This window comes from Chenopodium album, chromosome 13, assembly GCF_948465745.1.
Source record: "Chenopodium album chromosome 13, dcCheAlbu1.1, whole genome shotgun sequence".
Lineage (NCBI taxonomy): Eukaryota > Viridiplantae > Streptophyta > Magnoliopsida > Caryophyllales > Amaranthaceae > Chenopodium > Chenopodium album.
In genome coordinates this window covers 13,766,934-13,839,022 of record NC_137846.1, presented here as the reverse complement: position 1 = coordinate 13,839,022, position 72,089 = coordinate 13,766,934, and the positions used below count along the sequence as shown (strand labels likewise).

The following is a 72,089-nucleotide window of genomic DNA, read 5'->3' as shown; positions in this document are numbered from 1 at the left end:
ACTAGAAACAAGAAAAAAGTGTTTCCACTTTTCTGTTGTCAGTTTTCAAAATTATAGAGTTTTTAATAAGTTTGACTACTTTTTGATTCATTATATGTATCATATGATTTTGAAAAACAAAATACCAAAAAATAAAAAATCATAGTAATATATACTATCGAAACCTTAGTTAAAGAGTTTATTTTTATTAATGTTGGTGAAAGGAATAGTGTCCTTCGAACAAGTGTATTATTCCGATATGGGGTTCGGAATTATTAGAAAGCTAATTTTTCAGTGAGGTCAAGTGATCGGAATGCTTGGGTGGAGGCCGCTTCCGATCAGTAATATTAACGCATACTTAATATTACAACTTAATCTTGACTAAACCCTTCGGGTCACACCCAAGCAACTAAAGAGCCGAAGCGACGAATTAATTAGGAATTAATTAATAATTCGACCGAGTAATTAATATTTAGACGTCGGAAATTCGAGCTTGGAGCGTCGAAACCGAGAGTCGGAAGTCGAGTCGAAAATAGTAAAAGACGAGACGTGAAAATAATAATAAATCAACAAAGACCAAAATACCCCTAGCATCGGAATGCCCCAAGCAAACCGAGTGCTAGGGGCATATGGCCTAGCATGGTGGCTAGCATGCGCACCAAGCCGAGCCTAGGGTGGCTAGTGCGTGCTAACGCACCAATGTTAACATCGCAATGCGGGGCGCTGCCTTGTGCGTGCATTGGCTAGCAGCCATGCCACAGCAGCAAGCCGCAGCAGCTAGCACGCTAGGCGCGCCAGCCCGCAGCAGCATGGCTGGGCCATTGCGTGCTGCCTAGCAGCCCGCAAGCATTGCGTGGCTTGCTGGTCGAAGCATGGACAGCAGCGCAAGGCAGCCCACCTTGGGTGCCTTGATGCCCAAGTGTGGGTGCCATGTGGCGCAAGGTGAGAGGCTAGTGAGGTGTTGTGTTGGCCGGTTTTGGGAGAGGGAGTGGGGAGCAAGTTTGGTCCCCCCCCCTTTTCCAAATGGTCCTCACCTAACCTCTCATATGAGCTTGCAACTTGTTGATTTATTACTAGTTTGATTATTAATTTTATTTTAGCTTTAAAATAAAATGGGAAAATCAAATTCTCCCACATTGATGGGAGAGCTTTTCACACTCATGATTTTCCCTATAAATACCCAAGTTGGGGTATTGGAAAAATCACTTGAGTAAGAGTTTGAAAAAGCATCACTAGTAGTGAAAACCTTTGAACTCAAGAGTTGAAAAAGGCATCACCATTGTGAAAACCTTTGAACTTAATTACTCGGGTTTCGGTCGGGCCTTGCTAACTCCAAGGCATTGGACCTAGTCAGTGTTTGAGTTATGGGTGGACTTTCGTTGGAGGTCATCGTATTTTCGAGGCTAGCTTTCAAAGTAAGAGCCCCTCGAGGTTGGGGGAAGCACGCGTCAAAGGTATAATTATTATCTTAATATTGTCATTAAGTTCATTATGTTTATGGTTTTATTTATTGCGAGTGCGGTCTTGGTTTTGGGTTTGTTTTCGCGGTGAGTCGGACTCACCAAACCCCAACAGTTGGGGATACCAACAAATCATAATCGAAAGTTAAACGATCTTACATAATTTACTTAATAATTTTGGGCCTCCAATTGTCACTAAACCTATAAATTTTTTTTTCTGATTATAAACGTAAATTCCACTATCATTTGCTTTCCATAAACTATGATGACCACCGCAACCTAAATCTACAAAAGGAAATTCATCAACAAATGCATCGAATTGTATATAGCTGGCTTGCCTTAACCATTCCAAGTAACAGCTATATCGTATTGTTCCCACGGGTGCGGTATTGAATGACCAATTGAAATGACCATACACAGGAATCTCATGATATCCAAGATCTCTACGTTTTAAAGCATGTTTTTTACAATGAATACCAACAATATCCGTACCTGATAATCTATTTTCAATATCCACCCAATACCGTGCGGGCGTAATGCTCCAACCCTTTACAATTGATAGATCTAGGACTCCCATACATAATATTATGACTAGTAAATATTTCAACATTGTTTTTGGATGTATTAGTTTAAAATTTTGAGAGGTATCTATTGTATTTTTGTTTATTATTAGAAGTATTTGTGATGATACAATGAATTGGTAGTATTTATATATGTAATAGTAAGTAAAACCTTAACAAGGAAGGAACACTTGAATTTATTCAAATAGGAATTTATTGATGCATTTAAGATTTATGGTAGCTAATTTGGAAGGAAATCGTACTAATATGGTAGATAATCGTGATCACATATAATAACCATGATTTCTTACCAAATTCACCTTTTTTTGCCCCAATAATTATGATAGTTGGCATTAAATCTGTTGGGGGCACGTTAAAGTTGAGGCAGATGAGACTAGATTGTGATTGGTCAATTTGATAGACTGAAATTCATGTGAGAGAGAAAATATATTGAGAACCACACTTTTTTGTGGCATTTGGAGTTTATACAATACCATTAAAATTCTTTTAAATACCGCTAAAAGTGTCTTTTGTTTTATTACAATACAGGGATATATAGTATCATTTTATATATATTTTTTTTAATCTACCAAAATGCATTGTTAGGCATTTACCAAGTACCTAAAGGTTAGCCTTTAGAATTACCTTAAAAGTGGAGTTTTTCTACAATAACAAAGCTTTATGAAATTCTGATGAATACAAAGAAAAAAGGTAACCTAAAACCCCTTCAAGCGCAAATAAATTAATTGTCCTTAGTGAACCTTTTTCTTTTTAATTAGGCCCATAATATGAATGCTAAAGAGCTGTCCTTTTTTTTTTTTTTTTTTTTTTTTTGCCCCACTTGTATCAGAAAATGACCAGAAAAGGGTGGTAGGCATCCTTCATTCTTGGACTGAATGAAAAACATAATTTCTGCTCCTAACTACCGTATCAACGGGGCCTATGACATTTTCAAATCAAATTCTTAAACTATTAAATGACTAGAAGCAGCGGACCCGATGCTGCTGAACCAACATTATGAGGAGGATCAACAACATCAACACAACTTTCAACAACCCTTTAAGGTCATTCAACATCAATAAGACAATAACAGTGATACCAACCTTTGTAAAAACCAAAAACACCTTTTTTCAATTCACATCGATCCACTACAATAACAGATTCCAAAGAGTAAATTACGTACTAGAAGTGCGGATTCAAATGACTAATCCACTATAACATCTTGATGTACCAAATGTGCGGATTTCAGTGATTATTCCACTACAACATTGCATCCATAGAGTATTCAAACGACTGTAACATGACATCCTTTCTTTAGCAATGTGAAAACAAAACTGCACAATATATATATATATATATATATATATATATATATATATATATATATATATATATATATATATATATATATATATATATATATATATATATATATATATATATATATAATGGTATTAAAAAGAAGGTATGTTGTACGTTATGATGTGGGAGCAAGTGGGGTGACTTTTATTAATGGGAGGCATAAGTCAAAAGATGAAAAGTATAACAGCTATCCTTGTAACACCCTCAAATCTTCCTCAACATAGATACTATAATAATATGTATACAAATAATATAGAGATAGACTTAGACGTATTTACTGTCACGTTATGTAAAGCTTTACTCAAAATGATAACAGACTTTTAGTAATAATTATAATAACCATAATATATTGTTTCAAAATATTCCAAAATATAAAAAACTTGTATGACTCATGAAATAATAAATTCCTAACTATGTGAGCACAATCCCAACTGAAGCATGAACAAAATTAACTCCACACTTGAAATCAAACCTTCTTACTAATATTGGAAAATAGGGCGAACCAAAACAAAACGGAAAATAGATTAGCAAAAATGCTAAGTACATATAAGTGCAAGGTGTGTACATACTTTTAATAGGAAAACATGCTTTCGAAATATTTACTTTAATTAAAACATGCCAATATACGACTTTCTCAAAATTCATCACTTTCCAAAATTAGACTTTCCAGAATTAAACCTTCCAAACATAGTTATGTTCATCAATAGAAACTTTGCAAATCAATAGATTTCAAAATTTATGAAATTTCCAAAACCAATTTTCCTCACCTAAGTGTGCACACACCCCAAAGCAAGCCAAACTATACTCGAGAAAAAATCAGGTAATAGCAAGTTTATGGTCTTACTTAACCCGCCCCAGATAAAGGGACAATAAATATTAAATACTCAGCCCAATAACACTACAAGAAAATAGGCTATTTTTCACGGAAATTTTCCGTCGGAAACATCCAGTTTTCCGTTGAAAAATGGGTTCGCGACAGAAGTCTGTCAGAAACAGTTGTAGTAAAAGAATTTGTAGTTTGATGAAATGCAGGTGTTGGAAGAGATTTTCTGGCCTGAAAAAGTCGTGGGAAATTTACGTCGGAAAAGTCATTAATAAAAAAAAAAAAAAATCAGCCCCACCCTAAACTGTACCCCCTTCGCTCCTAAGCCACCATCATAATTCACCTTATCAACACCGCAATTCACCCACCACCACTACCTAAATTCATCCCATCACTATCAAAACCCCACACCACAACCCAAATCCACCACTGAAACCCTTAACCTTGTTGGGTTTCGATGAGTCCAACTCACCGTGTAACAAAACCCAACCCCAAGACCCGCTCACAATTAATATAACTAAAACGACATAAATAACAAGAAAGAGAGAAAAGACGTTCTTACCCTTGCCGCATGCTTCGCTCTCACTCGAAGCTCTTCAAAGCCAAGTCTTGCAAGCGCAGAGACCTCCTACGGTATCCACCCGCAACTCGACCCCGACCGATCTCTTACGTGGAGTTTAACCAAGTCGGACCAAAACACTACTTGAGTATTATATGAACTTAAAGGTTTTCTCTCAAGTAGAGATGCCTTATTGAGTTTCTACACAAGTGACTTTCTCCAAATCCCAAGGTGGGTATTTATAGAGAATGTCATGAGAGAATTCCACTCTCCCATCAATGTGGGAGAGTTGGTAAAATCAATTTTCCCTTTTTATTTTTAAATCAAAAATAAAAGAAAATAACAAACAACTAATTAATCAACAAGTGGCAATTACACAAGGAGAGGTTAGGTGAGGACCACAGAGGGGGACCATAATCCTTGCTCCCCAAGGATCCCCAAAACCGCTTCCCACAAGGCAAACCAAGCCAACCAGCCCGCGCCTGCCAGCCTTGGGCGCCAAGGCTGCCAGCTGGCTCCCTGGCCCCTTGGCTGGGCCTGCTAGCTGGTCGCATGGCCTAACATCGAGCCCCATCAAGCCTCGCATTGATGCGAGCTGCTGGGCGCTGCTGCCAGCATCATTATGCGCCAGCCCACACACCATAGCTGCTGATGCTATACGCACTTTGCTAGCTAGCTGGCACTAGTAGCTGTGCGCATGCTAGCATTCGTGCGCCAGCATGCCGTACCACGCACCAGCTATCCTAGGCATGGTGTGGTGCGCATGCTAGCCACCATGCTATCCGAAGTGCCCCTGGCATTCGGTTGCTTGGGGCATTCTGATGCTAGGGGTATTTTACAAAACACATTTAGGCCATGTGTATTTTAAACTGTTGTAACCTGCTCTGCTCTGTTGAGTATTACAGATTAATAATTTGCTAACACTTGTTTTGCTTTATTGAAATATGCTCTACTCTAGTCAAAAACTCAAAACAACATGGTCTTAAACATGTGAACCTAATATGGCCCAACCTAAAAACTTAACTAGTTTTTGGTTGTATGTCATCCTTCAACCAAATGATGGGTATAACAGTTGTATAATTGTGATGCATATCGGAGGGCTAACTACAAAAAAATTTTACTAGCACCACTATTTATCATGAAAAAAAATATGCGACGGATTAGTTGGCGAACCGCGGAGCTTCTCAAGACGCTGACTTTGATCTTCTTCATTTTATTCCTTCTAGTCTTAGCAGCATCTTAGAGGAGGATATTAGGGGTGGCTTTTCCACGCCAAATACCTCCTTAGTCTAGTTTTCTTGCTGTTTTTTCTTTCTCTTTCTCTTTCTTTCTTCTATTTTCTCGTTCTTTGTTTGTTTGATTTTCTTCTTCCTTGGCTTGGCCTCTTTTGAAAAAAAAAAATCAAATGACGGGTTCTAACTTCTAAACAAGTTGATGATTTGGAGGCAAATACAACTACAATACAACCCGCTAATCCGCCACCAGAGAAGTGTTCTCCTTCAATTTTTGTTCTTTGTTACATTTTGATATTAACCACACTTCCATTGATCTACTCTTGCTTTTTAATCATTGCCCTTGCCACTAGGCCTGTACAAAACTATCCGAGAATCCGAAAATCCGAAAATCCGATCCACAACCGATCCGAAATTTAGGATATCCGATCCGAATTTTCATTTCGGATCGGATATCCGTTCCGAAAAATCGGATATCGGATACGGATTCGGTTACTGGTTTTCAAATTTTCGGATATCCGATATCCGAAAATTGACGGATATCGGATATCGGATATTGGATACCCGAACTGATATCCGAAATTAATTGGGTAAAACTAAATCGTGATATTAGAAAATAAAAAAATAAACAAAAAAACTGAAATTTCTAAAATAAATTCACAAGAATTAGTGAATCACATTATCAGTTTATCACAACATCTACTTACTTTCAATCTCTCAATAAAAAAAGAAAAACCCTAAATTCTTCCCCCTTTCTCTATGTTCACTGTTCAGGCCGCCACCCACCCTTCGTCGCACTCCACGACCACCCCATCCTAACCCGCCTCCTCTCAACCCTCCCCAAACTCGCCGATCCGACCCGAGTTAACTCCGAGTCCGACTCACTCCACCAAGAAAAACTCTCCGATCAGATCTCCTCGACCGCCGCGACGATATCCCTTTCTATGACACCGTCCGCTTAAACGACGTCGTCCCCGCTCAACTCCTCGCCTCCGTCGGCGCTGATATGTCACTGCAAAACTCCTCCGGGTGGAACCCGCTTCTTGATGTCGTGTGTCGCCGGAAACTGGAAATTGCGAGAATTATTGTTCAGCATCATCATCTTGCTGCTTGGGCTAAGTGGCGATGTCGACTTCCGAGGTTACTTGCGAGAATGAGGGATTTTTATTTGGAGATTCAATTTCATTTTGGTTCCTTTTTTGTTCTTTTATTGGCAAAATTGCCCCCTCTGATATATTTTACAGGAAGGCTTAAGGTTAGAAAATTGATAAAATTAATGACATTTATTAGATAAGCATAATCAATTTTTTAAAATAATATCAGATAATGGATATCCGAAATATCCGATCCGAATGATTTCGGATACCGGATATCGGATATCCAAAATTTTCGGATCGGATTCGGATATCAATTTTAGATATCCGAAGCTTCGGATATCCGATCCGAAATCCCATTTCGGATCGGATATCCGATCCGTGAACAGGCCTACTTGCCACCTTGCCATTGTTGTTGATATTGCTTTTAATCATAAGAATATTTCAGTTTATCAAGTATGGCAAATATATATTTTAAGAATTTTATTCAAGGTTGGCTTTACCATGTATGATGGTCAGAAATTAGAAATTAGATAATAATGGTCAGATATTAGATACTCCGTAATAAGTGTCACAAATTAGATAATAAGTGTCAGAAATTAAATATTATTGGTCAGGTATTAGATAATAAGTATCAGAAATTTAATAATATTAGTCAGATATTAGATAATAAGTATCAGAAATTAGATACTAAGTGTCAGAAATTAGATATTATTGGTCAAGTATTAGATAATAAGTATCAAAAATTAGATAATATTGATCATGTATTAGATAATATTTGTCAGAAATTAGATGTTTTTCTCTACCCCATGATCAACTGAATGTCCCTGACATTCTAAAAAGTGCAACAAAAGCCTTGTGAAATTAGATTTAACTAGATGCTATCTTGTGAAAGATTACGAAGATGACTTGGAGTCAGAGTTCTCGGTCTTAGAGAAGTTGATCTTGAGATATTCGGATATAAAGGATCAGATGCTTACTAAGTTAGGGAGGATCTGCCCCAGATTGAGCTACCTGAATCTGCAGAAACCAGGAACGTGACAGAAGCAGGGGTAAAGGAAGTGGTGAAATCGTGTAAACGACTGAGATACTTGTCCTTATGTTGTAAGAATACGGATATCAATGTAATAGCATGGAAGGAGGGGGGGAGGGTCGCCGGTCACTGGAAGGGGAGGGAAGGGTCGTCGGCCGCCGACAAGGGACTAGGCAGTGGCATTGGAAGGGGGATGAATGTGTGCATTATAAACCGGACTCATGTGAGTCCGTTCTATGCAAAACCTTCTCTTAAATAAATGTAATTATGGTTTTGTTTGGGTTATGGATTTTCTTTCCAATTCATAAATATATATGTTCCTTCTTTGAAACAAGTGTAGACTTACCACTTATTGTGATTATGAAATTTTGTCAATAATTACCATTTAAATGATCACTTGTCCACTTTTGAGAACCTGTATAAATTATTTTCTTTGAAAATACTATCACAACAAAAACTTTGAGTAGCATTATCACAATAACCTCTAGTTGAGGGAGCCTACTTTATAAAATTTCAATAAATTGCAACAGAGCAAAGGGTTCATAGTCAAAAAATTGAATTTAAGGTTTTACAAAATTGGGGGATTTGGGGCAATTGAAGTGTATTATTCAATTTAGGGTTAACTTAGAGCAATGTTATCCTTTAATATAGGTTTTTAGAGGGACAAATTTTACAAAATAGACCCTAAAATGGAGATTCTCGTCGGAAAAACTAAATATGATAGTGTAACTCAAAATGTTTGTATTTTATGGTAGTTTTTCCAATAAATAAGTTATAAATGTTAATTGTTTTCAAAAGTGGTCATTTAAATGGTAATTGTTGCCAAAATATCCTTGGGGTTATAAACATTGTGTTTGTGTGTAACTTTTACCTTCTTAGCTATCTCATATATTCATTAACTCATGGACTAACTCTCATGTTTAATGTTAGAAGCCTTAATTTCCACAAGCAAAGCTTTTTCAGATATAACCGGGGGTATCATGATCTTGTCTGCTGAACATGAGGTAAGGAAGCGCATCCCAGCCATTAAGGACGACTCATAAAGAGCACAAATTGCTTGGACTTCCCACTCAAAAATGGATTAGGGTATTGATTCTCATCCTTATTGGTTACAACCTCATCACCTTATTTACTTATTATTAAAGAAAATTTGTCAACAACGACCTAAGGTTCCGCACTTCAATTTTGAAACCACATACCTCATCAAAAAACAAATTAAAAAAAAAAAAAGGTTTGATTTGCAGTTTAGATTGCAGTTTTAATAGCTCTAGTAAAGGAGAATAACCTAGATAAAGAGCATGAGGACTTTTTTTTTTATAAGATATATTAAACCATTCAAAACACTACACATGGCACTAATAAACGGCCAAGCCAGTTGTAACACCTCAAAGACCGTTTTGGAAAGAAACTCTCTTATAGTTAAGACTATCTTGAGTTAATAGATAATTAAGATATTTTATAGAAGGTATCCATTCATTTATTTAATAAGTTTAAAGAGAATAAATTCAAATAAAAATTGACCAAAACAAGTCTTAGCTTGTAGTCATTGTAAAACTATTTCATACTGAGCTTTGAATATGCTTATAGCATTACGCATAAGTAGACAAAAATCAGCCTTAAGTTCATCTCTTTGGCGGAGACATTCAGAGTACGTCCAAAATGTAGTATCATTTGCTGTCTTGTATTCCAAACAAATAACTAACTTGATGATATGAGTTTTGCTTTCGTCTTCCGTTACTGAGACCGTCAGATTTTGTGAACTTGATACACGTTGAAATTGTTCACTCTTTAGTTGATTCTTGAAACTGAAACATGCATTGGAGTACCACTTTAGAATGAAAATTCTTACATTATCCTTTTTTATAATGTCACTAAAACATTTGACCCTGAATTCTCTTTAGTTAATACTCCCTACCAATTAATTAAATAGTCTCATTTTCACTTCTGCGGTTTTTAAAATGCATTGTGTCCTTTAACAATTAATATCTGTGAGGATTTTTTGAGAAAATACTATCTTATATACTTTAAATTTTGCGAAAAGCTACCTTGTAAAAGAATTATTGTAAGAAATTACCGTATAAAAACTAAATGTTGTAAGTTGCTACCATGTGCTTGAGTTAACAATGAAAGAGAAGGGGAATTGAGGATTATAAGGGGGTTATGTAGAAATTGGGTGGGAAAAGGAGAAAAAATGATTGAATATGGGTCATTAAACGTCCTTTATTTCAATAATCAAGCAAAAGGTAGCTTATATATTACAAATATTTATTTTTTTACAAGGTATTCTTACAACATATAGTGTTTTATAGGGTAGTTTCTTTCAACATTTTTTTAATAAGGTAGTTTTTCACACAATCTGAAATGTATAAGGTATTTTTTTTCACAAAAAGCCCTATCTTTAATTAATAATAATTAAATATTTGATAAAATTGACTATTAAAAGTCAAAATGGGACTATCAAATTAAAACGAAAGGAGAACTATGTAATTAAATTTCAAAATATTATACATATAATCTTATCAATTTTCTCCCAATATCTGTATATTCAAATATCTACTATGTACCTTTTGTGAATGGTTAGTCTAAAACCAAGATTTGGTTTAAAGAAGGAACATATTAAGCAATTGGAAAGAAAATCCATAACCCCAACAAAACCATGATTACATTTATGTAAAGCCAACCGCGAATAAAATTCTTATAATAAGTCAGTTTTTTATAACTTCTACCATACTTGATGAACTGAAATATTCGTATAATTATAAGAGATGTCAACAACAATGGCAAAGTTGCAAGGGCAACGATTAAAAAACAAGTGTAAATCAATGGAAGTGTGGTTACTATCAACGCGAAACAAAGAATAAAAATCGAAGAAGGAGAACACTTCCTTGGTGCCGGATTAGTGGGTTGTGTTATAGCTGAATTTACCTCTAGATTAATAACAAGTTGAGAATCCGCCATTTGTGATTTTGATGCTAAAATGAGGTTAAGGGGAAAAATGGCCTAACTTAATTACTTTATAATTGTATATATAATGTAGCTAATTAGCAAGAAAATTTTGTTAGCAAGTTAGCTAGATCAAATCAAGCGAGCCTCTATCTAGCTGTATTTTCATGTTTTAAAGAATGTGTTTCCTTCCTTTAGGGAAGACTTAATTGTCATTGGTTTAATCATGTGAGAATGTTGTTAGTGCCTAGGAAATGCTAGGAGCATTGGGTTGACTTGCGTATATCAACTCCACTATTATATAAGTCAGAAGAAGAGAGAGGGTAAAAAGTTGTTATATCCTACGTTTAAAGTACTCAAATCACCCCTAAAAGTTTAACAAAAATAGAAAATTTTCATATCTATTAACTTTTACTAAAATAAAACATGCTGATATCATTAAAGGACACATGTCAACTTTCTATGAAAATTTTTCCTGCCTAAACTATTTTTGGCATCATTCCTTTTTTTTCTTCAAATTTTCATTATTAAATAAATACAATACTTCTTTCAAAATAAATTAATGAAATTATAATTACATTATTTTTCAAATAAAGAATATTAACAACTATTTTAAACAAATAATAGCTATTTAATTCGTGCAACGCACGGGACTAAAGTAGTTAGTGTGATACAAATAATCATCTAGATTCTAAAAATAAATAAAAATCAGCGCATTGTCTATATTGACTGGTCACACCATGTAGCCAACTGGCACATATTAAAACACCGACCAGGTAATTTAACCCTTAATCATGCAACTCCTAATCGACTAAGTAACTCTTGACCAATTCAAGTAACCCATACTGATCGAGTAACCCCTGAAAAATTAATTCCTGACTGACCAAATAATCCTGACCAAGTAATGTTAACCCTTGACTGCAGGAATAAACCCTGATGACTGATCGAGTTGATCAAGTAATCCCTAACTGACGACTGAATAACCTCTAAACAAGTAACTCTGACCACACGACGTAACTAGGCACATACGAATTTTTATGCAAAAGATATGAGAAGATATTTACATACTATTTTTTATGATTAAACACTTCCTAATACCAAACCCGACTCATTAATTCATTAGCTAACATATCTCTCTGTGTATCTCTGTGTTAAGGTCGGTAGTATAATACTAAGCTAGCTGTATTTTGATCCTTTAAAAAGACTTGCTCGTTTTTCCCTCCTTTAGGGAAGACTTAAAAATAATTGGTTTCATCATGTGATTATATTCTTTAAACAATTTAATTTATTGATTCAGCATCTTATTAGTGCCCAAGAAAAACTAGCAGCATTTGGTTGACTTTAATTTATTGACTTTACTTATGCTGTAATACGGAGTACTATCCATTGTACCTAACTAACGGACGAATTAATTAGGAAGTCTCAGATGCAGACTAAGGCTCCATTTATTTTGTCGGAAAACATTATCCTAGAAAATGATTTTCTTGTTTTCCATTGTTTTGTTGTAAAGGGATGGAAAATTACAATTTTTCCAAAGATAAAAAATACTACCTCCGTTTCTTTTTAGTTGACACGTATTTCTTTTTAGGAAGTTTTTTTTTAGTTGATACGTTTTCTTTTGGGGTAAATTTTTTACTTTGCATTTACAAGCTACCCCAATTGCTTTTTCATTCTCTCTCTCTCTCACTCTCTCTCCTCTCCTTAATATATGTGCCTAAATCAAACGCGTCAACTAAATGGAAACGAAGGAAGTAGTTCTTAGAATATGTTTTTTTCAATCCTTTTTTTTTCTAATTAAAAAAAAAAAAGTAGAGTATGTTTTTCTTCTAATAAGAAGGTATGTCACATTTATTTTCCTCTTTTCTCCTTATGTCCCTTACCTTTTCTCTCATCCATATTCTTCTTTCCACTTTCTATTTTTCCCATCCTATATATTTCTTCTGTTCTTTTAATATTACACTACTTACCTTTCAAGGAAATTTTACAAATATTGCACCAATTTTATTTTAGGAAAAAATAAATCTTTTGTTCACACTATAAATACCCAACATATCCTTACTTTTTCAAACTTATTTTTATTTATGTTTATATTACATGGACGCTTTTGTATCTTTACTTGTGTTGACTCGAATGAACAATACAAGAGGGGGGGTGAATTGTATTGTAGAGGAACTAGGGTAATTTTTGTGGAATTAGTAAAGAAACTCAAACAAAAACTTAAAGTGCAAAGAGAGATTTTACGTGGAAAACTTCTTGGCCCTAATCAAGAAGAAAAACCATGACCACAAGGGATTTTAAACTCAACTCTTAATAATAATAGGGCAAACAACCTATTACAAATTAAGACTCTACACTCAAGTTCCTCAACGAACTTAAGTACCCTTCAACTGATCCCTCAATCAGTTTATCTCTCTAAACTCTCTCTTTCTCCTTGCTTCACTCAAAGCAATAATACCCAAACTTTATCCCAATACAACTCAAAATTAAACTCTAAATGCTAAGTACTAAGACACTCAAGGACTTAAGTGGATTAAGACTCTTTTCGAAATCTTAAAGATTGTAATGCTCAAGTGTATTTTTCTCAACTGAAAACTAATTCAATTTATAGAAAAATAGAGGAAGTTAAAACAGTTGTTGCCTCAATCTCCACTAAGCCACAACATCCTTAGAATTAGGACGTTAGGTTGTTGGAGCTTGGGCAGCTAGTAAAACCAATTTTACAGGAAGTGGTTTTACTGCTTCATAATTTTTCTCAACTTCTTTGACTAAGTAAAAACACACATTGAAGAATATTTTCCAAAAACTGATTTTCTAAAAGATAAGCCTTAATAAAATCAGAAATTCTTTTTAACAATAAGATATTTTAACTAAAAGATTTTTCCGAAACAAACAAGCTAGAGTATGGAAAATAAAATCTTAATCATATAAAATAAAATCCACTTTAATCCTATCATAATCAAAGTACTTAGCATAAATACAAGACGTCTAAAATAAAAATAAAATAAATTAGACTCCTTGAAACTCTGTGAAGCTTCGACTCTGGAGCTTCAATTCCTCACTTAAGGAACTTGACTTCTGATTGTCTTCTTTATCCTTTCATAGTAGACCTAGACCTTGTTCCATGCTCCATTCTTACTCCAGAATTTCGTAGCATAAACCTGGCATCAATCATAGCTAAAAACGAAAGTTAAACTAATATGAGTTTGCTTAGGTTCCTTGAGTCATCATCAAAACTTAGGGTCAACAATATTCCCCCTTTTTTATGAATAACAAACCAAAAGCAAATCCAGTAAAAAAAAAGAAGAAACAACTAGAAAAAAAAATAAAAACAACTAAAAAAAAAAATTTTGAACTAGAACATAAGGAACTTTTATACCTCAAAATACAGATGGATGGAGAGCTTGTCAAGAATTTAGTTTGCCTTTCTTTTCCCCCTTTTGGCTTTCATCAAAATTAATGCACATTTATATCTAAACACAACACCGTGCTAATGGTTTGTGTCCAAAGCAAAGAACAAAGCACATATATGCAGAAATTGTATGCAAATAGTCATAAAGCAAACAAGCAATATCCACATAAACAAACCGATGTTCCTCTAGAACATCAAAACAAAAGAAAATACCCTGTTTAATGTTTACAAACCCAAAATAAATAGAAGAAACATAAGTTCAATCCAGACCAAGTTCAAAGTGCAAAAGTTTTAAAGCCGAGACAGAAGAAAAATAAGATTAGGCTTCAAGGGCAGAGGACTGATACTCTTCTCCGACATCTTCAACTGGAACTTCTTCAACAACCAAGTCCTCCAGCTTCTTCAACAGGTCTGCCTGGCCTTGAGAGAGAGTTGAGGTGCTCTGCTTCATAGCTGTGGTTAGTTCCTTGGAGGCTTGTACCAGGTCTCCTAAAATTTCTCTAGAGCCCCGATCCTCAAAAGCAGTGTTGGCTGAGCATCAGAGAGAAACTTGACAGTGTCCTTGAGAGCCTTTAGTTCCAATATGGAACTGACAGAACTGAAGGCAGAAAACCCCAAACCTATACCTGCTGGAACAGAACGTATCAGAGACTCCTGCTCAAACTTGCCCTGTTCCCCCTGAACAAATGTTCTCTCCTCCCCGAGATCAACAAAAGCAGGAGGCTCAACCTTCGTTTTTGGCTTTACAGCTAATCTTGTGCTCTTTCTCTTCCCTGTAGCACTGCCCTTCTTTCCTTTCTTTCCTGATACCTCTTCCTTTCCTTTCAGATTCTCTTTCTTTTCTTCTTCTCCCTCACTATCTTCCTCCATCCATTTCTCCAACTCCTCCTGCTCAGTCATATTCTTAACTTCTTCCTTTGCTTTGGTTGGTGGAAGGGATTTTGGAAGGAACTGGGTAAAACCATCAACTACATGCAAATTTTTGCTTTCAAGGGTTTTTGGTTAGACAAAGTGGTTAGTCTGTAGTTTGAGATGCTCACAATTTTCCACTAAAATACCAAAATTCTCTATGAGAGTGATTATCAGGTTTGCATATCCAACGTTCAAATGATTTGCAAGGCAATGGGTGAGGTGTTTTATCATGATGGAAGGAAAGTTTATTTGTATTTTGTGTTCAAGGCAATACATAAGCATAGCATCAAGATGGTTCGCCTCGTGTCTATGCTGAGTTCTATGAACAATGGCTAGATGAACAAAAATAAACAACAATTTCTGAATGGGAGAGAACAAGTTATGATTGGTTTGCACCTTAGACATCTTTCCACCAATTGATTCCACAATATCTTTAATAGACACATCACCAACGCTTAAATCCGTAGCACCTTTAAAGTATTCATCAAACCCCTCATTTGGAGTTCCAAAAATAGCTCACAAATAATCAGCATCAAAACTAATTTTGCGATTTCTAACTTTAGATGTACACACACCATTAACATTTTTCAAATTTGCACAGAATTCTCTCAAAGGAGCATGAACAAGCACATTATTATAACTTTCACTAAACAATTGCACCTAATTTTGAGCCTCTAAAATTTCAAGTAATTCGGAGTACTTACTGTAACACCCTAGAATTTCCTTTCCTTTAAAATACCTGTTTTGCCCTGCTTAAAACTTTAAATAGGAATATCTAAGATATTACCGCCACCGTAGAAACGGCTAAGGCAACTATCAAAGACACACAGCGGAAGTCTAATTTCAAAACCATTCAAAACAAGTCAACTTGAATAGTCAACCAATGAGAGTAAAGTCAAACCCAAGTCAAACAAAGTAAAATAAAATCAACCTACAACTTGGAACCATCATAGGCCCTTATTAAAAACCAAACCAAATTCAAAACTTTTTGCGTTAGTCATGCATGATAATAATATCATAAATAATTAAAGCATTAAACACATCATATACTTATGGAAACTAGCATGATTCGCTCTTCACTCATGCCCATTCATGAATATGCTTCATCACCTGAAAATCTTATCTCTACTTGTTTCCACTACTCTCCATTAGAAATGGGTCATCATAGGGCCAAGATGAAGACAAGGCCAACAAACACACAAAACACACAATCAGCAAAGCTGAGTACATAAGCGTAATTAACACACTGACATGCATTTACCTATTAACACACGACTTACCTTGTCGCATCTGTTTTTCAAGCATACAACATTCAATAAAAATTCTCACTAGACACTACATAATTTATTTAATGTTGACTACGCATCGAACGGGTTTCCCCACTAACCTCCCCCAAATAAATTGAGGTTACTGACACGGGAGCTAATCGTGCCATCATCAATAAACTCATAGGTGGCAGAATTCCTGCGCATAATAATAATAAAAGGAATGTATAGTGTCCTGTACTCTAGTAGAAGTTATGATCAAATATAAAGTCACATAACTCCCCCCATATGTTCATACTCAAGGTATATACGTTCCAAGAGTTTTGGTGCGTAATCTCTTTCACTTTACGTTATTTACAGATTATTAAACTTGGTGATGACTCTCAAACCATAATCATTCAATCAACAATAATTATTCAATCAATCAAATATACCAATTTAATTCTCGAATAATTAGTGACCACATAGTATTTAATGTTGAATCCTTTTTAATTCTACCTCGGTGCCAATGACACCTTAAACGCATAAAGCGTCACAAATCCTATCCCTCGGTGTTAAAAACACCTTAAGTGCACTAAGGCACCAACATACAATTTATTCCTCGTGTACATAGACACTTATATAGCTCTTTCCTCATGCTTATAGCATCAATAAAAATTATATGAACCATAACAAAATTCTTTCTCAATATTCCAAACCAAATTAAACATTTAGTTTAATTAAACATGCTCTCTAACAAGCCACAAATAAATATGTGGTTCATAAATAATATTCCAAACTATTATTTTCCATTCAATAATCCATCACAAATAAATCATGCTTCATAATCCAATCACTAATAACATCCAAATCATAATTTTCATTCCAAACATAGCATGATACTACTTGTAATCAATTAAATAGATTTAGCATGCTACTACATCAATATAATTAAGCTAAGTACGCGAACGTACCTCAAATAAGCTCTTAAAATAGCTAAGTACTCTACAACAATTCCCGAACCAAGTCTCCTACATAAAAGAACAATAATACTAAATTAATTACCCTTGTATACACAATTTTCAGCAACTTAAACTCACTTTAAATAATTTATAATAATCTGAAAATTATTTAAAAGCCCCTAAATAATCCCCTCTTTAATGGGTAATTAAACCCTTTCATTAAAATCACAATTCCACTACTTTGAATAAAATTCCAGCAACATTATTTCATTAAAACTCCCCTAAAAACTTTATTAAAACATACTTTTATGCCCAATTAATCAATAAAATCATTAGGTATACAAAAGCCCCAAATCAATTTGTATAAGAACCCTAAAAATCAAGTCTTTAATAAACTTTAAAACCCTAACTTAAAGAATTATAAAATCTGAAAATTAAAACACTTTATAATATGAAATTTATAATCATTAATCATCAAAACATAATAATAAAACATACTAATCATGTTTTAACAATTAAAATTAAAACCCAAAATACATACTACATTAAATAAATTAAAAACAAGGAGGAGAGAGAAGGAAGAACAACCACAAGTGGTTGTCGTGGTGGCTACGGTCGCCAGCAGCAGGTGGTCGTCAGCGGCGGTAGAGTGGCCGGACGGCAGCAGCTTTGCGATGGCCGGAGGTTGTGCGGTTAGGTGGTGACACAAGTTAGTGGGATTAGAATCCCACTTAACCCAAAACCCATTCATGGGTTTCACGTAAAGGAGAAGGAGAAAGTTAGGAAAAATAAGAAAGAAAAAGAAAAGAAAGAAAGAAAAAGGAAAAAGGGAAAGAAAAGGAAAAACTAACATTTTGACTTATTGACTTTGTGTGGGGAAATTTTGGGGATAAATGGAGTATTTATAGTGTAGAGTAGGTTTGGGTAGGTTTGGGCTTCATAAAAATAATGGACTTAAATGATGAAATAGTTGGCCCAAAAGTAAAAATAGGATGATTGGGTTCATAATGAAGATGGACTATATTTGAATTGAATACTTATTGACCCAAAAATTAAACCTTATATTATTTAAATCCCATAATTAAAATAATTTGACCCAAAATATTTATTATAATTAAATAAATAATATATAAAATATATTAAAAATACGGGGTATTACACTTACTTACTTCACACCAAGTCAAACTGATGTAAAAAGCCATGGATGAAACGATCAGAGCTTGCTTCGATTTTCTTGACTGCTAGAGGTTTCTCTAGTAGAATATTTTCACCCATTTCCTCCTAGTCTTGATGCTCAGGTTCCTCTTCCTCTAGCTTTTGTTTCTTCGATTCACTGCGATCCATTGGCATGTTCTTTGGTTTTTCAACAACAGCTTTGGTTTGAGTTTCTTGCTTAATGTCCACGGGAGAGTTTTTTGGTGGTGTAATTTGGGGTTTTGGTGAAATATCCATGGGAGAACAAGCAGAATCGGTAAAATGGAGTGTATATTTTATGGAATGAGGAGGTGAGGAACAGTGTTTAGGTTTTGGCTTCATTTTATAGTGGAGGGAATTTCAAGGGTTAAAAGAGTCAGTGGAAGTGTGTGGAAGGTTAATTGAATGGAGTAGGTGTCGATTGAAGAAGGATTAAAAAATACTTTTCACTCGGTCAGATTAAAAACTTCATTTAATATGATTTGACATAGAAGGGTCTAGATTAAATAGAGATGAAATTTGATCAGAATTATTTTGAATTTGAATTTCAAGAGTCTAGGGTATTTTGAACAAAATCTTGATAGATTCGGATTTTAAAAAAAAAAATAAGATATTTAATGTTCAGAATAAAAGGATAAGATTTTCAAAGATAAAATTAATTAACTGACTAGTCAATTAATTCGAAGGATAAAATCAATCTTATTGAGATATAAATTTTCGGAGGAACTTGGAACAAATCAACATAGTTTGTTAGTAACATAGACAAGCTTGATGCAAAAAATTTCTTTACATACAGCCACAATCCCATATACAATGCCATTCATTCTAATGCTCAGGACTATGTTTTTACATATTCAAATTGTGTAAGACACATATGATGCATACAAGATTGACTTATACCTTTTGAAGGGGAACTTGAGGTCTTCTTAACTCAATTGTATCATGCCAAGTTCCATACACATATTTTCAAATTTATCCCTGCTCAAAGGCTTAGTAAGAATGTCAGCAATGTGATTTTCAGTATCATAAAAATCTAACTTAATTAAGCCTTTTTCCACATTATCCTTAAGAAAATGATGCCTTATGTGAATATGTTTCACTCGAGAATAATGAACTGGATCTTTTGAAATGCATATGGCACTTGTATTATCACAATAAATAGGAATGCAATTATACTTCATACAATAGTCTCTTAATTGTTGTTTTATCCAAAGAACTTGAGAATAACTAGCTGCGGCAGCCACATACTCAGCTTCAGCAGTTGATAAGGCCACTGTGTTCTGTTTCTTAGAACCCCAAGAAACTAGGCATGGCCCAAGGAACTGAATCATTCGCGAAGTTCTTCATCTGTTCACCAAATCTCCTGCATAATCAGCATCTGCAAAACCTTTTAAGTCAAAAGTATCACTTCTAGGATAGAAGAGACAGAGATTGTCAGTTCCTTTGAGGTATCTTAGAATCCTCTCAACTGCTGTAAGGTGTGACTCTTTAGGATTTGATTGAAACCTAGCACACAAGCCAACACTAAAAGCAATATTAGGTCTACTAGTAGTTAAATATAGAAGAGATCCGATCATACCTCTATATTTGGTTTGATCTACACTAGTTCCTTGTAGATCTTCATCCAATCTTGTGCCAGTACCCATTGGTGTATGGTTGGTTTTTGCTTGATCAAGGTTGTATTTCATCAGTAGTTCCTTGACATATTTTTGTTGGTGAATTGCAATTCCTTTTTCCGTTTGTTTAATATGAAGTCCAAGAAAGAAGTTGAGTTCTCCCATCATACTCATCTCAAATTCACCACTCATTAAATCAGCAAAATACTTGCACAAGATTTCGTTAGTTGCTCCAAAAATAATATCATCAACATATATTTGAACAACTAATAAGTCAGTTCCTTCAGATTTCAAAAATAAAGTTTTATCAATTTTTCCTCTTTTAAAATCGTTTTGTAGAAGAAACTTGGAGAGCCTTTCATACCAGGCTCTTGGTGCCTGCTTTATCCCATAAAGAGCTTTATCAAGCTTAAAGATATGATTAGGAAATTAGGGGTTTTCAAAACCAGGGGACTGTTCCACAAAAACATTTTCTTCAAGAAAGCCATTTTAAAAAGCACATTTAACATCCGTTTGATATAATTTAAGTCCCATAAATGAAGCAAAAACAATTAGTATTCTAATAGCTTCTAATCTAGCAACAGGAGCAAAAGTTTCTCCAAAGTCAATATCTTCTTGTTGATTGTAGCCTTTTACAACAAGTCTGGCTTTGTTCCTTACGATTGTACCGTACTCATCCAACTTGTTTCTGAAAACCCATTTGAGCCCTATTACCTTTTTGTTCTTAGGTTTCTCCTCTAGATGCCAGACCTTGTTTCTTTCGAACTCATTAAGCTCATCTTGCATGGCAATTATCCAGTCAGCATCTTTGAGAGCTTCTTCATGATTTCTTGGCTCAATAATGGAGAGAAAGGCTTGAAAGGCACAAAAGTTCCTCGTCTGTGATCTGGTCTGAGTTCCTCTACCGATATCACTTATTATGAGATCAATAGGATGAGAGCCTTGATATTTGAATGGCTTTGGTTGAAACTCTCTGGCTGGAACTCCTATTTGAGGCACTTCTTCTTCTGTTCCTTCTGCATCCTCTTCGTTGCCAGCTTCTTCATGACCTTGTTCCTCCTGGATTTTAGGATGAGGAACTTCAGCATTTTCTTGATGTTCTTGCTCAGGTTCCACTTGTCTTTCCATAGAATGTTTGGATGCTTCTTCATCTTCTTCCCTGTCTCTAACCATTCCAATTTCATAATCATTATTGTCTTGTTCAGAGTTTCCTTTATCACAAAATTTATGATATGCTCAGCAAATTGTGCATCAACCCCTCGACCAAAAGTACATTTTCAATGGAATAGGAACTTGACCTTCTTAGTTTTCCTTTTGCGATAACTTCTCCTTTCTTGTTGTCTCCAAAGGTCACAGTTCCTCCATAATAGGCCTCAAGTGAGAGGAATTTTGATTTGTCTCCTGTCATATGCTTTGAACAATCGCTGTCGAGGTACCACCACTACTACAAAAGAGTATTTTCTCGACGCTGGACCCTCGACGCTGGGCAAGGAGAGTCAACTATTAAATATACTATGCGCATTATCTCGACGCTTTTTTGGGTCGAAATTAATTTTCGGCGCTATAAAGCGTCGAGAAACACTGACACGTGCCCTACACGTGATTGTAAAACCCACTATTGTAAAATTTAGGAAAAATGAAACCGCCGAACACAAACACAAAAACCTCTAGTCTTACTGTTCAGTTGTAAACCTAACTATTCTTCTCTCTTTCAATCCTAATTCTACAAAAACACTTACGGAACTGTTGATTCCAAACTCAGATCTTCGTTTTTCTTGCGGTAATTTTAAAATGAGGACTATCATTTTGTAAATCAGATTTTTGCTCCTCTTTGAAGTTATTTTGAATTGAGGTACATCAATTTCAAATTCAGATCTTTGTCCTTATCAAATTCGAATTCAGGTACATCATTTCAAAATTCAGATCTTTGTCTCTGTTTGAATCAATTGCTAGATCTTGACCCAAGATTGTAATCTATGTCGCCCTCTCAGATACGATCGATAATATAAAGATACATCCTTTCTTTTTGGGATTCAAAATTTTTTTCCAAATTGAATCTTGTAATTTGTTTTTTAAGTTTTATTTGTCAATAATCTCACGAATTATGCTTAGATATGGGTTAGCTTCATGAGTAATTAATGGGATTTTAGGGTTTCTGTATTGTTATTTTCATTTTGTGCTTCTATTTTGATTCAATTCTGAAAATTAGCCTTTTGTTTTCTTGTGTTTGAATAAGCATAATCACATTGTTTTTCGTCTCATAATTCTATCACAAATTGCAGTGTTAGATTTTCGAAGGAGCTGCTGTGAGTGCTGACTTCGTTTGGCTCGTTCTCCTTCGTTAGAGAAGCGTTTTAGGTAATTCTTTTTTTTAATCTGGGTGTTTTTCTGTCTTCTTTCTGCCTCTAAAATTTCAGAATTTTTGGAGTTTATTTGCTATTAAACTGGGCTATTTTATTTGGACTGGTCTGTTTTAGTTCGAATTTGTTTATTCTTGCTGTTTGGCTGCGATTTTAATAGGGTTGTTCTGTAATTTTTTTCTAGGGAGTTCCTGTGTCATTTAGGTTATACTAGGTTAAATCCCATGCAATGCACGGTTGTTAAATATTTTTGACAATAATATTACAAAATATAAAGTATATAAAAGATATTCAAAAATATTTCATTTGGGTATATATGGAATATGATTGTCAAACTGGAAAGAAAATATATACTACCTCCGTTTCGTATTAGTTGCAACTTTGGGTATTATTTGTGAGATATATAATATTCCAAAGTTGCAACTAATACGAAACGGAGGTAGTACATAACGTATAAATAGTTTACTTAATGATTTTGCCCAAAAAAAAAAAAAAAAAAAAAAAAAAGGGAAAAAAGGCGGGAAAATTTTTCACCAGGTAATGATAAGTGTCATGGAAGGATTTGCTTTTAGTATAGGTTAATAGATTGAGAGTGTTTGAAATTATTGTTGCACTCTTTATTGCCTGTGTGTTTCTTTCTCCTACTGTTTTTCTTGTGCGGTATTTTTCACTTGTATGTGATTACTAGGTAGATGAATTGCTAAATAAAATAACTTGTGGATGATTTCCATTAGAAATGTGAGTAACTTTATTAGAGAACAAAACAACTAAATGGTCAGACTAAGGCTAGATTCGAGGCTTTCTCTAAACTAATACTTGACAACATAAAGAAGAAAAAAAAAAAAAGGATAGTGATGATGAGGGTCAAAGCACTCTAATCTCGATAATAAGGATATAAACTTGTTCCCAATTTTGCATAGAGATGGCCATATTACATGAGGATGCTATTTAAATTCTAGAAAATTATCTAAATGCTTCCTTTTCTCTATATGAATTAGTGGTGCATTCTATGTTGCCTATGTTTTTGTTGCCTAACAAAATTAAAGCAGGAATGCTTTAGTAATGTTGAAGTCAATGGCCAAAAGAAAATTATTGAACCAGCTTTTATAGCTTGCTTTAAATTTGGAATATCATGAATGTCATTCTATGTTAGGCAAGCATACACCAATAAGTTAGGTATCTATCTTAAATTGAAATTTTTCTACATCTCATTGTTACTTTGTTAGCGGGGCTGCCTTTTTAAGCTTCAATATAGTTAATGAACCACCGATAAAGTTCTATTTTCTTATTTATATACCAGGCATTGATGCATCTGTTCCTCTACCTTGTTTTGGTGTAGGATTCTAAATTGTTTTACAAGTGCGTGAGAGATTTAAAATCCTTTACTTCATTTCATAATAAAGAAACTATTGCTGGAAAGGTGGGTCTAGGCTCACATGCTACTAGTGGTGTCAAGGAATACATGGGAGAATGTCCAGGAAGGAATATTGAGTAACTTGCATTGCTTCCTTCCCATGAATTCAAAATTCTTAAAAAGCTTGTTTTACCTGATGGTTCAATCCTCTGAGGCAAATACACGAGACTGCTTATTCAAAGGTCCTGTTATGGATGGAAAAAGGTAAAACGTTGTCCTAATAAATTAGTCTAAATTGCATGAATAATTTATAATTTATTATGATTTCTCTTCATTCCTTGCTGCTTGATAGTTTAATGAAGATTTGGAATTTGAACAAGTTATCTGGCATTATCGGAGTGGTTAACTGTTAAGGAGTAGGGAGTTGGCCATTGAAAGATAATATTTTTGATACTTCAATACCAGGAATTATTTCAGGCCAAATCAGGCCCAATGATGTCGAATTCCTTAGAAAGGTTGCTGGTCATACCTGGCAAGGAGATTGTGCAGTTTATGCTTTCACTTCTGGTAAACTTGTCATTTAAACTTAGCAGTCTAGCATAGCCTAATAAACCTTCCTAATATTGTAACACCCCAATAATTCTCTCTTTAAACCTGTGAGGACCCTGAACAATATTCAAGAGAATTACTGGCGTGCTACCGCCACTTGTTCAAATGTTAAGGCTTTATCAGAAAATAGCAGCGGAAAAACTAACTCAGTTATAAATAAGCTTCAAAACCAATAACCAAAACCAAATTAAATCTTACAACTTGGAACCATTAAGGCCCTTATTCAAAACCCCACAAAAGTAGTAAATAAATAAAACCACAGTTTAAATAAATTCAAACTTATGAAAAGAAATAAACTACGAACAATAACCAACTCTCCACTCAAAATCCCACCACCTTGATGCAAGTCCAAACTATGTAAACACCTGTGATGAGTTTGCTCCCTAATATTACAAGTGTAAAGATTGGATCATTACAGGGTTATTGAAAGGCGAAAGCCATGACTAAAGAAAAGACAAACAAAAGCATGCAATCAGCAAAGCTGAGTACATACAAGCTTCGAAACAAAATAAGAAATCTCTAACCTGCTACTAATAATCAATCATCATGCATCATTAAATTATAAACCCAACACACGACTCAACTATCAATTTTATTAAGACTTCACTAATTGATAGTAGTTAACTCATTCTATTTATTTCATTGGATTAAGCAATAGACAAGGTTGTCCAACCCATGCTCCATTTGGAACATCAATAAAAGAAAAACCCCATGTCTCCTTTCGGAAACATCAATAAAACATCCAACGACCACGGGCGCGACTCCGTGACCGTAGCTAGTATGAGATCTCATCTAACTCCTAGTTTTGAAAAGTATTTAAAATAAGAGACTCGTAGATCAGACGGCCTCGAGAAAAGTGCACGGCTAATACCCCGTGTACCCCAACCCCTGATTGTCATTACTCTAGATGTGCACAAATCTAGAGTTTTATTGCTCATCCATCTTGCACTTTACGTGATTTACAAGTTTAGACTTGGTGATGACTCATTTGCAAACAACACAATCAATCCATTATCAGTTCAATCAAGTAAAGCAAAATTTCAAATTTCAATTCTTGATTTATTAGTGACAAGCAACATTTATTATTAAATCCTTTAACTACCTCGGTGTATAAACACCTTGAGTGCATAAGGCACCCCACAAACTTAACCTCATCATATAAGACTTAAATTCTTCCTTTACTCATTCTGTTTCCATAATCATGAATGAGTAATAAATTAATCATTTCACCAATCACATACCTTTGCCTCTAAGCACACCTTGCATAATTAGAGCATAAACATTACTTGCAATATAGAATAGTGCACGTCATACAAAAATTCACAATGTATAACCAAACAATTTAACCCAGTCATCCCTATACATGATACTAAGCTCTCGATCCGTCCTTAAACATGCACCTAAAAGCAAGGTTTCGTAACTCGTACGTACCTTGAATAAACGAATTGGTATGTCATGTTACTAACTAGAAAACACCTTCTATAAAGTCCTCCCCTAAACAAAACAACAATAATTTAATAAATACCCAAGCAATTAAATTTACAGCAATACTAACTTACTTAAAAACCTTCAAAATCCAATTAATCAACACTTTAAAACTTTCCCTTTAGTTAAAATTAAAGGCTTATATATAGTTTTTTAAATTTTCTTCATAATAACCTTAAAATACACTCTTATACATGAAATTACAGCAAGTTTAAAGTTTAATAAAAATCTGAAAATTATTTTAAAACCCCTAATAATCTCCCTTTTTAATGGGTGGTTAAACGCTCTTTATAAAACATCAAAAATAGTACTTAGAAACTATTTCCAGCACTTTAGATTAATTAAAAACCCTTCAAAACTTTATCAACACATCACTTTTATACTCAATTAAAAGTCTCCTAGGAAATAATCACTTCCTAAAAAACAACCAACAATTAATATTACTAACCCAAGTAATTTCCAACAATATAATATGATGAAAACCTCTTAAAACTTCAGTAAAAACATATATTTATGCTTAATTAACTTTAAACATAATTAATTTTATTAATCAACCTCAAGGATAAAATTTTAAGCAAAAAAAAAACTTCGTTAAAAATCAAAAACTGCCCGAAAATCATGTTTAGAGGCTGAATTTGGCCACGAGAGGGTGGTGCTCACTACTATAGGTAGTGAGTCTTTCTTAAAACGTTGTTTCCACATGGAAAACACTAATTTTTTATCAAAATGAGTTCAGAACCTGATCGGGATTAAAACGGGATTAATATTAACAAACGGAAATCTAAAAATTAAAACACGAATTTACGTGTTCAAAATAATCTGGAATTAAGTTAAACTAATCATTAGTTATAATCACCAAAATTTCAAAACATCATTACTATAAAAGCCCTAAATCAACTGTTCATAAAAACCCTAAAATCATGATTTTCAATAATTAAAAACCCTAGGTTATAAAATTTACAAAATCTGAAAATTATGACATTTATAAAATTTGAAATTATAAAGTTTAATCATCAAAACACAATTTAATACTAATTAAATTAATTTTAAACAATAAAATCAAAACCCATAAATCAATAATTATAATTACACAAATTAATAAAACAAAGGAGAAAATAAGACTAACCTTTTTGTGTGGAAAATTTTTGGGGATTCATGGGGTATTTATAGGAGAGAATTGTAGGGTAGAATTAGGCCTGATGAAAATAATGGGCCAATTAAATAAACAAATGGGTTAGGCTTTGTTTTTATGATCATGGATTGTAGGATATAGGTTCATAAAATAATTTGTGCTAAAATAATTATTATTTTTTTTTTGACCCAAATTAATAATTTGAAACTTTTAAAATTAAATTACAGAAAAATACAAATAAATATTATAAATAAAATAAAATTTCATTTATAAAATATTTAAAAATACGGGGTATTACAATCTACCCCTCTTAAAAGAAGTTTTGTCCCCGAAACTAAATCCAAAAACCATAATTTCTCCAAAACTGTTCAAACTTTTGCGTTTTATATTGCTGTAACTTGCTTGATCCTCAACATGTATACTCAACAAACTGAACTTTATACTCAATAAACTCGTCTTTGGCTAAAGTTTACATACTTTAATAGCATGCAAACACAATACTTTTATGTAATAACGAGAAAAATCATGCAAAATTAAGCAATAAGTAGCATAATGAGGTAAAAAGTGCGGAATTACATCGCATTCTACCCCTCTTAAAGAAAAGAGTTACGCCCCCGTAACTCACCTCATCAAATAACTCAAAATACTTTCCTTTTTATCTCTTCTTTTGTAGTGACTTATCCCCAACTTGTTTTTCTTCGATATCCACAAATTTTCATTATGAGCCTCCTAACTCCTCGAGTATGCCAAAAAGTCATTAATAAAACCAAAAATTTGTTGAAATACTCATGGAACATTCGATTCATCAAAGCTAACAGATTGCTAGAGAATGGGTGAACCCAAAAGGCAAGACTATAAACTCATAGTGCTGAACTCTAGTCCTAAAATCAATTTTAGGTATTTCTTACCATATACTCTTAATCGATTGTTCCTCAATCACAAGTCAGTACTTGAAAACACACTAGATTCCATCACTTGATCAAACCAATTAATGATCTTTGTCAGTAGATACTTATTGCTTATGGTCATTTTTTATTTTTTATTTTTAGGACACAACAAAAGAATAAAAGACATCTTTACTCACAAGTTATGAAAACTACAACACAAAGCTAATTCCAAAACTATTTAGTTTCCCAAAGCACTTGTTAGACACAGTTCTCCCTAATGGACTCCTCAAGATGTTTTCTTCGCAAAAAAATTGATGGATACACTTCTCTTTAAATTGGTTTCCAAATTCTATCCACTAATGTTAACCGTCTCGTGAATCGTATCTCCATTGTCTTTCCACCAAACATTTTCTCCTCATCTTCTCATAGCAATTCAAATTAAAGCAACAAAAACTCATCTTTCACTATCCAGTTCTATAAAAACCAGGGTCTCCACTCTCCTTAAAGTATGGTAGCTTGACTAGAGCAAAATTTATAAACATATCTCCCGCAGGATTAAGTAGATCAATGCGGTTTTGGTATAAACTATGAACAAGTAGCCGAATTGTGTCAATTAAAGCATTAATATTAGCCATTCACCCCTTTGCATAAAATTGGTACAAATACCCACTTATCGCAACAATTGTTGCACTTTCACCCCTACTTCACACTTTTAAAAGAAATGAAAACAAAATAAAATAAAGTTAATCAACCATACACATATACATGACAAAAGAATAATCAAATAGTTCCCTTAGTTTCCAACAAGATTTGAAGCGTAACATATAAAAGAACAAATATGTTGAAAGGGTATTAAACTCTATTGTAGCTCAACATGTATTTAGCTAGAAATAAAACATTAGATGCTCTTATTAACCCAAAATAAAAAATTTCTAATTGCAGTCACTTACTTCATAATTAACATCACACAAAGCCTTAATCCATGAATGAGGTCGGTTGCACGAAACATATGCAATTATTCCATATAGTCATCCACAAAAATCTTCCTGCACCATCCCTTACTATTAAATATCTCATTGCAAATCTATTTGCCTTATATCTTTCTTAATTCCTTTCAACCAAATCATTTTCGATCTTCCTCCACCTCGTTTAAGATCTCCATGATCCAACTCTTCCACTTTAAGTACTAGTCCACTATCTAAATTCTCCCTTAGTTTGTCTGCAATGCTTACAACATCCATTTTCTTTTAAATAAGCTTTTATTTTCTCTTATAAAAAAAAATTTAATTGACTCCAAATAGACTCCCCACATAGAATGACATCAAATTATTATCAAACGTCTCATTATAATTCCTTAATATAGTTCTCATCTTAATCGTTTCCCTATCCTCTATATACGAATCGCTCCTAGTTTGACTCACTCGCTCTTACTTTAATAGTTATTAGCATGCCCAATAAGTTATTTTCCCACTTCCCCAACGTAACTTAATTCCTTCAATTCCCAAGTAAAACTTGTTCACTAAACATTGTTTCACGTACATAACCATTTGAAATACAAAATTAACTTAAACAAGTGATCAACCCAATATTTCATCAATTCGTCAATTTTAAAGTATATTCCACAATAAAATAATAAGGTTGCTCAAATAGATACTCATTAGAAACAAGGTTTGGATGAAAAGTCAAATAAAAGATAGAAATATCCTACCAACAACCCCCCAAACAATAAATAGCATCATTAAGTAACTACAAATCAAAACTCACATAATTACATGCTTCACATACCACATAATGATCAATCACAGATATTACATTGCACAAATCATCCCACATAACACATATATAATTTAATTCCCTTTCATAAATCACTTCATTCAACATTAAATAACACAAAAACTGAATACAATGCACATAGAAAGAATTCATCAACTTATATGCCCATCCTAAGGCTACCCAAAACTCACCAATAAAATGACACAAATAGTACCCAAGTTAAAAGAGTATAATGAATATTTAAATTCATATAATTATTTAACACAATAATTTAATTATATGTATAAATACATACTTATTATTTTAAATAGAATGCTAAATTAATTTATTTTAAATAAAATAATTTTCAAAAATAAAAGTTTAACTTTAAATCCAGTAATAAAATCCAAAATCATTAGATTTAAAAATAATAGGCGCTTAAAAACTTTAAATTGACTTTAGTGGTAATTAAATCGAACCTAAGCTCCCATATACCACTTTGTAACACCCTAATAATTCTCTCTTTAAACCTGTGAGGACCCTGAACAATATTCAAGAGAATTACTGGCGTGCTACCGCCATGTGTTCAAACGTTAAGGCTTTATCAGAAAATAGCAGCGGAAAAACTAACTCAGTTATAAATAAGTTTCAAAACCAATAACCAAAACTAAATTAAATCTTACAACTTGGAACCATTAAGGCCCTTATTCAAAAACCAACTTAGTTAAAATAGTATAAAATGAAATTGAGTTTAATGAATTCAAAAGTAAGTAGCAAAATAAGTAGTGAAAAGTAACCAACACTCCACTCAAAATCCCACAACCTTGATGCGAATGCTGAATGTGTAAGAACATGTGGTTAAACTACTCCCCGATATTACAAGTGTAAAAATTGGATCGTCACAGGGTCATTGAAAGGCGAAGGCCGTGACCAAAGAAAGACACACACAAAAGCACACAATCAGCAAAGTTGAGTACATACAAGCTGCGAAATAAAATAAGAAATCTCTAACATGCTACTAATAACCAAACATCATGCATCATTAAATTATAGACTCAACACACGACTCATCTATCAATTTTATTAAGATTTCACTAGTTGGTAGTAGCTAACTCATTTATTTATTCATTGGATTAAGCAATAGACAAGGTTGTCCAACCCATGCTCCTTTTGGAACATTAATAAAAGAAAAACCCCATGCCTCCTTTCGGAAACATCAATAAACATCCAACGACCACGGGCGCGACTCCGTGACCGTAGTTAGTATGAGATCTCATCTAACTCCTAGTTTTGAAAAGTATTTGAAATAAGAGACTCGTAGATCAGACGACCTCGAGAAAAGTGCACGGCTAATACCCCGTGTACCCCAACCCCTGATTGTCATTACTCCAGATATGCACAAATCTAGAGTTTTATTGCTCATCCATCTTGCACTTTACTTGATTTACAAGTTTAGAATTGGTGATGACTCATATGCAAAACAATATAATCAATCAAATATCACATCATTCCAAGCAATCCAAAGTTCCAATTCAATTCTTGATTTATTAGTGGCAAACAATATTTAGTATTGAATCCTTTAACTACCTCGGTGTATAAACACCTTAAATGCATAGGGCACTTCAAATCCTGAACCTCATCTTAAAAGACTTTAATGAGCTTCCTCTACTCAAATCATAATTAATTCATGAAAGAGTATTAAAAATTAACCTCATGGAACCATTATCAAAATTAATTCCACTTATAGACAACCAAGAATCCATAACCTTTAATTAGTCATAACATATCCAATTGATAAGACAATCTTTTATACATCACCCACAACCGTAGTCATATATTTATATCTCAAACATGCCTCATACACAATATACGAAAATCACAATGTATAACCAAACAATTATTCCCAGTCTTCTCTATACATGATACTAAGTCCTTGATACATCCCTAAACATGCATCTAAAGGCAAGGTTTCGTAACTCGTACGTACCTTGAATAAACGAATTGATATGCCACTTTACTATCTAGAAATCACCTTCAATAAACTCCTCTCCTAAACCAAACAATAACATCTCAATCAATACCCAATCAATCAAATTTACAGCAATACTAACTTACTTTAAAACCTTCAAAATCCAAATCAAACAACACTTTAAAACCTTCCCTTTAGTTAAAATTAAAGGCTTATATATAGTTCTATAAATTTTCTTCATAAAAACCTTAAAATACACTCTTATACATGAAATTACAGCAAGTTTAAAGTTTAATAAAAATCTGAAAATTATTTAAAAACCCTTAATAATCTCCCTTTTTAATGGGTGATTAAACCCTCTTTATAAAACATCAAAAGTAGTACTTAGAAACTATTTCTAGCACTTTAGATTAAATAAAAACCCTTCAAAACTTTATCAACAAATCACTTTAATACTCAATTAAAAGTCTCCTAGGAAATAATCACTTCCTAAAAATAACAACAACAATTAATATTACTAACCCAGAGTAATTTCCAACAATATAATATGATGAAAAACCTCTTAAAACTTCAATAAAAACATATATTTATGCTTAATTAACTTTAAACATAATTAATATTATTAATCAAACTAAAGGATAAAATTTTAAGCATAAAAAACTTCGTTAAAAATCAAAAACTGCCCGAAAATCATATTTAGAGGCTGAATTTGGCCACGAGAGGGTGGTGCTCATTACCAAAGGTAGAGAGTCTTTCTTAAAACGTTGTTTCCACATGGAAAACACTAATTTTTTTATCAAAATCGAATGAGTTCAGAACCTGATCGGGATTAAAACGGGATTAATATTAACGAACGGAGATCTAAAAATTAAAACACGAATTTACGTGTTCAAAATAATCTGAAATTAAGTTAAACTAATCATTAGTTATAATCACCAGAATTTCAAAACACCACTACTATAAAAGCCTTAAATCAATTGTTCATAAAAACCCTAAAATCATGATTTTCAATAATTAAAAACCCTAGGTTATAAAATTTACAAAATCTGAAAATTATGACATTTATAAAATCTGAAATTATAAAGTTTCATCGTAAAAATACAATTTGATACTAATTAAATTAATTTCAAACAATAAAATCAAAACCCATAAATCAATAATTATAATTATACAAATTAATAAAACAAAGGAGAAAATAAGACTAACCTTTTTGTGTGGGAAAATTTTGGGGATTAATGGGGTATTTATAGGGGAGAATGTTGTAGGGTAAATAGAAAGATTGGGCCTCATAAAATTAATGGGCCAAATGAATAAAATGGACTAAGCTTTAGTTGTATTGAAATAAATTATAGAATGAAGGTTCATAAAATAATTTGTACCAAAATAATTTTTGACCCAAATTAATAATTTGAAACTTTTGGAATTAAATTCCAGAAAATAACAAATAAATATTATAAATAAAATAAAATTTCATTTATAAAATATTTAAAAAAATACGGGGGATTACAGATATGTTCAAGTAGTTGCTTGACTATTAATAATTTCCGAATTACATGATGCACTACTAAAACCATCACCAAAATTCCAAATAATGGAAAAGTGAAAGTGTCATTAGGCGTTCTGACATGTGAATTATATACAATCTGTCCAATAAAGGTTAGTAATCAACATACCCAGTCCTTATTTTCATTTTTTGTATCTAAGTGTAGCAAATTTTTATTGTTGCGGTTATTTCTATTTGAGGATTACAGGTATAAGATTGTGGATTACTTTAACTGTTTTTTTTTTTTTTTTTTTTGGGCATCAGACAACCTTCAAGGGCAGTTGCTTCCACTGTAAATTTTCCCTTCTTCCTCCATTCATGATGAACTTTGCTTTACGCCCTCTTGCAAGCATATTAAGGAGCACCTAAGTTGGAGATTGATTGAAGATTTTTTTTGAGAAGAAATGAGCAGATTTGTTCCACTATAACTAGTCACGAATTAAGTATAAGTTGGAATAATATCTGTTGTAATAGAAAACTCATTACTATGAGATATTGTACATATACTATAATATACCTATATGAAATAAAAAGAAGTTTGCATATTTTGGTTATACTAGTAATACTTTTTTGGTATGAAATATGTTTTTTGGTAAATTTTTTTTTTATTGAGATGCATGTTTTTTGGTAAATAAATTTAAGATATTTTTTTTAAAAGAATATAGACAAGAAAAAGCGTCTCCAACATAGAAAATATAGACGGAAAAAAGCGTCCCAAAATATTGACATCAAATATTTGAAACTCTAGACATTAGAAAGCATCGCCAATCTAATGGTCTTAGACACTAAAAGGCGTCGATAAAGTTGAGAAAGTGCGCCAACTACTGCAAATTTCGACGCTTCGTATATTATTTTAGACACAAAAAGGTGTCGAGATTCTCGACGCTTTTTTATGTCCAACAAAATTCTCGACTCACTTATTTTCGACGCTTTTAAAAAGCGTCAAGAGATATTTTTGCGACCCTTTTCTGTGTCGAAAATAAGGCTTAAAAGCGTCAAAAAAACACGCTTTTTTGTAGTAGTGACACGTGTTGTTCCCCCTCACTAGGACATACAAAAGAACTTACTGACTAGTTTCAGGAACCCAGGTTTCCTTGGGTTCCTTGGACGTTGAAGCAATGTCAGATTTCCTGACCCAAACTTGCTTAACATTCTTACTAACAGATTGTTCCTTCTTATAACAAGTATCCGCTAAGGGACATGTCTTTCCACAGAAGGAACATACTTTGTAACTAAGCAAGTCAACATACTTCTTTTTACCTTTGTGCTTAGTTCGAATGTATCCTAGTCCTTCAGTTCTTTTAGTTTGAGCATTCTCAATCCACTTTAGTATACCAAGCTGACTAGTGCTTCTCTCTTTTCTGATAGCAAGTTCCTTTTCCAAATTTGCCTTTTCAATTCTTAACCCATCAAGATTATGTTTTAATTTTTCAAAATCTTCATTAAATTTACGCAATGATTTAGAAGAGGAACTTGACGATTTTAAGTCAGCACTAGCAAGCTTGTATTGAGTCAATTCTATATTAACCATAATATTTTTATACTTGAGTTTTTCATTCATTTCTTTTAGAAGAAGATTCTTGTCAAAAAGATCAAAGAATCTGCTTTGAACATCAGTGCGCTAGTTCTCAAACCAGGTGTTGTGTTCCTTGCAGACTTTGAGAGCTTTTTCACACTCATTAAGCTTTTTAATATCAATTCTCCAGTCATCTTCCATTTCTTAAATGAAATCAATAAGCACTTCTTTAAAGAGAGTTCTAAGGTGATTGGGATCGACAAATACCTCTTTAGCCAGTTCTTCATTGTAAGCCTTCTCATCACATTTGGCCATTAGACAGAGATTGACTGTTTCTTCTTCAGGTTGTTCCTCCTCATCTTCACTCTCAGAATCTCCCCAAGCAGCTATCATAGCCTTCCCAATGTCTGTCTTGTTGAAAGGAGTTTTGTTGCTCTTGTTTTGTTCCTTAGCCTTCCCTTTTCCTTTCTCAGTTTCCCACAGAGGACATTCTCGAATAAAGTGATCTAAAGATCCACATTTGTGACAATCGGAGTCAGCTTTTGAGGTAGAGGACTTTTTGGTGAAGTTCCTTGTTCTATTATTTCGATTGAACATTCTCTTAAACCTTCTCACCAACATAGTAGCCTCTTCTTCATCTACCTCAGAGTCTTCTGGATCATCAGCTTTGAGAGCCAAGCCTTTCCCTTTTTTCCTTCACTATTGCTTGTTCCTAAGTGTAACTCATGAGTCATGAGGGAACCAGCAAGTTGCTCGATGTTGAACTTTGAAGTCCTTAATTTCTTGTAAGGCAGTCACCTTGGCTCTCCATCTGTCATCTTGAGGGAGGCTTCTTAGAATTTTCCTAACCTGCACATCAATAGGGATTTGCTTTCCAAGAGAAACAAGCTCATTAATAATGTTAGTAAACCAGGTTAACATTTCCTGGATTGTTTCTTTTGGTTGCATTCAAAACGTTCATATTTAGACATAAGCAGATCAATTTTAGAGCGTTTCAACTCGTTAGTTCCTTCATGTGTTACTTGAAGTAAATCCCAAATTTCTTTAGCATTTTTACAACCCATAACACGATTGTGTTCATGGGGTCCAAGACCACAGTGAAGTAGTTTAACAGCAAGTGCATTAATTTCCATTTTTTCAAAATCTTCCTTATCAAACTCAAACATGGGTTTAGGTACTACCTCATTTTCACCAGTAGTTTTGGTGATTTTGAAATCACCAACTTCAATAACTTTCCAAACTTGGTAGTTGTCAGCTTTGATAAAAATCTTCATCCTGTTCTTCCAATAGGTGTAGAACTTCCCATTGAACATAGGAGGAAGCTGCGTAGAGTAACCTTCTTCCAGTTTCTCGTGATTGTTCATTTTGCTTCCAGGAACTTAAGTCGTCAGGGTATCCTGATTTCTTCGAGGAACTAGCTCTGATACCAATTGTTGACTCGAATGAACAATACAAGAGGGGGGTGAATTGTATTGTAGAGAAACTAGGGTAATTTTTGCGGAATTAGTAAAGAAACTCAAACAAAAACTTAAAGTGCAAAGAGAGATTATACGTGGAAAACTTCTTGGCCTTAATCAAGAAGAAAAACCATGACCACAAGTGATTTTAAACTCAACTCTTAATAATAATAGGGCAAACAACCTATTACAAATTAAGACTCTACACGTAAGTTCCTCAACGAACTTAAGTACCCTTCAACTGATCCCTCAATCAGTTGATCTCTCTAAACTCTCTCTTTCTCCTTGCTTCACTCAAAGCAATAAACTCTCTTAGAGTTTACCCAAACTATATCCCAATACAACTCAAGATTAAACTCTAAATGCTAAGTACTAAGACACTCAAGGACTTAAGTGGATTAAGACTTTTTTCGAAAGCTTAAAGATTGTAATGCTCAAGTGTATATTTCTCAACTGAAAACCAAATCAATTTATAGAAAAATAGAGGAAGTTAAAACAGTCGTTGCCTCAATCTCCACTAAGCCACAACATCCTTAGAATTAGGACGTGCAGGTTGTTGGAGCTTGGGCAGCAAGTAAAACCAATTTAACAGGAAGTGGTTTTACTGCTTCCTAAATTTTTCTCAACTTCTTTGACAAAGAAAAAACACACATTGAAGAATATTTTTTTAACAAAAAGATATTTTCACTAAAAGAGTTTTCCGAAATAAACAAGCTAGAGTATGGAAAATAAAATCTTAATCATATAAAATAAAATCCACTTTAATCCTATCATAATCAAAGTACTTAGCATAAATACAAGAAGCCTAAAATAAAGATAAAATAAATTAGACTCCTTGAAAATCTGTGAAAGTTCAACTCTGGAGCTTCAGTTCCTCACTCAAGGAACTTGACTTCTGATTGTCTTCTTTATCCTTCCATAGAAGACCTAGACCTTGTTCCATGCTCTATTCTTACTCTAGAATTTCGTAGTATAAACCTGGCATCAATCATAGCTAAAAACAAAAGTTAAACTAATATGAGTTTGCTTAGGTTCCTTGAGTCATCATCAAAACTTAGGGTCAACAACCTCCTCTTCCTTTTTCCCACCACCAACATTTATTGTACCCAACTTGTATGGTACAATAATAAAAAAATAAAAAATAAATAAATAAAAACGGAGGAAATTTTTTTTTTTTTTTTTTTGTAAGGAAACAAACAAAGAAAAACTATTTTTAAATTTAAATATTGTGTTTTCCCTTATAAAATATTTTTCATGGAGAATCAGTTTCCCTAAAAGTTGTTTTTTGTTAAAATAAATGGAGCCTAAGCAATAAAATTATTATGTAATGTCATACATTTGTGTTAGTATGGGTGAGTTTGGGCCACTTACATAACTTAATAAGTGTTACTTTAGATGCATACTACAAGAGGGGGGTGAATTGTAGTTTAAAGAAATTGAGCTAACTTTTTGCGGAATTAACAAAACTAAGCTAAAGTAACTCAAAAGTAATACAAAGAGATTTTACGTGGAAAACTTCTTGGCCCTAACAAGAAGAAAATCACGACCACTTGGGATTTTAGGAAATATTCTTTACTAGAATAGGGCAATCAACCTATTACAAGCTAAAGACTCTATATTCAAGTTCCTCAATGAACTTGAAGTTCCCAACAGTAAGTCCCTTAACTCATTGCTCTTCTCTTCTCTTTCTCTTCTCTTTCTCTTTCTATTCTAACTTCTCTTGAGTTCACTCAACTCACAATCCCCAATTACAACTCTTGAAATAAAATACTCTAATGAAAGTAATTAAGAAAGTTAACCAGTTAAGTAGAATGCGACTCTTGACTCTTTTAGAAAACTTAGAAGATAGAGAAATATGATCGAGCAAGGTGAAGTTTTTCAGAAAACAACTTCGATATTTATAGGAAATCATAGCTTGATTAAAACGCCACAACCTCCACTACTTACGCCAATATTGCTGCACATCAACGCCACTATTCTCTACCACTTCCAGAGCTGCAAACATGTCCTAGAAACCAGGGCACATTGAACCTCTTAGAAGCAGTTTCTTCGTTAAGTGGAGAAGACTTAATCAACAGTTAGTTGCGCAAGTTTAGAAAATCAGTTATGCAAGCTTTTTGAAAGATATTCTTTCTGAAATAAAAAGATATTAATTTTAGATAAAATCAGAAAATATATTTTCAATAACAAACTTTCCTACAATTAAGCAATCTTTAAATTCTATCCAAAATTAATTTTTAATCGCATTCTACTAAGTATCCAACTTCTAATTATTTTCACTTACATAAAACCTAAAATATAAAATACTTTAGACTTTATAATTCTCTTTGGAAGTCTTTACTCCGAGCCTTCATTCTCCAGCTTCTACTCTGAAGCTTCTGTTCCTTCACAGGAACACTGCAACAAGTCTTCTGATCTTATAAGCTCATGTTCCTTTGCCTTGAATTAATCCTGCAACTTATAATAAACAAACTACATAACTTATCAAGGCATTAGTCCATTTATTTGACTTGTGTTATCATCAAAACATCAAGGGCAACAATAAGTCTAAAGAATATTCCATACTAAACCAATCGACGATGCTAAAAGGGTAGAATTTAGTTTTCATCAATCTAATTATAAGGTTGTTCTTTCTCTCATCTTTCTCCAATGTATATGGGACAATTCATAAATAGACAACAGTGGTGTTTCAACATAAGCAACGACGAAATTAAGGTGGGGAAATACACTAAAGTATACACGCACGAGCACTACCTCTGTTTATTATTTGCAACGATGTGAAATTCACTAATATTTAGGTAAATCTTATTTGTGAGTGGTAAATGGAGGGAGAAAAATAAAGATGAATATGATGAAAATAGAAATAAAAAAGACATAAAAAGCAAAGAAAAAATACACTTTAATAATCCCGACTATTGCCAATTTACTTCTATTAATCCCAACTACTAAGGTTTATTTTTTTATAATCCTAACTATGCCCTTGAAGTTGCCTCCAATGGTCCCAAAAACCGATTACCTAATGAAAGGGTTTTTTTTTTAAACACCATATGTCAACACATGATTGGCCTAAATATTAAAAAAAATTAAAAAAATATGAGAAACCGATCTAGCCAACCCAACCCACACAACCAACCGTGAAATCCCAACCAACCTACACAACGAATCGCCACCGATTGGCTAACTCCCTAACCCTCGAAAATGGCCAGCTGGCCCTCCCCACCCCCAAAAAAACACACAACCGATCCACCGACCTCAACCCCCCTAAACCACTCTCTTCCATTCGCCCCCTCCCCTTCACCGAAAAAAAAAAATCAGAGCAGCTCCTCTTCCCTTCCGACACCCTCGAAATTGCCCAGGGTGCCGAATTTGGGGGTTGGGGAAGGGAGGAGGTTTGTTTTCGACAATGAGAAGGTTGTTTTCAACGGTCAAATTCAGTAGTTTAGGGGTGGGAGTTTTCGATTGTTGAATTATGTGGTTTTAAGGTAGGAATGGGCCGACTAGGATGGTTTTTGGGGTTGGGAGGGGTCGACCGACCATTTATGAGGGTTAGGGAATATGGTCGGTCGTTTCCCGATGGGCTTGGGGTTAACCCTAGTGTTTTGCAATGGCATAAGGGGAGGTGGTGGTGGCTAGTAGGGTTTTTAATTTTTTTTTTTAAAAATTTAGACCAATCACGTGCTGACATGTCTACTGGTTACCTATTACGACAATTTAATGACTTGGTGTTGACCGGTTGGGACTATTGGAGGAAAACTTAGGGCATATTTAGGATTATTAAAAAAACAGAACCTTAGTTGAGATTATTACAAGTAAATCGACAATAGTTGGAATTATTATAGTGTATTTTTCCAAAAGTGCAAAAGCAAAGAAAACTATTGCCATAAATAATTTATAGTATCTTTTTAAGGTAAATGTTACAAATAAATTGAAACGGAGATAGGATATGAATTTAATTTGTTTTGAGCAAACAAATTAAAGCGCGTTAAAAAGACTAGACATCCTGAAAGTTTTTATATATTTCATTATTTAACCGAATTTAAGTGGTAGTTATATAAGTTTTTGTTTATTAGTACATTATTAATTAGATTTTGAAAATTTTGAATGGAGCTAGTGCACACAAATGATCTATTGGGACCATTGGGTTTTTGGAGTGATTAGAATTTAGAAAAATTGGCTCCTATATATATATTTTTGTGCCAATTTAAGATTAATAATTTCGTATGCAAGGTAGACAAAATTTATTCAATAAGTTCAGATATCTAATACAATATGTTCATAATTATAAAACTTATAGAGATTTAGAAATATATAAATTAGAAACAAAATAATTTTACGTATGCAAAACATCAAATTTTTAGATATATAATTTATATTGTACAGAATTCTAAATTTTGTAAAATGATTAAAAATACATAGATCTACAAAATAAATAAATAAATAAATAAAAGTTCATAAGAAATGTATCATATGTCAAATTATAATTAAGATTTTCACACTCCGAAATATAAGTCAATAAAATTATCTATTTATAAGGAACGTATCATATGTTCATATTTCTTACAAAAAAATGTTCAAAATAACAAAATATATCCAAATACAAAATTGTTCTTAACAAAATACACAAATATCATACAAACTTAAGCATCAGTTAAATTTAACTAGCTAGATCAAAATCATACATCTTAAATAATTTTGGCTTAGCTACACAAATATCATGTACACTCAAGCATCAACTTAAATATAAGTTGATGAAAATTACCATCTAATACAAATGTAATTAATGATTTTCAAGAGAAAAAAATAAATAAATAAATAAAAACAAACACGAAAATGATGAAGATAATATTCTCAAAAAGATAGTGATGGTGTTAAAGTAAGGAAAATTATGTAGTGATAGTGTGGCATGAAATGAAAAAAAAGGAATCAATTCTCTCATTTTGTGGGTAATAGTTACCATTGTAACTATTACCCTCATCATGAGGGTCCTATCTCTCTCCTTTTTTCATGGCACAACTACCTTATTTCATTTGTAAACACCTTGTTTTTTACAATAATATATCTAATTAATTAAGTTTTTCCAAGTTTGACTTATATTATCCCGTCATATATTGCACCCAATCCAAGCCGCATGACCTAATTTGTAAGCCTTATGGAAGAGATTGGTACTAAATAATGGTATATGTAGATCGAAAATTGGAAATCACCTGAGTGCAAAACAGAAGAAGAGAAAGCAACAAAATACAGGAAAAGGCAAGATACCTACTACCTCCGTTTTTTATTAGTTGACACTGTTTGCCTTTTACACTATTTATAAATTACACTTTGACTAACTTTTGTGACTTATAGCTACGATAAAACATAGTCGAGTGGGATCTTGTTTGAATCGTCTCGATGTATATTTTATATTCACTTTTTATAATTTTACATTGTCGAGAATTAGATATATTAATGTTAAAAAAGTGTGTTGATAATCGTGATAAAAAAAATGGTGTCAACTAAACAAAAATAGAGGTAATATATGTTAAAATCAAAACGAAATCGTTTTTGAACCCGATCCACCTAGATCTAGATGGACCCATGTCGATCTTATGATTTGCGGTCTACAAGAGATAAAGCCGATCAAGTCAACCTAGCCTGAATTTAGATGGGTTTTGGCAGATATTTTTGGCCCAATATTTTAAATTTTCAGGCGGGCTTTTGGGAATGCATTTTTAGCCAGCCCGAAAATGGCTAGAAAATCCATCCATTTTAGAGGTGGATATGGACACCTGATTTCTGACCAAAAACTTGGCTCGCCCCGAGAATTAGGATGATTTTTAGGCCTCAGCAGGCCCGACCCGTAGCCGGTGTGGCCTGCGCAATTGCTTAGGGCCCAATATTGCTTGGGGCCTCAAAATTATACAATATATAGAATTTTTTGTAGAATAAACTTAGAGTCTAATCTCTTCATCTTATTTTCAATTCAGTACAGTTCAGCTCTAATCAGTTTAGTTTAGTTCAGTTCTCAATTTTCATCTCTCATAAAATATTCAGTTTAGTTCAGTTCAATTCAGCTCAATTTAGTAAATCAGAACAGGCCTTTAGTATAAGTGTTGTGGCTCATTAATAAGTGTGCGGATTTTATAGTTTAGCAGGTGCATGGTTCAATTCCCGCTGGCTAATTTTCTAAGTTTTTTTTTTTTTCTTTCATTACTTTTTTTTTTTTAGGAATTTTTTTCGTTCTTTCTCTCTTTTATTTTTATAAAGGATTATCTATTATTAATTGTGCTCTTTTATTAGTCTTTTTTTAATAAGTGTTTTATTCCTACATTTTGAAAGATTGCAACAATATTTTAATACTTTTATCCCCACTTATAGCCTCTCGACTCAATTCATTTTTTAAAAATATTTTTCATTTTCTTTTTCCCCTTTACAATAGGGGTACCTATAAATACTTTTGTACATATATATATTTTTCTTTTCAACATATTTCGCTTTAAAATAATAATTTAAAGCGGAGCACTTATTAGAATGTGCAAGATTATTATACATTTTATAAAAAAGGGGATATTTTTATCACAATTGCACAAGGCCACCATAATAGTTGGGACGGCCCTAAGCCACAGCCCGACCCGTCCAATAATCACCTCTAGCGAGAGATTACAAATTCTTAGCTACACACTAGTGTAGCTAAGCTAGCTGCAACAAGTTTAAATATGAACATATAGTACATAAAAAATGAACATATGTATTTTTCTCTTTCTTATATTTTAACTCTATCTCTGTTCTTCTTTCTTAGCTCTATTAATTTCCTCTCTCTTCTGGTTTATTCTCAATTCAAAATTTCTCTCTCCTCTTTTTGCCCTTTCCTTAAAAGTTTACTTTATTAAATCCCTTCAATCTTTAAACTTCTTTGTCCTACTGCGGATATTCTCCAATTCGTCACCACCGTAGCATCCTCCATCGTCATCATCTTCGTTGCGATTATGAATATTGAGGTAATTTAATTTAATATTTTTTGTGTGTGTTTATGAATATGCATGTGAATGTTGTAAAATTGTTGATTTCAATCAATTTTGCATTTGAGATTAAAAATCTATCATGTTATTGATCAATAATTATTGTCTCTATGATGAATCAAGATTAGACTTACGGTGGATATTCAAATTTTTAGAGCTAAAATAATTACAATTGAAATTGTGTATAATTTCTGTAAAAAAAAATGAACATAGAGTACTTTAAAATCGAACAAGTTTGTACAAAATGAACATTTAGTAGACTAAAAATGAACATTTAGTAATACACTAAAAATAAACATTTAGTATATAAAAATGAACATATTTTAACGATTTATTTTAGCTTTTTTTCGTAAATTTATTATATACAACGAATTTGAATCTATATGAATATATGAAATTATGTTCATTTTAATATATTGAATGTTCATAATATTATTTGACGTGTTCATTTTTTACGTTTTTTTATACTAAATTATCATTTTATTTAATGTGCTCATATATTTTTACGAAGTGTTCATTTTCTTTGGTATGGTCTAGCTATTTTATAGTTGTATGACAAATGTTCATTTCTAATACACTAAATGTTCATTTCTTTTTTTGATATGTTCACTTTTATTACTAAATGTTCATTTTTTTACGCGTTCATTTTTTATTATTGAATATTCCTTTTTTTACATGTTTATTTTTTTTTTTTACTAAATGTTTGTTTTTAAGGTCATGGTCTAGCAAATATATGATTATATGATAATCATGTTCATTTTTAATAAATGATCATTTTTTTAATAACATGTTCACTTTTTAGTATTACATGTTCATTTTTTTTACATATTCATTTTTTATTATTAAATGTTCTTTTTTTCATGTTCATTTTTTAAAACTAAATGTTCACTTTAGGGCATGGAGTTGATTTGGGCGGGTCGCGAATATATTATCTGGATTATTTGATTTGGGTCTCGCGTTTAGGTCTTTTCTTGTTGCAGCTATAATAGCTACATTAATATGTAGCCAAGACCCATTGAGCGAGAGATGATAATTGAGATAGAGTACATCCTAAGCCCTGAGTTAGTAATATTAGGGTATTTTTTGAAGGAAAAAAGGGTAATTAACAGGTACCCAAAATACTAGATTACTATATTAACTCCCGTGCGATGCACGGATATAATAAAAGAATTCATAATTGTGCAAATTTCAAAGACATATAAGTCAAAATATGTAAAATCTTTGTATTACATACGATATTATTAACATAAACCAAATTGCAAAAATTGAAATAATATAAACAAAAGAAAATTCATGTCTACAATAAACTTTTGCGAACTTTGTAATTAGTTGGAGTAATCACACATATAAAAGGTTGATATTTGTTTTCCTTAAGATTTTTTAAAAGGTTTTTAAAAGAAAAAGTATTGAAAACTAAAAAGTTTAATGTACTATATTAAACTACTTTGCAATCAGTATTTATATTTTTTTTTTAAAAAATCATGAAAAAAAAAATTTAGGTGGAAAAAAAATGAATGAAAAGTTGATACGTATACATTTTTTTAAAAATAATAATGTCAGCAATTGTTACTTTACTAATATTATAGATTAACGGAGATACTCAATGTCCGGCCGACCTAGAACTCTAGTTATTTTATCTGGTTAAGTACCCAGCCCAAATAAATGAATAAAACTTGGTATTGGGTCAGGTCAAATAAGTCGGGTTTTTTTTAACACTTCATCTTAATCTGTGGACAGCATATTTCATCTTTCTAAAAACCTAAACCTCTCTGTATCACCGTTAAACCTCGCAGACCTTTAAAACAATAGGTACATTTTCTCACCATTTTCCCTCGCCTCCTTTACATTCTTCTTTATCTACTTCTTTATCTACTTCTTTATATCTATTTAATTCTATTGCATTTTTGTTTCATTACTCCTATTTTACCCTATAATTTCTGTTTCACAAGAATTCATAAGTGCATTAAATTAAGGTTTTTATTTTTTTTTTAAAGATTAAAATTTTAGTTAGAATATTAGTTGTTTGATTTCGTTTGAGAAAGAAGCACTTATCGAAGGTTTGCTGGTTTTTAATCTTAGTAACCTGTTGAGCTCAAAAGATGTGCAATATCATAAACGTCGTCAATCAGCTTGTACTATCTCTAAATTTTTTGGGGATTTTTTCTGGGTGACGAACATTGATTTTAAATTCAAAGAATTTTAACATAAAATTAGTGTATAAATGAGTAAATGTACATGTTGTTTTACAAATTTTATTAGGTGTTACTTGTTTTAATTGAAATAAAATTTTACATTTTTTGGTTGATAATTTGGTTTAAATGTATTGGGGTTGGAAGGATTTGCCCTGTATATTCAACCCGATATTGTGTAAGCATCCGAAACGATTTCCGACATTTGCATTTGAAGAACACAAACTCAGTTGGGTGTGGAGATGCCATAGTTTAGGAGAATTTTATAGCTGTTGCTTTTGTTTGTTTGAGCAATGAACTTCATTTGGAAATTAGTGATGAAACTTTGCTTGATCATCGCTTTTGTCTTTTGGTTTTGGTGGTTTCGTATTGATTTATTTTTTTGCAAATCACAGTTAGTTTAAGTTTTCTTATCTCTGCATTGGTTGCTTATCGCGTTTGTCATCTGGGTTTAGTGGTTTCCCATTGATTTATTTTCTAAATCACAGTTATTTTAAGTTTGCTCATCTCTGCATTGCTTGATTGTCGTGTTTTTCATTTGGCTTTTAGTGATTTCATATTGATTTATATCTGTAAATCACATTTAATTGAAGGTTCCTTATCTCTGCATTGCTTGATTATCGCGTTTGTCATTTGGTTTTGGTGGTTTCATATTGATTTATATTATGTAAAGCACAATTAGTTGAAGGGTGTTTATTTCATTTCGGTCATTAGTTATAATGAGTGTGGCTACTTCGGTTTGTTTGTATCTGAATATTTTGGTCAGATGTCATTGGTATGTAATTTTAATTGTGCCTTCTTTTTATGTAATTGGCTTTGTTTAATTCTCGAAGTTCTTGATTTGGTTTCAGTAGCAACACTTTGAAGGGCAAGATGGCAAAGCCAAATCCCAAGGTTTTTTTTGACATTCTGATTGGGACTAAGAAGGCTGGTCGAGTTGTTATGGAGCTCTTTGCTGATGTTACCCCCAAAACGGCTGACAACTTCCGTGCTCTATGCACTGGGGAGAAAGGAATTGGAAAAGCTGGGAAGCCACTCCATTATAAGGGCTCAGCATTTCACCGAATCATCCCAGATTTCATGTGCCAGGGTGGGGATTTCACCCGGGGAAATGGAACTGGAGGAGAATCAATTTATGGTTTGAAGTTTGCGGATGAGAACTTCAAGTTGAAGCATACAGGACCTGGTATTCTCTCTATGGCAAATGCTGGACCAAATAGTAATGGCTCACAGTTCTTTATTTGCACTGCAAAGACATCATGGCTAGATGGAAAGCACGTGGTATTTGGTAAAGTTGTTGAAGGTTATAATGTGGTTACGGATATGGAGAAACAGGGCAGTGACGATGGAAGAACTAAATGTCCAGTGGTCATAGAAGACTGTGGGCAGCTACCTGATAATTGATTAGAAAGCATCAAAAGTGCTTTAGAACGTAAGTGCCCTTCGCAGTATTCTGAGTAGTGATGTTTGAATCCTGATTAGTCTTCATGTATCTTATAATAGGTCATCCAAGAAACAAGAAATTTGGTATAAATACATGTACTTCCATTAGAGTGCTATCTTTTAATGGCTTTATTTTAGGCGTTGGGTTAGATATTGGCAATTGCCCTGTTCCATTTGTTTTAAGTTAATAAATTAATTTCTTGTTTCCTGAGCATGTGATGCAATGGGAATTGGAAATCTCTGGTCTGTTTTTCTATGTGTTTGTCGCGCATAGGGTTATGCCATTAGGTCAGCTCAATTTCACAGTTTCTGAATCTGGCATTTCAAACAGTTGCTTGAATTCAAGAGTGCTACACTTTTTTGCTTGATTAAAGTAGTTGATGCATTGGCAAGAATGGCAACACTGAAAAGATACAGCAGTTTGGTCTTTTATTCTTTCACTGCTAGTTATTCAAATAGACAATTGATTTTCAAAAGAACACTTCAAATTACATTTCAGCTTAAAAGATTGAATAATACGAAGTATGTATCCATTTTAAAACAAAGAAAACAAAATTACAAGCTCTAAACTAGAGCAATAGTCATCATACAACTACAATGATCTTTGGTCTCTTTTCCATCTACATGAATCTAACCCAAAAAGACTCACCTCAAGAACCCCCATCTAAACTAAACAATCAATCCCAATCTTCATCACTCAATTGATCATCAACCTCGTCTTTAGGCGGCCTAACCACAATCACAACTGTCCCTAAGCTCTCTGCCACCCCCATTTCCTTCAATATCGAACCTTTCTCCACCTTCAACCCTCCATCATCACCACCCTTCCTAGCAACCAAGTAAAACCCATCATCAACCTCTACCTCCCTCCTCTTCCTATCAATCACCACCAAAACCGGCTCATCCACATACCACCTATTCACCCTCCATGGCAACACTTTAGCATTACTAAACGCCACCGCCACCCCACCAGTCCCAATCCCTGCCAACGGAATCCACCTCGGGAGCACCACCCACCTATCCCACCCCTCATTTGCAACAACAACACCAAACTCCCCTTCACTCTTACACTCCATAGGCACCCTCCCAACTCCACTCTCCCCCTCAACCGCCTGCGAAACCGGCAAAACCACCACAGTCGTGGCCTCTGCAACCTCCCCCATCTTCAACCTCACCACCGGCACCTTAATCGCCGCCTTGACAATCTCCTCCACTTTCCCTACCTTCTTCCCCTCAATCTCCTCCCTCACAGTCTCCCTCGCCTTATCCGTATCAGCAACCTCCAACGCCGTCGCCAAAGCCGAGCTCCTCCTCTCCGACGGATTCATGAACTCCCTCGAAAGACGATAATGCCAAAACGCCCAACAATCCCCAGGACAATTATAATCAAAACACCCAAAACCCGGCTCATCTTTTCTCGCCGGAAAATCCTTAATACTCCTCGCAATTTCCCGCGCTTTTTCCCCATCTAATCTTTTCCTGACAACATAGTTCGCAGTAGCAGCTCTTTGCGACGTATTCAACATCCGAATTTCATACAAAAGCTCAGCACCACCATTTTCAAAGAAAGCCAGAGTTTCAGGCTCAATAATAGGGGAATCAGCAATGGATTCCCTCACCTGTGCGGCAACAACGAGAAGATTCTGCTCAACACCGGTGATTCCAGTAAGCTCTTCAATTGAAGGTGGAGTAAACCCGTCTCGAAACAGGGTGGAAATCAGGGGAGCATACTCGTACCATAACCCAAGACGGTTAGCAAGAACCTCGATGATCGAGGCAGTGTCGAGGTTCTTGTATTTTTGGGGGAGGGGGTTGGGAGGGGGGCGAAAGGGTTGGTATAAGTTTTGGGGTTGAGGGGAAGAGGAGGATTTGGGGATAATGAGGTTGGGGACAAGAGGTGGGGGAGAGTAGGAGGATGTGATTGGTTTGTTGGCGAGGCGAAGCAAGGTGGAGGAAGGTGGTGGGAGAAGGTGTTTGGTGGTGGTGGAGAAGAGGGTGGTGGAGGAAGAAAGGGAGTGGGAGGAGGAGAGAGATAGCATGGTGAGAGTGTGGGAATTGGAGGGAGATTGAGTGATTGATTTATCACCTTATCTTGTTTAGAGGAGAAAAAAAAAGGAGGATAGTGAATGATGGAGTAATGTGTGTATTTGTAAGTTTTGGGATATTTTTTTTTTTTTTTTTTGGAGAAAAAAGAGGTTTTGGGATTTTGATGGTATATCCACTTTAGAGAATTTAATTTTATAAATTTTTATTACAAGTAGAGAATTAGGAATATTCAATTATTTATTGGATTGGGTGAAATTGATGAGGATTTCTCATCCTCTACTAATAAGTAGAGTCCTCTTGGACTCTACTTGTCTTTTAACCGACACTTTTGTCGTTGATGGTTTGGTATTGATTTTAATTTCGATGGTATACCAACAACAGTCAAGGCAAGCCTAGTTAGTATTCTTTTTGGTACCAACGAACTTCTAAATGGGATACCAACGAACTTCTAATTGGTATTTCTTTTTTATACCAACGAACTTCTAATTGGTATTTATTTATGACACCAACGACCTTTTAAATAATACTATTTAAAAATTAATTAATGTTCACTTGTTTCTTGATTAATGACTTTAACGGTACTAGTTATCACAACTCTACTACTTATACATCGAAATAAGTTACTTTAACAATTTAACAGCCCACCATACTTCGCAATAATAATTCTTTAACTAGAGAGTTTTGACCAATACCTGAACTTAGTCGACAATGGAACCTCCGGCGTTCTGAGCTTCCGGCTTTACCAAGGTAGCTAACCCCAACCCTGTCTTCCTTAGATCAAGCTCAGCACAGATCTATTTCGTTTCTTACCTTAGATCATAATCTCTAATTAAACAATCCTTATGGTGTTTATGATGGAACTTTTTAAACAGAAAAATAACTCATTTGATATATAAGGTTCAAGGGGATAACGTTCCCTTCTTGAACGAAACTTTTATTTAATTTAAAAAGATTACAACACTCATATATTACAACAAACACACAAACTGAAAGCTTAAACAGACATAAGCTGAACTAGAGTTTTCTCTACTTTTAGAGAGATGGAGAATCAATCTGTCTCTTAAGGTGAGTATTTTTCTCTAGAGGACTCTCTAATACTTTCAGAGCAATTCTCTAGCTAACTCTTCCAACTCTACCTCTTCCTTCTTGGCCTAAGTCCCTTTATATAGGGAAGCAAAGTTACATAGGATCCTTATCCTGACTCAGCAAGCAATTATACACTATTTGTAATACCCCATATTTTTGAAATGTATTTTCTAATTAGTATTCTCTTAAAAAGGGTATTTTAGTAATTTATTTTACTATTTGAATTTTGGAGCCAAAATGATATTGAATTTCGGCGCCAAAAGTATTTTAAAACTCAATTATTATTTTTGGATTTTGGATAAGATTTATTATCCATTTATTTTATTTTAAAAACCGGATTATTTATATATATTTCGGATATTTTAATTAAACAAAATTATATTTTATTATTTATTTAAAAGGGCCGAAAATTCCTAAATTATTAACTATGATTTTCGGATTTTCTATGTGTAGAAAATCTGATTTTCTTAGTTATTTTATTTAGTGAATAATTGGAATTTTATTAATTAATTATTTTATACAATAAATATTATTTACACAATTATTTTTAATTCCTTAAAACTAGCAAATTAATTCCCTAAATATCTAAAGCCACCATGATGGATTTTTGGGTGACTTATTTTGATAAATTTTAATTATCTCCTCAAAATATCTTATTTTCCTTAATTCTATTTCTCCATCTTTTTAATATCTAATCATCATATTTTCTTGCCATTTATTCTTCTTAATTATTCCCCAAGTATTCCAATGTCCTTATTATTTTTCATGACATACATACATTCCATATTTAATTATAAACAATCACCTTAATATCCAAACTTTCCTTAATTCTTTTACTCACTTCTCCAAGTAATCTCTTAAACCCTACTTGCCATAATTCTTCCCACATTCTCTTGCTATAATTCTTGCATGAGCTAGCCTATAAATACCCCTTCATACTCTCATATTCTTCACACCAAAAACTTAATTCTCTTCTTCTCTCTTATTCTTCTTTTCCCTAAACCTTTTCATACTTTTCTTCTCCTCTTTTCATACAAATATTATCCCGTATACCTTTGAAGCCAGTTTTCGGGTACTTCTGGTCAGTTTTTGGGGTATTGATGTTTTACAAAAGATTGTTCCTCTCAAAAAATCCTTGAGGTTAGACTCAAGAATCACCCAATTTAGAGTTATATTGAAGGAGTTATGACCTCTGCCTATTCTTTCCAACGAAAATTCAATTCTCTTTAATCCTATTCTTTTATCTTCTTCATGGTTAGTTTTCTAAAATAAAAAATACCTATTTCAAAGCTATAAATTTTATATTAAAGTATTATTTTAAAAGAGTTTTATAGCCCATGCACATTAGATTTGAGTTTATGTTGTGATAACCTTATGGTTATGTTATTTGCAAGGTATATTCGTGATTGAACTTTGAAAGTGCGAAGTGTTGATTGATATTCGGAATCAAGGTTCTTGAGGTTCTTTTGTGTGGTTTTTCTAGCAAGGATCAAGGTACGTTTAGGTGGTTAGATACCTTTGAAAGTGATTAGTTTGAATAACATGTTTTACATGATTTGATTGGTGATTGAATTAAATTGATTTGAATTATGATTTTGAAATAAATTATGTTTGAAGGTATTGATTTTAATAAAAGTATTTTGAATGATTGATTTTTAAATCATGTTTTGAATGGTTTAGATTACTTATCATGTTTAAATAAAGGATTTGATTTTAAAAGGTTTGTTGAATTAAATAAAAGGTTTTTCAAGGAAGAGTTATTGATTTTTGAAAAGTTATTAATATGAGATTTTATTCTCAAGTATTTATTTAAAAGGTTTTGATTTTGAAAGTATGTGGAATTATTAAAAAGGAGTTTGAATTATATTGGAATTTATTTGATATTAAAAGGATTTACTGAACCATTGAATTATTATTATTAATGCTTTATAAGCATGTTAGTAATCCCACTATGCGGATTTGGTTTATATAAGGCCTTGGACTTTGTACGACCTGGTCTTTCCTCAATAATAGCCTTGTAATATAAGGAGACTAGCTTGGGGGGTGTGCACACTTGGATGAGGAATTGGATTAAAGAAATTGGTTCTTAATAAAGGAATTGGTTTTATTAACTATTATTCTGAATATTGAATCATTGGAATCGGTTTTGGAATAATGAATTTGGAATTTATTGGATTAATTATTGGAATTGATTTTTAAAGCATGTTTGCAAATAAATTGAGTTTACATTATCTTGCACTTATCATACTTAGTATAATTTGTTAATCCATATTTCCTATTTGTTTTGGTTCGCCCTGTTTACCTTAATGGTAAGCAGTGTTGACTAATTTCAGGTGGAGTCAATGATTGAGTATGTGGAGTCCCGGGAATGGTTTCACCTAGATTAGGAATGTTGGTCTTTATGTTTTTATTTTGAGTACTCATGACAATGGTTATTATTATGGTTTAATTAATAAAAGAGTATTGAAGTTTCCGCTGCCAAGTATTAGTTTTTATTTAGTAAGTTTTGAGTAGCCTTGCGTAATCACGCGGCGGTAATACGCCCAAGTCTATCTCTACGGTATAATTATACGTATTATACTAGTATTTCCATAGAGGGAGATTTGGGGGTGTTACACCATTGCTTTTTACAAAGATACTTTAAGACTGAAAAATTAACAAAACCTAGCTACAATGAAAGTTCCTTGAATTATTGCTGGTGTAGGCTCAAGTATTCATAATTTCATCCATAATCATATCTTATAGGCTCCCCTAACTATCTTCGCTGTCTTCATAATGAGCATACATAGGATTCTCTTCTTCTATGCCAAAGTCTACAACACATTTGGCTGCATATGATTCATCCCAAGTTATGAAGGCTTCAAACAGATATTCATTGCCTTCAAATGACAGAAACTTTCCACTTTCAACATCTTCTAAATATTTGTAGATTGACTCGGTGTTGTTTATGCCATCTACCAAATATTCTTTCATCTCGTTAGGTGCCACAATTTTTGTATTACTAACATGAAATATAACAGGAGGATTTTCTTTCCTTTTTATAAAATTGTTAAGATATGTGAAATGTAGAAAAATCCCATCGCTCTTGCTTCAATAGGATTTCTAACAGTTTTCTGACGAATTGGTATGGGATCTTGACAATACCTCACTCTCCCAAACATTATCAAGTAATGCGGTGGACTAACTTTTCCTTCTTTAACTTCGATATTAGCACATTGCACCCTTGCTCCTAGCTGAAAGTCTTCTTTTTTGTCATCACAATATTTCTGAACCTTGTTGAATGTATACTGTTGGAACTTTGTAAGTCTTGGAAAGAATGAGTCATTAGGAGTAGAGAATTCATGGAAATCATGTACCATTCCATATTCCCAAGCTTTGTAATGTATACTAATGAACGGAGCATCCTGATTAAGCGGATATGGGTAGATTCGTAATGATGCAACTTTAGAGTTTTTGGGAAACTCTATTCTTTCTCCCCATAGATCTCGAAGATAAAAGAATTTACTAGCCTTTGTCACCACCAACTCGTACCATGTTCTAAAATCATTATCTCTTATTTTGTTCAATATTATATTTCGTAAATCAGGAATGAGCTGAAATAACATAATTGTTACTTCGAACATCAATAACCTTTGGACTGCCCGATGGCAACCCTTAATTAAACCATCTTGTGAAAGTTGTTTTGCTGATATGATCAAGCCTTGCATTAAGGCCCAACTGGAGGGTGAAACCCGCTCCATGGCTTTTTCTGGTTCATCAATGAGAGTTTTTCTCTATGCCTCCATCTTTTCTAGTTGATGGGCAGGAGTTTTTCTGATGTCTTGTGCTTCTTCGCCATTAACAATTCTTTGGTTAGACTATCGGCTAAAGAATTCTTCGATCCCTGTATATGTTCAACAGTAAAAGAGAATTGGTTAAGCCATAATTGCCAACGCAGGAGTCTCCCTTGCGCTTGCATATTAGACAAATTCTTTTTAACAAAACCGAGTATGCCTTTGCAATCTGTTCTTATTAAGAACTGTTTAGGGGCTAAGAAGATTAAGAACTTCTCAATCCCTCTAATGACTGCGAGGATTTCCTTTTGCATCGTAGGAATTTAACTTAGTTTTATTAAAACTTCCACTGCTATATCTGCAAAGTCTTTCTCCTTCTTTGATTTTTAACACAACACTCCAGTGCTCATTACTAGCATCTGTTTCAAGGATTAAATCATCTTCACTAGTAGGTAGTGTCAGTACAGGAAGACCTTTACACATAGATTTTAAATCTTGAACAATTTTGGAATCACTTTCCTTCCAGTTCCATGTTATTTCTTTCTTGAGTTTTTGTTGTAATGGTTTTCTTAATAGAGCAAGATTTTCTATGAAATCAGAAGCATAGGTTAAACATCCTAGAAATCTTTCTAGTTATTTTCTATCTTCAATTTTATCTGGGAATTTTTCATCTTTTCCAATATATGCTTTTGTAATATTATTTGTCCTGCTTTAATTTCTAATCCTAGAAACTCAATTTCTTGTTTAGCATAAACACATTTATCCTTTCTAAGGATTATACCATGCTCTGCACATTTTTTAGTTACTGCTTTAAGATCATTCTTATGTTGTTCTAAATCTTTTGAGAATATTAGAATATTATCTATATAGACCAAATAACAATGATTAAGTTCTCTAAAAATATTATCCATTCTTCTCTGAAATATTAGTGGAGCATTTTAAAATCCAAAAGACATTACTAACCATTCATAATGCCCTTAAGGGGCACTAAATGCAGTTAATGGAATGCTCTCTTCTTCCATTTTAATTTGCCAATAACCACTCTTACAATCCATCTTAGAAAGCCATGTGGCTCCTTGTATTCTATTAAATAACACAGTTTTATTAGGAATGTAATAGCCAGCAAAAACAGTATTGTCATTTAGCTGTTTATAATTAATGACCATTCTAGTTTTACCTCTTTTTTCTTCTACATGATTCCTTACCATGAATGCTGGACTATTATGAGGACTCTTGCTATTCCTAATTAGCTTTTTATTCAACATTCTTCTATTTGTTCATCAAATTCCAGTATATCTTGGTAAGTATAGACCATTTGTCTTACTCTAATAATCTTATTAGGATTTGTTAGAGTTATCTTAGCAAATGTCTTATCCTTTTCCCAATGTTCTAAAGGATTTGTTGAATATAATTTTTCCCATAATTTTTCTTGCTGCTTATTTATCTGATCTATTAATGATGATGAATCACACTCAGAAATTCTAAGTGCAACCTCTCGTTGTGTAGGAGTAACCCTATCACCACGCTGGCTGCGCGTAAATTCCATTGTCTAATGAGTATAAGCCTTTGTTATTTTCTGTATAGGAACAGAATGACCATTAATAGTAAAGATTATTTGATCAATGGTTTGAGTGCATGGAGGTATAATCTTTGAAAATTATTTCCTATTATCATATCATGACCAGGTTGATCAGTTGCCCATAAAATAGGAATAACACATTGAACTCCTCCAATTTCTATTGGTAATTCTTCAATTATTTCCGTATGCATCATGACACTATTATTAACAATTCTAACTTGCATAGGATTTTTAGCCTTTTTCCACAAGAATTCTGGAAATAATGACCTCTTTCCAAAACATGTAGAACAACCACTATCAATATATGCACATAACTTATATTTATTATAATCCTCAATGCATATATCAATTGGAATATAAATGCTATTAGGATTAGTACTGGATATTTCATTACAAGCTTCCATTTGCATATTAACTTCATCTTCATATACTGGTTCACTCACAATTTAGGTTTTATATCCAATTACCTTTCTTTTATCAATAATAGAAATATTCGGTTCTTCATGCATTTCTAAATTAGAACACGAACCAATATCTATACTATGTCTTGCTGGTTGTTTTAAGGCTTTCTTAGCTTCATATTTTTCATTTAACTTTTTTATTAAAGCTAGTATTTCTTCTTCATCTTCTTCTTCGGGTTTTTCATTGACTTGTTTTTTCATCCTTATTATAGTTGAATTTTGTCTACTTAGACTTGGTGTTCTAAGACTCATACTTCTTTGCATTTTAGGATTTGTAGTTAACCCAATATGAAGTAATCCTAATTCATCTATTAACATCTTACTTGACCTATTTTTTACTGTAGGATTCATGAAGAATTCCTCCCATGTTTTTTCAATTTCTATTTCATTAGGATTTACCTTTATAGGGCTAATTTTCTTATTAGGACCTCCTCCTTGCTCATATTTCTGAGCGTCTACTATTTGTTTCTTGAAAGATGAATCTATAGTATTCACCAACTTATAGACTACCTTCCATCTTAGTTGTATAGGTCGAGTCCCTTTATGCATGTTTACTCCAAGAGTTGATAACTTGATCGCTAGAAACTTTGGAGCATATGAATCTTCTAAGCTCACATAATATTTGGGTTCACATATATAGTTTACAGTTCCTTGACTTAAGCTACAAGTGATGCCACTAATAATTTGCTCATAAAACTCTCTATGTCTAACATCACAAACAAAGCTTAAGTATTTAACATTTTTACCCAAAATCTTGTAAAGGAGTTATGTATACTTGCACTGCACCAATACAAATATAACTATAATTTCCTTTTTCTTTATGGTTCTTAATGTTTTTCCAGTTTATGATATTAATTTCTACTGCTTTCTTTTCACAATCCTCGATTACTATACTTCCTTCCATTTCTTCACATACATATTTAGTTCTAGTTTTAAAGAAAGAAGTTTTAAATATTTTATCTTTAGTAATTTGAGGAAAATTCCAACTTTCTTTGTTCATTTGGTCTAGGTCTTTATCATCAATAGAATACTCAGCTCTTTTTAGTTGACCTACAGCCATTTTAGGTGATTCACTAGCTCTTAATGCAGTTTTGACTTCTTCATCTATTCCATCGTACCAGTCTTCTACACAGCCATAGAGACTATGTTCGATATAATTTAAGAAATTTTTTGAAGTCCATTCAGTGTTTAAATTAAGTACACTACTCATACTCTTTTTCCACTGATCTAAGCATCTTGTCTATCTCTTACACCATCTAATTTAAGCTTAAAGCCAGTTTGACTTATAGTTTCAAGAGTCACTTCTTCTTGTTTAGGTATATGATTAGGCATAACCTTGACACTAAACCGGGTAGTTTTCCCTGGTATGTATCTTGGTCGTGTGCAACTTCCTTCTCCTTGATACCTAGATCTTTGGATAATATTGTTTACATTAATATTTTCATTAATGATTTCTTCTCCAACATCATTATTATCCATTACTCTTTTACCTAGTTTATTTTCAATCTTTTGTTGGACAACTTCTATGGATAGAAAGTCTAGATCATTTAACTTCATTAATCCCATTTGTTGATATAAATCTTCCTCTAAAGAAACATAATTAGTTTCCTCCATTTCAGGATCACTTCCTTTTTTAGAGATTAAGTTCATGATTTCGTTTAGCTTATCAGGGTCTTCTTCTTTATCAAACAAGATTTGCAATTCATTAAACGTTTTCTCTTGAAGATGAGGGCTCATCTTTAGTTTCTTTATTCTTTTCTTGGTTACTAATAGGTCTTTTAGGGAGTGATACAGTAAACTTTTTATTTTTATATAAATTATGAAAAGGATACTTATATTTGTACGGGACAATTTTCTCTTTATTAGGCGATACTTCTTTACCAAATTGATGCCTAACTTCGTTTGTTAAAGCAAGTTGAACTTGTTTAACCTGTTCTTTTAGATCGCTTACTTTTTTATTAATATCGGTTGTGGTTATTGATATTTTATTTTCGATATTAATACAATGAGTATGTATGTTATCAACTTTCGATCTTAATTCACCAATTTGATCTACTATGTAATTTAGGACTGGGCCAAAATTACTTGTATTTTCAGGAATATGATAATAATGCTTAAAATCAGGTTTCTTACACTCAGTAGAGGGCCTAGTATTCTCCAGTTTTACTTAATTATTAATTAAATTAACAACTTAATTTAACTTTTAACCGTATGGCTCTGATTCCAATCGAACGCAGCTAGATACCAACGAAACCGTAGTTAGGATATTAACGATATATCAACTTATACCAACAACAATATTTGTTAAATTTGATACCAATCGTAGTACTATGATGATTCCAATGTGTTGTAGGATGGTATTTCGATACTACTAAGGATGGTATTACCTATATATCTCGTTGGTACCGAAATTCAGTATACAGATAAGGTACTCTTTTTTTTTTTTTTACTTTACTAAAATATCCTAGTTGAGTCCTTTTGGACTATAGTTAGCTGAGGCTTAGAATTTCCCAAAATTGATAGAGAGATTATTAATTAATTTGCTCCATACTCCCTATCATTTTCTATAAAAGAGTGTCACTAAAAAAATTGCTTCATACCATATATAGTCATGGAGACCACAAGTTTACTCTCACAATCTTACACAATTACTTTATGTCTTACCACTTTTCTCTCTCATCAATTTCACTCTGTCAAAACATTAAAAAAAAGCAAAATATGAATATGGGCAAAACAATTATGGACAGATGGAGTATTATTTGATTTGAGTAGTATGACTTAATTTTGATATGTACTGATATAACTTTGAGCTAAACTTAATTGATTCAAAATAAATATGTAGTATATGGTTAATATCAAAGATTTGATTATTATTCAAGTTAAATTGCCTAAAATTACTATTTCCTCTACGGTTTTGCCTTTAATTGTTTGCCCTATTACATGTCTGTAAAAATAATTTTTTTGAACTTTAAACACAAATTATATAACTAATTATATAGTCATGTGGGGTCTTATTAGTTTATTTCAATGTCCAGTTTTGTAATATCATATTTATTTAGAAAATTTTAAATTAACACCCAAATAGGAGACCTGTTTTGAAATTACCACCTGTTAAATATTTTTTTTTTTTATTTTACTACCCCTTAAATTAAAGAAGTATTCCGATTTCCACCTTTTCAAATTTCCAGTTGGTTTTCTATTTGTGGACCCCAAAAAACTAACTTCCCTCCTTTTTTTTCTTCTTTTCTCTCGACTTAACCCTCTTAGTATTCTATTTAACTCTACCTATCACTTCCCTCATCCAATTCCTCCAATAAATTGGTGAACCATCTTCAATCTTCTCCCTCATTCTTCTTAAATAATCTGTCAAATTTGCAATTACCCCTAAAATTCTTAAAGTATGACCCTAATTTCCAAAAAAAAAAAAAAAAAAAAAAAAAAAAAAAAAAAAAAATCCACAATTCAATAGAAACAGGAACCCTAATTGTTGAAAATGCCCAATTGAATTGTCCCAAGAACCCTAATTCCCAAATCTACCCATTTACCCCAATTATAGTTGGTGAAGAACCCTAATTTAAGAACAAATGGAGTCATACCTTACTGCGAATTGAGTGTCTGCAATTGTGGGGAATTAATCTTCAAACAACGAGCAGCAAAATCTGAGAAAATTTGGTGGAATTTGGTGAAGGGAATGGGAATTGAAGTTGGAAGCTGTTTTAAATAGAAAATTTGGGGGAAAATCAGTTAAAAAGGTGAATATCGTAGTTAGGTGGGGCCCCCAAACGGAAAATTCACCGGATTTTTGAAAAGGGTGGTAATCGGAATACTTTTTTAATTTAATGGGTGGTAAAATAAAATAAAAAATATTTAACGGGTGCTAATTTCAAAACAAGTCTCCTATTTTGGTGGTAATTTACAAATTTTCCTATTTATATTGATATTTCTCCATTTTTTCACAAGAAGAAGAATATTATCATTAATAAGTAGTCATACGGCATCTAAAATAATAATAATAATAATAATAATAATAATAATAATAATAAATATTTGTAAATAATAGATTTAGAGAAAATAACATAACTTTTACAATCAAAATCATAACTATTTTGCATAAGGGCATAGCTCACACTCTACTACTTCAAACTTGATGTGAGCAGTGATTTTTGATGTCTTTGCATCTTTCCAAGTAGAGACCTTCTCAATCTGCGCTGATGTTTTGATCGTAGAGTTGATGACAAATCCTAAACCCATATGAATCCATATTACCTTCTCAATTATATTTATAACCCTAAAAATAAAATTATCATCTATAGATGAGAATCAAAATCCTAGAAAATTGAGAAAAACCAAAAAAAATTGGGATAGACTCTCAAAAACGGAGAGAACAAGACAAAGCAAAACAAAACAATAACAATAAGTGAATTAAATCATAGAAAAAAGGGTCAAAAATAGTCTAATTTCTTCATAAACTAAAAAATTAGACAATTTTCGACCTAAACGACCAAAAAAATTAAAACCCTAAAAGAGAGAGGAGAGGGAAGAAGAAACTTAAAGGTCTGTTGATGAATGTTTAAATAATTCTCTAATTTATTAGAATTTGTCTTAGCTATATAAGTTAAAAGAAGCTAAATATGTCACACATTGGGTTAATTTAAACGTAAAAAAATTCTTGAAATTACATGGAGAATATATCAATGAAAAATCTGACAAACACATTACCTAGATGCACATAGTATAAAAGTATATTCAAGGGTATTTTTTGTTTATTTGAAATAAAAAAATAAAAAAAAAACTAGTTAATACACTAATATCTATTTATATACACTCGAGAGTATAACAAGATTCAGAATACGCTCTTCTAAAGAGCAAGTGTAAGATAATTACAATATACTAACTTTTTATATCTAATGTATCCTTAGTACCATATCGACATTCACATGGAGAGTATATTAATAGATTGGGACCAATTTTGTCATCTAGATATTTGCAAGTAGTACACAAGATATTATATTCCTTTTTACAATTCAAAAAGATTATGTAATGTGTGGATGTGACAATGTAATGTGGGGCTACAACACTCAAAAAATTCCGGCACCTTACCAAATCTAATTCACCAAATTATGGCAACAACAACTTGCTTCCCTCCTTTGACAATCCAAATATACCAAAACCAAAATCTTCCCACATTCAAACTCAAGCTTCAACAACCAAATCATAATCAATTCACCATTGATGAAACTAAGCAAATCCATGCTCATTTTCTAAAAACCCACTTCAAAAATTCTCATGAAATTCATCCTACAATCCAATTATATTCAACCTCGGTTGCTCGATATAACTTCCTCATAACATCTTATAATAAGAATAATCAACCAAAATATGCACTTAATATATATGCCCAAATGAGAGAAATGAACATTGAAATTGACAGTTTTTTAGTTGCTTCTCTTCTGAAATCTTGTGCACAGATGGGTTGTGTTGTTTCTGGTAGAGAGATTCATGGGTTTGCTCTAAAAAATGGGTTAGATTTTGATCTTTTTGTGGGGAATACTCTGATTCAAATGTACTGTGAAAGTGGATTTCTGAGTTCTGCACGGCTCGTGTTTGAAAAACTGGTGAAAAGAGATGTTGTTTCTTGGAATACAATGATTAGGGGATATGTTAAGCACAGGGTGTTTGATGAAGCTCTGAGAATGATCAGAGAAATGCAGTATAAGTTAGTGAAGCCGAGTGAAAGTACGATGATTAGTATTCTGAAGCTGCTGGCAGATGTTGGGAACAAGAATTTGACAAAGCCCATGTTTGCTTATGTGATCAAGAATAGCAACATGAATCAGTTAGGAGCTAATTTGACTACTACTCTGATAGAGATGCATACTAAGAGTGGGAGTGTAGCTGTTGCGCGCTCTTTGTTTGATAGACTAACTGAAAAGAATGTCTATACTTATACAGCAATGGTTGCAGGCTACATTCGTTGCAACGCTGTAGAGGAGGGTGTAGGACTTTTTGGCCAGATGATAGAAGATGGGATTTTACCAAATGAAGTCACTCTGCTGAGTTTGATCGCGGAATGTGGATCAGTTGAGGCTTTGGACTTGGGAAAGCAGCTGCATGGTTACGTTATCAGAAATGGTTTTACCATGACTTTACCTCTTGCTACTTCTCTGATAGATATGTATGGTAAATGCTGTGAAATCAGTAGTGCATGGGCGATTTTTGATAAAATGGAGAGAAGGGATATTATGACTTGGACAGCTCTTATATCAGCTTATACTCGGGGAAATTGCATTGAAAAGGCGATTGATCTCCTTGTTCTAATGAGAGAAGGCAGTATAAAGCCTAACCAGGTTACTATGGTTAGTTTAGTATCATTCTGTGCAGAATCAGGTGCACTTGACTTTGGAAAGTGGATTCAAGCATACATAGACAAGCAAAGGATAAATATAGACATGGAACTCAATACTGCTCTTATTGATATGTTTGCCAAATGTGGTGATATAACAACAGCCTACAGGCTGTTTGAAGAAGCTACAAATAGAGATATATGCATGTGGAACTGTATGATATTGGGGTTCGGTATGCATGGTTTCGGTGAGAAAGCTTTAGATCTCTTTACTAAAATGGAAAATTTGCAGATCAAACCAAATGAAATTACATTCATCGGATTGCTTAGTGCTTGTAGTCATGCAGGTTTGGTAATAGAAGGAAAGAGGGTTTTCGAGAAAATGAAGAATAAGTATGGCTTGTTACCAAAGATTGAGCATTATGGTTGCATGGTGGACCTTTTAGGGAGAGCAGGTTTGCTTCATGAAGCACATGATATTGTACAAACCATGCCAATGAAACCTAATGTAGTCGTATGGGGTGCTCTGCTTGCCGCTTGCAAGGTTCATAAGAACCCTGACCTGGGGGAGTTAGCCTCTTCGAAGCTGCTTGAAATAGATCCTGATAGCTGTGGCCATAATGTTCTTATCTCCAATATCTATGCAACAGAGAAGAGATGGAAGAATGTAGTGAGTGTGAGAAAAGCCATGAAAAACAGAGGAATGAAAAAGGAACCAGGAATTAGTTGTATCGAGGTAAATGGTGCAGTGCATGAGTTCACAACAGGAATTCAGGCACACGCACAGTTTGGAGAAATTGATGGTATGTTCGGGGAGATGCTCTGCAAACTGGAGGCGGCTGGCTACAAGCCAGATACTTCTGTAGTACTGCTTAACATAGAAGAGAAAGAAAGAGAGAAGTCACTTAAGTATCACAGTGAGAAGATTGCCATGGCTTTTGGCCTCATTAATACGGCTCCCAGTACTCCGATTAGGATTGTAAAAAATCTAAGGGTTTGTGATGACTGCCATACTGCTACAAAACTCCTCTCCAAGATCTATAAGAGGACCATCATAGTTAGGGACCGTAATCGCTTCCACCATTTCTCAGAAGGATCTTGTTCTTGTGGTGACTACTGGTAATGCATTACAAAAAGATAAAGGGAAAGATACTGAAATGTTTTATAACTAGAAAGTACAGTATATACAGTTGAAGCTTACAGCTCTTTCACTGAAAATGATTTTCTCTAAACACCATTTGCTCAAATAAGTGTGTACAAGATTAAGCTGGTACAAACGAAGGTATATGAAGCCAATCAACCAAGCCACTGCTGACAACGTCGGTCCCCAGTACCCCCAACAGCACGACGAATGCTGATCTTCTCATTTGAGTACTTCTCTTGAAGAGATTCAAAAGCAGTCACATCAAGCTTACCGGAAACTGACTTCCCTTGTTTTCGACGATTAAGTTGCTCTCGTATTGAAGTCCAAAGTTTCCCTATAGCATCTCTCTGTTGAGAGGTGAACCGTGATACATGGTCATAGGCATGTTTTACAAGTATGTCAATGACAGTCTGACACCTGCAAATAAGAATCCATCGTTATTAGCACAAAAAAACGAGAATGAAGTAATTAACTTGTAGAAAAGGGGCGCAAGAACAAACCATGGGATTTTGTAGCGCTTTGCAACTATCTCCAAACAATTGATTATGGCTTCTCTTTGTAACCTCAGAAATCTCATCGTCTCTTCTTCATCCTCCTTCCCTTTATTACTTTTTGCTTTCTCATCTTTTTTCGGTTTGCTTGAGATAAGAGCATCAAGCCCAAAAGGATCTAACTCTTCTTTGGTGGTAACCTCAGTAGAAAGATCAGAAGGAATCACATCCTGGCTTGACTGAACCTCTCTACTTACCCTTTCCTTCTCATCTTGAAGTGCTGCAGCTTCCTCAGCATCATCTTCCTTGGTTGCAACAGGAAGATTGGATATCAAATCTTTGACACGACCAGCAGCTTTTGAGAACTGCATGTAGCCCGAACAAGAATGTTAACCTAGGTAGCACACACGCATTATAGGCTCAGGAAAGTACATTATAAAACAATTTACATCAATGAAGCTTCACATTGGCCAGAATGCCAAAAACTATTATTAGAGTAGGAATAAATGTAAGAAAATCAAGACAGCTACCAGCACTGGTAGAGCGTAAAAACTTAAAAGCTTCACAGAAAAAAAGGGGGGGTTGCCAACTTGCCATACGAAAAGTAACTGTGAAGAGGTCTATAAATGAAGAACAGAAATTGCTTCCCTAATCCATGCATTTTCATGTACCTCTCCAATCTATAAAATTTGCTTTTTACTATTACCTCATGGTAGTTACCTGTGGAGACAGGAAAGGAATACTCATCCATGAGGTTGAGATCAGGGGAAATATATTTTTAAATAAAAATAGCTACGTTTGGCATTGTGTTCTTATGAGTTATGACAGACATAGATTTCAGTAGAAAACTTTTGATCTGTTTCTTGGTTCTTGACTTCGAAATATAAGAAATTTCCTCTCCATTCTTCATCTGTTCTTATTTTAATGAATACTAAACCCTCTCTAGCTGCAATTAAATTATTATTTTTTTTTTACGTATTTCCCATCTCCTGGCCCCAAAACTGCCATTATAGAGAGTTAGCTGTAGACCTCTTAAAATAATTAACACGCTGGTGTATTGATACTTAGGTTACACGTGTGTAGGGTTTGGTGGTTGGATGTATCTCTTTGAGAATTTAAAACACTTAAAATTGACCAGAGCTTTTGTTGTAGCTTCACCAACGGATCAAAAAAACTTATTTATATATTCTTCATCACTTTTGCGACAATTGAAATCTGCTTTTCTAAATTTTTATCTAATTTCTGGATTGAGTGCAATAGATGTGTCAGAACTCAGAGGCAAATAGCATTGCGGGAGCATTAGATCTAAGTACAAGATTGAAGCCAAGTTACCACGTGAAAGAAAGAAGACATTCAGAAATCAGAAGATATTAAAATTCATATTTGGTCCCAAATAAAAAATTTGTATAAATTGCTATAATGGGCAGTTGGGCTCACAAGGTGAGGTCAAAGACACATACTTGCATGCAAGTAAAAAAAGTTGCATGTTTCCCCTCCTCCCACTCCCACTCCCACCCCCCAGGCATCCATGAAATTTTCAAAAATACTCTAGAAATTTATCTTCTGCTATTTGTAATATGAACCACAAAAAGAGCTTTTATAAGACTAGGGTGGCTAACGCGCGCAATGCGCGCGCTATAATTTTTCATATTCGGGGATGTCTTTTGGTTTGATCTTAAATAACAAATTTAGTTGTTGACGATATAAATGAGGCATGATATGTTAATAAATATTTCTTAGGGGTATAAATGTCCGCACACTATTTTTAAGAGTTCAAAAGAAGTGACAATTAAAATTAATATGGGCAAATAAGTAAATAAACATTTTAAAGGGTATAATTGTCCAAATATTATTCATAAGAGTTATCTCATACCTTTTAAAAGGTAGGGATATGTCAATCACGCAATGATTTGATGAGCAGAAGCATATGACTATTAGAATACCACAGCATGAAGTGGTCCAACAAAAGGTAGTGGTTGTGAGCTAATTAACCCATTTACAAGCATAAGCATGAAGTGACTGTGGTGTATCAACACACAAGTATGCATAGGCTAATAGTGTTCATCAGGTCAATGATCCCTGATTCCCTGTGCATGAAGATGTAATTTCCACCACCATGTTTCTGCAACCAATATATTCCATGCAGAATACATGTTGACAGGAATGATGCAAGATTAAATAAAGTATTTCCTTTTAGCAGAAAACCCACTCTGATCCTGTTAGTCAAACATAAATCCCAAACACCCTAGCTTCTATATTTGGCAACTCAGAATGCCTACAATATCATCCAATTAGACACAGAGGCACAGACAGAATATCCTATAAACCACAGAAACACTGAAGGTAATCCTGCTGTTCTTGTGATACTATGGAAATGGGAGCATATAAAAATGTTTATAAGAAGACACTCAGAAAATCATTTTTGCCGATTTCCAAAACACCTTGCACCTTAAAACATTTTTGAAATTTCTATGCCACCTAAAAAACAATTTTTTACAAGGAAAAAAAGGGAAAAATAGTTTATAATCCCCTTCTTTCCTCATTGTATATTGATCTACACTTAAACCAACACAACTTCATAACTCAAGGCCCTAATCAGGTCATTACTCATAATTTGATAGCCACAAATAAACCTTTACTCTAAAATAAATTATTATCCAGAAGCCATGCCAGAAAATCACTATGAACCAAAAAGTGGTAACTAATATATAAGGGCCAACTCAACCATAAGCTTCTATCTCACAGATTTAACACACGCCATCAAAAAACTCATCCACCAATCCATCCTGGAGTAGACAACAAATCACTTTGATGCATAGAACATTTGGCTAATTCCTCTTTTTAGACCAACTTTATCCCATCCTCAAAGATGCATCAAAATCTCCACAGCAGATTGCATGCATACCAATATTGTACACTATCCACAACTAAATCAAGTAAGATATTATCAGAAAAATACCAAAGAAATAAGCCCTAATGGGGCTCCTTTATTTCTATACACTGTTTCTTAATCAGATCTATAGGCATTAGCCCCTCCCCAGGTGATAAAGCATTATGCATCCCTCAAACTGAAGAATACTTAATTACAAAAAACTTAGCAGCTTTCTCATAATAATTAATTAACCTATAACTGCCATTCTTTTAGCTACAAAATAAGTATGGGTTGCAAAGTCATGGCATCACAAACTGATATTTTAATGCTGAATACATATACTCACAGATATATCATTATCTCCACTTTGGAAAACATTATCATCTCCACTTCAACACATTCTATAGAAGAACAGTTAGCGCTTGAATGCATAACCCCAGCTCAAATTTTTGATCACATACACTTTAAACTTGTGACACATGATATCTTAAGCATAGTTCCAAAATGCTTACCACAAAGCTATCATCAGTATACAAGTCATTTGCCACCACAGCTCGGATGGTCCATACAGTTAGTTGATTCTTCTGCTTCTTATTCAGACACTGCAGTCAACACAAGGAGAGTCATCTCTACAAGAAATGTATCAAATATGAAATCAACAATCATAGACACAGAGATAAGAACATTAAAAAACTTACATCTTTTGCATCTTGTGCAGCAGAGAACAATGCTTGATAATCTGATCGTGCAGAAGCATTATTGCATGAAGTAGGCGAAAACATTGCTGCTTCCAGTATGGAAAAGAAGTGATCAGCCGTCTCAGGTTTGACACTTCCAGCCTGAATCAACTGTATAGCCAACTTCGAAGCTTTACTGAACTTAGCAGAATTTCCGATGTGGGAGGCTATCTTCTGCATGGCCTCAACAATTTGTGATACAGAAGCATCCGTTGAGGTTTTAAACCTCAATTTCTTTCCAGATCCAACCTCTGAAATGAATTAAAAATAATTCAGCACCTTATTAGCATATTAGTGCTATGCTTAGACATATATCGTCATAATAGATTATATAAGACCATAATTTCTCTCAAGGCTTTCCATAGCTCGAAACACTATGAAATGCATATGGAATAATGAAGGTTATTGTAAGGAAATAGCAGTCAGCAATTGAAAATTAATGATATTGTCTCACATGAGACATCCTAATGCTAAAACAATTTTCAGTAGGATCCCTCATTCCCTCTAGATCAATCTATATTTGCAATTTCAGTAAACCAAACCAGACAAAATTGAATCTTCATTGACTTACTGCTTTCTAGAAACAAAAATGACTGAAATATTTTGGGAAAAAAATTGGAAAAATCTAGATAAAATTATTATATCACCTACAGTCACCATCCTGAGTCAAAGATAAAGGTAAGTTGAAACTTTGCAGCTTCAAATATCAACTCTGACGACCAGTGTAGATATACAAGTGACATTCATGAGTCACGGATCAATAGTGTCACTTAATGCAATAACCATAACAGAATATCAACCTAGTATAAGTATACTAATTTGACAAATTATCACCATGAAAATGTTGCACAGCCAGATATGACATTTCAAATTCACCCAGAGCTTAAGATTTTTATCAGCCACGTGCACATTTTCAGACCGTAAAATGATACCTTGAACTGTTCTTGATTATAATTGTTTTATTCCCTAAATTAGAAACACTATACAAAGTATAGTATAAACTAGATCTGAGGATTTAAGCCTGGCAACAAACCTTGATCACCAAACTTTATCCAAAACCAATTCAATCACAACAATACCAATCCTCGTTCATCTCTGCTTAAGTAGAACCACAATAGTAACCAAGCGAATTCAAATCCACAATGACCCTTAACCACTGAAATGATCCAAAGCAAACCTACCATAATCAATATCATTTCTTGTTTCAATGCAGCTTTGCTTATCAAGAAACACTCTAGTAAACAAATCTATGGATTGTGACAACCCTAAACTACCCAACTTCATTCAAAAGCCAATTAATTAAAATCAATAACATTTCTTATTTTTGATTAAAATTATTCAGCTAAGCTTGACCCACTACAAGTCAAAAACGACCCTTGATCACCAAAACTCAATCCAACAGCGAATCAACCGCAATCAACATCATTCGAACCAATCACCAAAACTCCAAAACCATTTAATTGAGCTTTTCATTCCCAGAATCATTCAAGTCTGAAAAAACCAACTTTCCCTACTCAGAAACCCTAAAATGACCAACCCCTTTTAGTTCAAGTCAGCAATAATTCGTAATCACCAAAACTTATACACAAATAAATCAACCAACAATCAATACCATTCCAATTAACAATCAAAATGCACAAATTAAAACATGAAATCAAAACTATACACAATTACATAGATAAATTAAAGTAATTGATCAAAAAGGGGGCAAAATTACCTTCATTTGGGGTAAATTCTGGAGGCTTGGATCGTTTGAGGGCGCTTTTGAGGGGAGGAGGAGGGAGTGGAGTTGGATTTTTAATAATACTAGTTGTTGAATTATTTTCATTGATTTTGACAGATTTGCGAGGTTGAAGATGAAGTTGTTGTTCTTGAGAAGGAGGTGAGAGGTATGAAGGAGGTGGTAAGTCGCCAAATAAGTCACCCGCCATTGTTGAAGGTTGAAGGTTTTCTCGCGCTCTCAGTTGCGCAGTTGCTAACTTGCAGGCTTGTGTATATGGAATTTACAGAAATGCAGGCTTTGCAGCAATAAAGATAGATACAGTGTAAAATAAATTGAATCAGTAATTTGAGTACTCCCTCCATCATTATTGCACAGGTGTTACCGAGCAAATCTGGTCTTGTGGTAAGATTTGCATTTTCTATCAAATTCCACCACAAGCACATTAAGGTGGTATTTCTACTTGACTTTTTCCCCCAATCCCCAAGAGTCTAAACCCGCTAACTCGGGCCGAGAGATTCCGTAAGAGGTTTCGGCTCAACAGTGTTATTCTCCTTGCCAAATACCAACTCATAGTACTAATTCAATGGTCATATTAATGAGATTAATTTGCAATTATAAGTCTAACCATAGTTAACTAAAAGCGAATTGACTAATATATCCTTGAAAATCATATTTTTCTTTATTTTATAAAAAATTATATTACTTTAAAGAAAAAAAAAACCACCACCACTCTTTTCCCCACCCCAGCCAACCAAGCCCCTGCCTCCACCATGCCTAGCCTCGATACCCCCTTCCCTCGGCGTCGACGCTGCACAAACCACCAACTCTCCCTCACTACCCCCACAAAACCTTATCCCTCTAAAAAAACCCATCCCCAACCGGAACCCTAGCGATGGCGGAGGAGGGTCGGTTAGGGATTTTCAAAGGTGGGGTGATGGTTTTAGGCGGTTTCATAAGGGGAGGAGGGGGTTTCGAGGAAGGGATTGGGTGGTTATAGGGGAATGGAGACGTGGGAGGAAAAAGGGGCGTTCAGCATGGCGTCGTGGCCAAGGAGGAGGGGATTGGGCACGCCGGCGCTGCAGCGGTGGAGGGCAGGGGTGGCTGGGGCTGATGGGGATTTGGTGGTTTATTATCATTGTTTTTAAAATAATTTAATTACTAAAAAAATAAAAAATAAAAATCTAACTCTAGTTAAAGTTTTAACCGAAATAAATCATTAATGTTATGATAATAAATACTAATAATTCATGATTACCAAAGATAGTTAGAATTTGGGAACTTCTCTTTGGTAACACTATAGTTTTTATTTTTCTCAATGGTAAATTGCAAAAGAACTTATTATCTTTGGTAAACTTGAATTATTTATATTAAGCAAACTATAACATTAATCTTCCCAACCAACCTGCCACCATACCCCGCCCCAACCCACGCTAGCGCCCAGCCCCTGCCCTTGCCGGCGCGCTGACCCTCCCTCGCCCCTACTGCGCTAGCCGCCTCCCTTCCACACCCTCTCCACTCCCCCATCCCCCTAACCACGACCCTCCTTCTCCAAAACCTCAGTAGCAAGTATTTTCATGAAAGTAAAGAACAATCCGATGACGAAGTCGAAGAACACCGCCATAACAACAAAACTCCCACCTCGACCGTCACCTAGCCACCCCTACCGAGCTGCCGACACCTACCAGCCTTCTTCACCGGCCCAACACCCTTCCCTTACCCCTCCGTCGTCCCTTCTCTCTGCTAGTCAATCTTTCTCTTTCTACCACGATACTCCTACTACTCGTAGGGAACTTCTCATTATCCCGAACCTTCAATAGCGTCAGGATTTAGGGTTAATAGTAATGTGAACTGGTTTGATTTAATTGATTTTGTGAGTTTTTGTTTGTGGTTTTTGGTGGGTGTCAAGATGAAAGAAGGAGGGTGGTGGGGTGACAAAGGGTAGAGGTAGGGTCACTGTTAGGCGCCGGCAATGGGAGGGGGTGGCGTCGGCATGAGGGGAAGGGCATGTGTTTTTGGTTGGGGGAGGGGTAGTGGGTTGTTTTTAAAAAAAAATTAGAGGAAACCTCTTTGTGGGTCGCCGACAAGAAACGGAGGGGCGAGGGTTTATCGTCGGCCAGTGTAATACTCCGTATTTTTATTATATTTTTTTTAAAATATATAAATTATTTATTTTATTCATTAAATGATTTGTTTCATTTTAAAAAGAAATTAATTATTTAAATAAATTGTTAGTGTGTATAAATTAAATGAATCATGAATTGAGGAAACAAAAACATTTTTAATTGGGTCAATCTTATTTAAATGAGTGGACCAACTTATTGAGAATTTAAAGGCCCAATAAGTTGGCCCCAAGTGAAAAGTTGAGGGGGAGTAGGAATTAGTAATGACAATGTTGTAATTATGAGTTTTGTTTTTAAAAGGGGAGTATAAATACCTTAAATCCTCAAGATTTTTCCACTCAAGATTCATAATTGTCATATTTCATAAAAAGTTTTAAAGGTTTTCTTTTTACTTTCACTCTCCTTTTTCTCCTTATTTTTCTTCTCTTTTTCTTCTTCTTTTTCCTCCTTCCCACACCACTCTCTCCCTCCTTATTCTTCCTCCCTCACACCAACAGCAGCCACCGGCGCCACCACCACCACCAATGGCAGCAGTAGTGCCGGCGCACCGATGGCCGTCCCTCTCTCTCTCCTCCTCCTTTCTCTTTTTCGGTTTGTTATATCTACATATATATATACATATATATATATATAACTCT

At 33.8% G+C, this 72,089-nt stretch overlaps 4 protein-coding genes across 4 annotated transcripts; 2 read left to right on the top strand and 2 right to left on the bottom strand.

Moving 5' to 3' along the window:
• The first annotated feature begins 45,232 nt into the window (after positions 1-45,232).
• Positions 45,233-47,330, top strand: LOC145576366 (peptidyl-prolyl cis-trans isomerase CYP19-3-like). The gene is made up of 2 exons (XM_081634137.1): positions 45,233-45,253; positions 46,485-47,330. Exon 2 carries the CDS (start codon positions 46,507-46,509, stop codon positions 47,035-47,037), a length of 531 nt encoding a protein of 176 aa, XP_081490263.1. The 5' UTR covers positions 45,233-45,253; positions 46,485-46,506; the 3' UTR covers positions 47,038-47,330.
• Positions 47,331-47,486: 156 nt separating this feature from the next.
• On the bottom strand, positions 47,487-49,196 carry LOC145574615 (rubisco accumulation factor 1.1, chloroplastic-like). Its single transcript, XM_081632445.1, has one exon. The coding sequence runs from the start codon at positions 49,113-49,115 to the stop codon at positions 47,754-47,756; it is 1,362 nt and encodes a 453-aa protein (XP_081488571.1). The 5' UTR covers positions 49,116-49,196; the 3' UTR covers positions 47,487-47,753.
• Positions 49,197-61,314: 12,118 nt separating this feature from the next.
• Positions 61,315-63,621, top strand: LOC145574612 (pentatricopeptide repeat-containing protein At3g22690-like). The gene has a single exon (XM_081632443.1). It carries the CDS (start codon positions 61,424-61,426, stop codon positions 63,485-63,487), a length of 2,064 nt encoding a protein of 687 aa, XP_081488569.1. The 5' UTR covers positions 61,315-61,423; the 3' UTR covers positions 63,488-63,621.
• LOC145574613 (uncharacterized) lies at positions 63,503-69,793 on the bottom strand. Its single transcript, XM_081632444.1, has 5 exons — positions 69,326-69,793; positions 67,570-67,859; positions 67,384-67,473; positions 64,009-64,364; positions 63,503-63,925 (listed from the first exon to the last, which is right to left on the bottom strand). The coding sequence occupies exons 1-5, from the start codon at positions 69,537-69,539 to the stop codon at positions 63,661-63,663; spliced, it is 1,215 nt and encodes a 404-aa protein (XP_081488570.1). The 5' UTR covers positions 69,540-69,793; the 3' UTR covers positions 63,503-63,660.
• Between the last annotated feature and the right edge of the window lie 2,296 nt (positions 69,794-72,089).

What these genes read in the sequence shown, in the direction of transcription:
- LOC145574613 (XM_081632444.1), bottom strand. Translation starts at nt 69,539, where the DNA reads ATGGCGGGTGACTTATTTGGCGACTTACCACCTCCTTCATACCTCTCA. An exon ending in AGAATTTACCCCAAATGAAG is followed by an intron (nt 67,860 to 69,325) that starts GTAATTTTGCCC and finishes AATTCATTTCAG; the next exon opens with AGGTTGGATCTGGAAAGAAA. An exon ending in ATACTGATGATAGCTTTGTG is followed by an intron (nt 64,365 to 67,383) that starts GTAAGCATTTTG and finishes GGCTACATGCAG; the next exon opens with TTCTCAAAAGCTGCTGGTCG.
- LOC145574612 (XM_081632443.1), top strand. Translation starts at nt 61,424, where the DNA reads ATGAGAGAAATGAACATTGAAATTGACAGTTTTTTAGTTGCTTCTCTT.
- LOC145576366 (XM_081634137.1), top strand. Translation starts at nt 46,507, where the DNA reads ATGGCAAAGCCAAATCCCAAGGTTTTTTTTGACATTCTGATTGGGACT.
- LOC145574615 (XM_081632445.1), bottom strand. Translation starts at nt 49,115, where the DNA reads ATGCTATCTCTCTCCTCCTCCCACTCCCTTTCTTCCTCCACCACCCTC.